The sequence below is a fragment of the Ipomoea triloba genome, chromosome 6 (assembly GCF_003576645.1).
Source record: "Ipomoea triloba cultivar NCNSP0323 chromosome 6, ASM357664v1".
Lineage (NCBI taxonomy): Eukaryota > Viridiplantae > Streptophyta > Magnoliopsida > Solanales > Convolvulaceae > Ipomoea > Ipomoea triloba.
The window spans coordinates 3,896,956-3,966,346 of record NC_044921.1 but is presented as its reverse complement, the minus strand read 5'-3'; the positions used below and the strand labels follow the sequence as shown (position 1 = coordinate 3,966,346).

The 69,391-nt window shown below is 36.0% G+C and overlaps 1 protein-coding gene and 1 pseudogene across 1 annotated transcript; both read right to left on the bottom strand.

Annotated features, from left to right (window-relative positions):
* Positions 1 to 32,140: 32,140 nt before the first annotated feature.
* LOC116023380 (putative late blight resistance protein homolog R1A-10) lies at positions 32,141 to 35,090 on the bottom strand. The gene is made up of 2 exons (XM_031264375.1): positions 32,987 to 35,090; positions 32,141 to 32,879 (listed from the first exon to the last, which is right to left on the bottom strand). The coding sequence occupies exon 1, from the start codon at positions 35,088 to 35,090 to the stop codon at positions 32,988 to 32,990; it is 2,103 nt and encodes a 700-aa protein (XP_031120235.1). The 3' UTR covers positions 32,141 to 32,879; position 32,987.
* Positions 35,091 to 39,505: 4,415 nt separating this feature from the next.
* LOC116023379 lies at positions 39,506 to 46,892 on the bottom strand (annotated as a pseudogene).
* Between the last annotated feature and the right edge of the window lie 22,499 nt (positions 46,893 to 69,391).

Sequence of the window (69,391 nt, the reverse complement as noted above, 5' to 3'; positions counted from 1 at the left end):
TTTTAGTTGTTTTGATGCTTATTTTCTTTATCCTAATGAAATTGAGAATTGTTTTGTGTTTTATTATCCCAAGAGTTGAATTATCCATAATAAGCAGCAAAGGAAGAATTTTGGAGCAGTTTGGACAAGTTTTGGAAGAAAAGGAAAATTACCAAGAAAGAATAGGAAACAAGAATAAGAATTGGAAAAGATTGGAAGTTGTCTCATGGGCCCAAGGCCCATCTATCTCCTATATATTCTACATATTCTCTACAATTTAAGGAGTTCCCAACCCTAGTTAGTTTAGTTTATTTTTCCCTTCTCTTTATATTTCCTAGCATAGTTTAGATTAGTTTTATATTAGATTATTTAATTTCAAGCTTGGAATCACAGATTGAAGTTGGATTTGTTCTTCATTATCAGTAAAGTTTTCTCTTCCCTTTATATTTTGCAATGTTTATGGTTATTTATTATTTCTTTGTTTTGTTTACTTTTATGATGCATGAGTAGTTAGCTTTTGGGTTTGGATTAGGGTTCTATTGCTATTCTTGATGCTAGGTTTATGATTATTGCATAAAGAGGATAATTTATTAACCTAGGGTTTTATGTTTGAATTGGATTATAAATTCCTCTTATTGATAATTGATGCGCAGCTTTTATTGATTTGCTTTGGAGATGATTTCATCACAACGAAAGTTGGGTGAAAGACTCAGCCTAACCAATGTCAGCCTAATTTTTCCTACTATGAGAATATGGGTAATTTTTGGGCTTATAATGCTTTTGTGTTTTAAGGTTATGATTGATGCATCACGAAAGTGGGGCAATCCTATCCTAATTCTTGTTATTGATTACGAAAGTAGCTAACTCGAATTCTTGAGTGCATTCCCAATAAATCCCTTGGTTAATTGTTTTCCCCTAATTTTGATATTGTTAGAGCATCAAGATTGCAATATCCCTAATCCGACCCATTCTTTTATCATATAGTTTTTCCCTTATTTTATTTGCATATTTTATTTTTTTTCCATTCCTTAATCATAGTTTGTTTGGATTCTAGTGAATTATATTCCAATACTTTAGTGCCTAGAATTCTACATATCATACAATTACGTGCCATAGCCCCAATCATCAGCGAAACGAAATTTTACACCCTCTTTTCACACTCACAATTATACTCATCACATTTTGGCGCCGTTGCCGAGATTGGTTTATTTGGTTGTATTGTGTGATTGTTTTATTTCTAGCATTAAAGTTGGTGAATTCTTAGGAGATCAAGTTTTTATTTTATTTTATTTAATCACCTAAAAAAAAGAAAAAAAATTGTGCTAATGTGCTTGCAAGTCTATATCTTTTGATTTGATTGTAAGGGATTCCCATGATGGATCAAGGAGGATACTATGATTGTCAATCTTATGAGGGCGACCAATATGATGGATATAGAAATCTTTCCACAACTCAAGCCCCACCTCCTAACCATTACTATGATGCTCCATCCCAAACTTTTCATCCACCACAATTCCATCCCTTAAACTCATATTCTCAATACACTCCAAACTACCAAAATCCTTACCCACAACCTTCACAAGATTTCAATCCACCACAATATCCTTACCCACCACAAGATTACTCTCCAAATCCATACCCCTCACGCATTCATTACACACCATACCCCCAAAACATTGAACTTTCATATGATCATCACACTCATTCACCAAGTGTTGGGAGGTATGAATTAGATGAGAAAACCTTAGCATTGGCTAGGCGTTGGGGAGTCACTATTGTACCTGATGATGACATTGAGGATGGTGGATATCCCATGAGACCAAGTGAGGAAGAATATGCCAATGATCAATGGGAACCTCAAGAGCCATTCTATCAAGAACCTCCACAAGCAAGCCAACATATTGATGAGGAGACGAAGGCCATGATGAATAACATAATCATTCAAATGAACATTACAAGCTCAATGGGAAGATCATAAGTGATGAATGTAGTTTTGGCGGTGGATGGAAAGAAGTGTTAAAACGGAAAGATTTCCGAGTATCGTTCTCAAAGGACGGCAAGGAGGGAAGTTGAGCGGTAAGGGGATTAAGCACAAGAGTGTTTAGTGTTTGAAAGCTAACCCAAACATAGTAAGAAATGCGCATGAAACATAATGAAAATAAGGAACAAAACATTGGAAACAATCAATTGGAAACGAGGTTTTGGATCTTGCAACTCATATAGGTATCCTTGATTTCCTAAGATATTAGGCCAGCAACACTTAGATAACGAAAATGAGACAAGGTCACCAAAACCACCGCCACTCTCGTGGTCAATGGACTCACTTCTTAGATCGTAATGTCATCCTTGTGATCACTAGGCTAGAAGAAGCATTTTGACAAACACGTTATGTGCCTCTTGTCTTCCACTCTCCCTTTTTCTCAAAGTGGAGAGGGAAATGTGCTAGGCTAGGCTAAGGAGTAACTCTACTCTCGTAGATGAGACTCCTTCTCCAAACACCTCTCATATAGGTTGATCACCCCTACACAAGAGTCAAAGTGGATCACCACTCACACAATCAAACTCATAATTAAGCAATTGCAAAACCTAATTGATCAATTCAAAGCTCAAGAATATCCATACAAAATTGCTCAATCCAAATCCACAAAGATCTATCTAATCATACTTGGAATTGAAATAGCAAAAGGCAAAAAAGTAATGACAAGAAATTAAAAGGAAGACTTAGCTAGAAATTAAACTTTGAACTTGAACTTGAACTTGAATTTGAACTTGAACTTGAACTTGAATGTTGATCTCAATCTTGCAACAATGGAATTCTTCTCTAATTCTAATCTAAACCTAAGAATTGCAATGTGGAGTGAATTGGGAGAGATCTCTCTAGGCTAATCCTAGAGAGAGAAATATTCTAAGGTGTGGAATGAGGGATCTAAGTCTAAGTCCTCTGAAAATTAGCTCAATTATCCTTTTAAACTTGCAAAAACCACCCAACTTAGCGATGGACGCGCGTCCACTGCGCGTCCAGCGTGCCTGCTGCTTCGGCTTGCGTTTGGACGCGGGGTGGACGCGGGCGTCCGGCCCGACATCCGATTTCACGCTCTCTGAACTTTGGTTCGGTCTCTGATGGACGTGGGCGTCCACCCAGGCGTCTTTTAAAGAACTCTCTATTTCTGCTGTTTTGGGACGTTGGACGCGGGCTGGACGCATGCTGGACGCGCGTCCACTGCGCGTCCAAGGCGCGTCCAAGGCCTATTTTACCTTGCAACTTCGGTTTGTAAATCCTTCTCCGAAATATTGCCATTTTCCACCTTTTTGCACTTCTTTTTACCTACAAAACAATTAACAAAGCGTAGAACGGGGTACTAAGACNCCTCCACAAGCAAGCCAACATATTGATGAGGAGACGAAGGCCATGATGAATAACATAATCATTCAAATGAACATTACAAGCTCAATGGGAAGATCATAAGTGATGAATGTAGTTTTGGCGGTGGATGGAAAGAAGTGTTAAAACGGAAAGATTTCCGAGTATCGTTCTCAAAGGACGGCAAGGAGGGAAGTTGAGCGGTAAGGGGATTAAGCACAAGAGTGTTTAGTGTTTGAAAGCTAACCCAAACATAGTAAGAAATGCGCATGAAACATAATGAAAATAAGGAACAAAACATTGGAAACAATCAATTGGAAACGAGGTTTTGGATCTTGCAACTCATATAGGTATCCTTGATTTCCTAAGATATTAGGCCAGCAACACTTAGATAACGAAAATGAGACAAGGTCACCAAAACCACCGCCACTCTCGTGGTCAATGGACTCACTTCTTAGATCGTAATGTCATCCTTGTGATCACTAGGCTAGAAGAAGCATTTTGACAAACACGTTATGTGCCTCTTGTCTTCCACTCTCCCTTTTTCTCAAAGGTGAGAGGGAAATGTGCTAGGCTAGGCTAAGGAGTAACTCTACTCTCGTAGATGAGACTCCTTCTCCAAACACCTCTCATATAGGTTGATCACCCCTACACAAGAGTCAAAGTGGATCACCACTCACACAATCAAACTCATAATTAAGCAATTGCAAAACCTAATTGATCAATTCAAAGCTCAAGAATATCCATACAAAATTGCTCAATCCAAATCCACAAAGATCTATCTAATCATACTTGGAATTGAAATAGCAAAAGGCAAAAAAGTAATGACAAGAAATTAAAAGGAAGACTTAGCTAGAAATTAAACTTTGAACTTGAACTTGAACTTGAATTTGAACTTGAACTTGAACTTGAATGTTGATCTCAATCTTGCAACAATGGAATTCTTCTCTAATTCTAATCTAAACCTAAGAATTGCAATGTGGAGTGAATTGGGAGAGATCTCTCTAGGCTAATCCTAGAGAGAGAAATATTCTAAGGTGTGGAATGAGGGATCTAAGTCTAAGTCCTCTGAAAATTAGCTCAATTATCCTTTTAAACTTGCAAAAACCACCCAACTTAGCGATGGACGCGCGTCCACTGCGCGTCCAGCGTGCCTGCTGCTTCGGCTTGCGTTTGGACGCGGGGTGGACGCGGGCGTCCGGCCCGACATCCGATTTCACGCTCTCTGAACTTTGGTTCGGTCTCTGATGGACGTGGGCGTCCACCCAGGCGTCTTTTAAAGAACTCTCTATTTCTGCTGTTTTGGGACGTTGGACGCGGGCTGGACGCATGCTGGACGCGCGTCCACTGCGCGTCCAAGGCGCGTCCAAGGCCTATTTTACCTTGCAACTTCGGTTTGTAAATCCTTCTCCGAAATATTGCCATTTTCCACCTTTTTGCACTTCTTTTTACCTACAAAACAATTAACAAAGCGTAGAACGGGGTACTAAGACAATATAAAGCATTTTAAGGCAATTTAAGACTAAACCATTCATAAAAGCCTTAACTTGTATACTAAACGATACACAAATAACCTTATAAAAGTGGTATCTTTTGCACTTATCAAACTTTCCACACTTTAAATCTTGCTTGTCCTCAAGCAAGCTATCCTTGAACAAGCAACACATAAGTGCAAAGGATGCTACAAAATTTGATATGCAAGAAAGCTTAAGACAAGAGAATGATGCACACATTTGAAATCAATACNCCGCCACTCTCGTGGTCAATGGACTCACTTCTTAGATCGTAATGTCATCCTTGTGATCACTAGGCTAGAAGAAGCATTTTGACAAACACGTTATGTGCCTCTTGTCTTCCACTCTCCCTTTTTCTCAAAGGTGAGAGGGAAATGTGCTAGGCTAGGCTAAGGAGTAACTCTACTCTCGTAGATGAGACTCCTTCTCCAAACACCTCTCATATAGGTTGATCACCCCTACACAAGAGTCAAAGTGGATCACCACTCACACAATCAAACTCATAATTAAGCAATTGCAAAACCTAATTGATCAATTCAAAGCTCAAGAATATCCATACAAAATTGCTCAATCCAAATCCACAAAGATCTATCTAATCATACTTGGAATTGAAATAGCAAAAGGCAAAAAAGTAATGACAAGAAATTAAAAGGAAGACTTAGCTAGAAATTAAACTTTGAACTTGAACTTGAACTTGAATTTGAACTTGAACTTGAACTTGAATGTTGATCTCAATCTTGCAACAATGGAATTCTTCTCTAATTCTAATCTAAACCTAAGAATTGCAATGTGGAGTGAATTGGGAGAGATCTCTCTAGGCTAATCCTAGAGAGAGAAATATTCTAAGGTGTGGAATGAGGGATCTAAGTCTAAGTCCTCTGAAAATTAGCTCAATTATCCTTTTAAACTTGCAAAAACCACCCAACTTAGCGATGGACGCGCGTCCACTGCGCGTCCAGCGTGCCTGCTGCTTCGGCTTGCGTTTGGACGCGGGGTGGACGCGGGCGTCCGGCCCGACATCCGATTTCACGCTCTCTGAACTTTGGTTCGGTCTCTGATGGACGTGGGCGTCCACCCAGGCGTCTTTTAAAGAACTCTCTATTTCTGCTGTTTTGGGACGTTGGACGCGGGCTGGACGCATGCTGGACGCGCGTCCACTGCGCGTCCAAGGCGCGTCCAAGGCCTATTTTACCTTGCAACTTCGGTTTGTAAATCCTTCTCCGAAATATTGCCATTTTCCACCTTTTTGCACTTCTTTTTACCTACAAAACAATTAACAAAGCGTAGAACGGGGTACTAAGACAATATAAAGCATTTTAAGGCAATTTAAGACTAAACCATTCATAAAAGCCTTAACTTGTATACTAAACGATACACAAATAACCTTATAAAAGTGGTATCTTTTGCACTTATCAAACTTTCCACACTTTAAATCTTGCTTGTCCTCAAGCAAGCTATCCTTGAACAAGCAACACATAAGTGCAAAGGATGCTACAAAATTTGATATGCAAGAAAGCTTAAGACAAGAGAATGATGCACACATTTGAAATCAATACNATATCCCAAGAAACAAAAGCCCTTTGGCTAAACAATTCATTTCAATTAACTCTTTTTTCATACAATTTCAAGCATGCAATCCAAAAAAAGTAGGTTCACCAATCATTTAGAGCGGGCCACTAGCCGAGCCAACTAGTGGGACCGATGTGCACAAGCCAACCCTATTCGACCACCCTTATAACCTCAAGCCCCCTAGATACTAACGTGAATAACAAAAGGCTACAAGGGTTTCTACTACCCCTCAGGACCAACCATCGGGCGACCCGATCTCACATGGAGCCCCATGCTTTTTCGAGAACAGTGCAATGGGTGCCCGGTCCTAACGGGATAGATCTCTCCTTTTCTCATTCCCCAAGATAACCTCATCGGGCGACCCGACTTCACATGGATCTCCATGCTTTTTCGAAGACGGTGCAATGGGTGCCCGAATCTTGGCGGAATGGCTCTCTTTTTGTTTTCTCGTCTCCTAAGACCTCGCATCGGGACAACCGACTTCACGTAGAGCTCTACGCTTTTTCGAAGACTGTGCAATGGTTGCCCCAATGTCCTAGCAAGACGGCATTTTTTCATTTCCTAAGGTGGCCTCTTTGGCTCTTTTGGGGTTTTGGCCTCATTGGGCTCTTTTGAACAAAAGATAGCAAAACAACACCTTCACAACCCCACACACCACCTTCGGGAGAGCAAAACAAAGAATTATGTTCATTTTCTGGGCTTAGTAACAATTATCTTACTAGGGTTAACAAGTGCACACTCCCACTTCGTTCCCTCCTTGACCATGGTCCGAACTAGATGAAGGGTGAACATCACACAAGCATACAAAAATCACCATCCTTTAAAAGTGTACAAGCGTTTTCTTTCAAGGGATATTCCAAATTGAGAGTCAAACGTTCCTTCAACGCACGCATTTTCTAAGATAGATTAAACAATGTATTCACTTCAAACATATACAACGTTCTACGCTAAGCATCACTCAATAGGTCAAAGCTTTAAGCACAAAGTGCTTCCCTTTCCACACTTTGGAACGAACATCGTCCTTGATGTTCACACTATGCACAAGGTGGGAAAGTCATAAGGTCACACGAAAAACAACGCCCGTTTCCACACTTTAAAAGTGTGCTATGGGCTATAGGATCACACAAAATGCTTTTATGAAAGACGTTTAACATCATACAATATAATGCCAAATAACCCCGGGTTTCCACACTTTAGAAATGAGGCACAAAGGCAAAATAACAAAAGACAAGAGAGATAAAGAGACTCCCTTGTTGCTTCTCTTCAAGTACGTTGCCTTTAATCATCCTCTTAGCTTTGAGCCATTTATCAATTTTCCTACACCATCAACAAACACATTGCAATACTACAAACCATATTAGAGAATTTAACTTCCATTAATGCAAAACTTATTGGAAGCAAAAGTAAACAACAAAAAAACAAAATGCATAAAAATGTAAGATAACCTCGGGTTGCCTCCCGAGAAGCGCTCCGTTTAACGTCCGTAGCCCGACGCAACTTTCAAGCCCTCATTCCAACATACTTGGACGGGGATAAGTCCTTTTGCCCCATCCACTCTTTCTTCAAGATATGCCCTCAAATGCCGAGCATCGGCGAACTCCTTTAATTTTATACATAGCATACTCTCTTCCAAAGGTTTGCAACTATCCATGTCCATGAGTATGCTATTATCTTCTAACTTTCCTCTTTTTTCATTTTTCTTCTTTTCACCAAGCTCCTTTTCATCATTTCTCACTTTCTCCTCAACTTCCTCCCTAACACTCTCATCACTTGTCTTTTTCTTGTCCTCAACCTCTTCTTTCACATTCTCCTTTTCAACCCCTTCGCTCCGATCTTTACCAATCAAATCATGAATATATAAAGCATCATCAAGGCAATTATCATGGAAAGTCACACATTCAATATCACTTAAATCACACAAGCTAGCCTCAACATTCATATCATCATCACCACAAAGTATCTCATGCAAATCATCAACATGTTCATTTGACAAAGAACTATCACCGAAAGTAAAAGATTCAAGACCATCATTATCATCTAAAGAAATGAAAGAATTATTTTCACAAGTATCAAAACAATTTTTATCATCATCATCGGAGTCAAATGAATCACTATCATTAAAAACACAAGGGTTGAAAAGATTGACCTCATTATCAACATCTTCAATTATGCAATTATTTTCACTAGTCATATCTACCACTTTTTCAACTCCATCATCAACACAATCAATATTAGCATTATCAAAATGAATAGGCACACCAATATCATCACAATCATCACAAGCATGCTCTTCACAAGATTTGGCACATATATCCTCAAAAGTAGCGACACAAGTAAGGTCAAGAATGTTACCACTTTTGAAACCGAAGGTGTCACCGTTGGACTTCTCATCCTCCCACACTATCTCCACATCATCATCACTCTCCTATTGTACTTGTACCCTTATTTGATTTTCCCCGTCATGGATTAAGTTTTCCTCAAGCACGGGGAGTTCTTCTTCACTCCTTTTCTTTGTTTCACTATTCTCTTTTCTTTCAACACTCTCTTTTTCCTCAACATTCTCATATTCACTCCCACGTGTATGCTCAAAGGTGTTACCATGAGTATCTTCTTCTTCATTTCCATATTTGGCCACTTGAGCCATTTGATCTTCCAAGGTTCAAATTGATGCTTGCGTCTCTTGCCCTAGGGAGGAGGTTCTTTGTCTAGATTCTTGCTTCAACTTTTCTCTTATATTGGTCATTTCTTGCTTTAATTCTTCTATCCTTGCCAATATCTTGTTCTTCATGTCTTCCGTGTTTTCCTCCTCATATGGTTGCATCATGTACTCCTCATTCTCATAGTGGTTGGAGTAGTATGGATAGTCTTGATGATCTTGAGAATATGGAGGGTATTGGGGATTTTGATCAACTTCGTCCCTATGGTGCTTGTACCTATATTCACATGGGAAGTTAGTCTTACATTTCTTGCAATATGGGTACTTTTGGCATTGATACCTATAGTGAGGCCCTTTACAGGCATAACAAGTCACTTGTCGGTTCATATCTTCAAACATGTGTTCCTCAATGGTCTTGAAGCAGTCATTTGGGTCTCTTGGCTTGGGTTTCAACCAATGGTCATACATGTGCTCGATAATAGATTTCTTTTTGGGTGGAGGTGTGTTTTGAGTGTAAGATTGTGGAGAGTAGGCTTGGGATGGGTAAGAGTCGTAGGATTGAGAATTAGAGAATCTTCTTTGTTGAGGGTAGTCATCATCCTCGTCATAGTGGGTAGATTGGTAAGATTTTGAATCGTAGCTTTGAGGTAGTGGTGGGGCTCTTCTTGAGTGGGTGTAGTCACCATCTTCTCTTTCATCAAATTGAGTTCTTGGTTTTTGCCTTGGTGGTGGATCATTATACTCATCATATGCCTTATCATCATATTGAGGTCTTGATGGTTGCCTTCTTGGTTGGTATTCTTCTTGTGAAGATCCATATGTCCTTGAGTAAGGTTGTTCATAGTCCTCATAATCTCTATAACCATAGGGGTTAGAAACTTGAGCATTATAGCCTCCCCTTGGTTGCCTATATCCTCCTTGGTCCTCATAGTAATCCTCTTGTCGATATCTTGTTTGAGAATACATCATAGAGGATCAACCTATCAACACAAAGACAAGAGATTGTTTTGCAACTAGAAGTAGTTGCAAGTGAGATTGTGGAGAGTAGGCTTGGGATGGGTAAGAGTCGTAGGATTGAGAATTAGAGAATCTTCTTTGTTGAGGGTAGTCATCATCCTCGTCATAGTGGGTAGATTGGTAAGATTTTGAATCGTAGCTTTGAGGTAGTGGTGGGGCTCTTCTTGAGTGGGTGTAGTCACCATCTTCTCTTTCATCAAATTGAGTTCTTGGTTTTTGCCTTGGTGGTGGATCATTATACTCATCATATGCCTTATCATCATATTGAGGTCTTGATGGTTGCCTTCTTGGTTGGTATTCTTCTTGTGAAGATCCATATGTCCTTGAGTAAGGTTGTTCATAGTCCTCATAATCTCTATAACCATAGGGGTTAGAAACTTGAGCATTATAGCCTCCCCTTGGTTGCCTATATCCTCCTTGGTCCTCATAGTAATCCTCTTGTCGATATCTTGTTTGAGAATACATCATAGAGGATCAACCTATCCACACAAAGACAAGAGATTGTTTTGCAACTAGAAGTAGTTGCAAGTGAGAGCAGTAGCGAATGAAATGACAAAAAGATTAAAATGTAAACAAAGTAAATTGCAAAAATAGAAAGAAAATGGGGGGGTTAGACTCTCTAACTTGAACACTTGCTCATGTTAATCCAAAAGCACTTACTACTCAAAAACCGATGCCATCCCCGGCAACGACGTCATTTGATGAATGTAGTTTTCGCGGTGGATGGAAAGAAGTAAGTGCTAAAACGGAAAGATTTCCGAGTATCGTTCTCAAAGGACGGCAAGGAGAGAAGTTGAGCGGTAAGGGGATTAAGCATAAGAGTGTTTAGCGTTTGAAAGCTAACCCAAACATAGTAAGAAATGCGCATGAAACATAATGAAAATAAGGAACAAAACGTTGGAAACAATCAATTGGAAACGAGGATTTGGATCTTGCAACTCATATAGGTATCCTTGATTTCCTAAGATATTAGGCTAGCAACACTTAGATAACGAAAATGAGACAAGGTCACCAAAACCACCGCCACTCTCGTGGTCAATGGACTCACTTCTTAGATCGTAATGTCATCCTTGTGATCACTAGGCTAGAAGAAGCATTTTGACAAACACGTTATGTGCCTCTTGTCTTCCACTCTCCCTTTTCTCAAAGGTGAGAGGGAAATGTGCTAGGCTAGGCTAAGGAGTAACTCTACTCTCGTAGATGAGACTCCTTCTCCAAACACCTCTCATATAGGTTGATCACCCCTACACAAGAGTCAAAGTGGATCACCACTCACACAATCAAACTCATAATCAAGCAATTGCAAAACCTAATTGATCAATTCAAAGCTCAAGAATATCCATATAAAATTGCTCAATCCAAATCCACAAAGATCTATCTAATCATACTTGGAATTGAAATAGCAAAAGGCAATAAAGTAATGACAAGAAATTAAAAGGAAGACTTAGCTAGAAATTAAACTTTGAACTTGAACTTGAACTTGAATTTGAACTTGAACTTGAACTTGAATGTTGATCTCAATCTTGCAACAATGGAATTCTTCTCTAATTCTAATCTAAACCTAAGAATTGCAATGTGGAGTGAATTGGGAGAGATCTCTCTAGGCTAATCCTAGAGAGAGAAATATTCTAAGGTGTGGAATGAGGGATCTAAGTCTAAGTCCTCTGAAAATTAGCTCAATTCTCCTTTTAAACTTGCAAAAACCACCCAACTTAGCGATGGACGCACGGCTGGACGCGCGTCCACTGCGCGTCCAGCGTGCCTGCTGCTTTGGCTTGTGTTTGGACGCGCGTCCGCCCCGGCGTCCGATTTCACGCTCTCTGAACTGTGCTTCGGCCTCTAATGGACGCGGGGTGGACGCCGGTGGGTGTCCATCAGAGAGCTCTCTGATTCTGCTCTGTTTCTGCTGTTTTGGGACGTTGGACACGGGCTGGACGCATGCTGGACGCGCGTCCAAGGCGCGTCCAAGGCCTATTTTAACTTCCAACTTCGGTTTGTAAATCCTTCTCCGAAATATTGCCATTTTCCACCTTTTTGCACATCTTTTTACCTACAAAACAATTAACAAAGCGTAGAACGGGGTACTAAGACAATATAAAGCATTTTAAGGCAATTTAAGACTAAACCATTCATAAAAGCCTTAACTTGTATACTAAACGATCCACAAATAACCTTATAAATGTGGTATCTTTTGCACTTATCAATAAGGCTCAATTGGAAGATTTTAAGGCTCAAGGAAAAGGCTTGACAACTCAAGAACCCAATCAAAATTCAAGTCCTTATAAAGATGTTATACATGATTTGTTTACGCCAAGTGAAGGTGGTGATGAAGAGGAGACTGAGGATAAAGATGATAATGATGAGAAAGTGAATGAGGGAATAAAAATGGAAACTTTAAATTGGGAAGACAGTGTGGAGTTACAAGGGAATGGTGACAAAGAGCAACTTAAAGATGGTCCAAGTGAAGAAATGCTCAAGAATGATATAGTTGATGAATTTGGTGGCACAAACGAGGTATGTCTTTCATTTGATGACACTCCCTTGGGTGAGAACTTTAGACTAACTTGGGAACCGGGAGGTGTCAATGTTTTTGAATGTGGAGGCCCCCATTGGCCAATTTTCATGTCCAAGGATTTCATTTTAGTGCATAAAGAAGACCCAAGGTTCTCCTTACTTGCTCAAGAAAAGGAAAATCAAGGGGAAACTAAGAATGGGCTTGATGAAAGAGTATGCTTGAATTTTGAGTTCATGGAGGAACAATGCTTTACTTTTAAGGTGGTGGACTTGTGCATAAAGGAATTTGTTGATGGCCACCATTTGAGGCACTATCTTGAAGAGAAATTTGCTAGGAAAGATGGGATGTTCTTTCTCCAATCCAATGACGGTTGATCTTGAGAGGTTGAGTTGAGCTAGCGACATTAAACTTAGCGCTTCATGGGAGGCACCCCATGTTATCCTTTACTTTCTTGCATTCTATTTTATTGCATTTACTTTATTTGCTTTAGTTAGATTTTAGATTTTAGTCTTTATTTGGTTTTCAAGAGGTTTGGCAAGGGAATATTTGAGTGAAAATTGATTTATTTTACTTCTAAGAGAGTGGGGAATGTTTGAAAATTGAGTGTTTATGATGTGTTTAGGTGTTGGAGTGCTTTGGGGATGTTTTGGATTGATCTACAGGTGAAAACAAGCATTTGGCGCGAAAAACGGACTTTTTGCATATAGAGAGCTCGGGGTCACGGCCATGACCCCGTCCGTGACCTTTTCCGCAGCTTCCAGTACGTTTTCGCATATAGAGAGCTCGGGGTCACGACCACCATCACATCGTGACCAGCAGCTTGACACTAATCAGAATGTGTCAAAGAGGTCACTCTGCTGGTCACGGTTTGACTTAAATCCTTGTTCCGTTGCTCCGTTGAACTTTGTTATGATTTTGGTCATTCATTCTTGCACCATTTTGTCTTGAATTCATCCTGATTCGCCTTCATTTTACGCTTCATCATGCCTAGGTCCTGGTTTTCAATCATTGCGCCATAAACACCTGAAATATACTTCGTTCTTGCACAAACACATAAAATTCACTTAAAAGTTAGTACAATTAAAGCATATTTATTGGTTAATTCACGGCTTATCATCCATCCAATCAAATATATTTTGACAGCCTCCGCAAACGATACCCCCTACAATGTCCCAACACTGTCTGGCAAGTTGGCATTGAACAAAAAGATGGAGGGCTGTTTCGTCATCCCTGGTACAAAGTTGGCTGATAATTGCATTTTTGTCCATGTTTTCACCCCATATATAAACCTATTTTAAGTGATAAATACTTTGATTTTATGCAAAATGTGCCTTAATTCTTTTGTTTATATCCTTAGGTGCATAAATTGTTGAATTGAAGACAATGCATACCTTTCGCGGCATTTTGAATGAATCTCGCGCAAATGAGAGCCAAGGTGAAGCTAAGAGGATGACTAAAATACTTCCAAATGAGCCAAAGAAGGGCACTTGCAATAGATTTGGTTACAAGAACAAAACAAGGGAAAAGTGGAGCAAAAGATCAAAGAATTGTAATTCCCGCTACCATGGCGACATCTCAGTAATCGGACCATATCTCTTTCTAGGATTATCCAAATGAGTTTTTTGTTGAGCCATTGGAAAGAAGACTTCAAGGGCTACAACTCTTATTGTAACACCCCGTAAATTCATTCAAGCCTTGAGACCGATAATTAATTCCTTGGGCAAATTATTTATTTTAATTGGGCTAGTTCTTCCAATTTCATATATAGATATATATATTTCTTGAGCCGAAATTAATTATTTTTAATCAAGAGCCCAATTCTTGAATTAATTCTTGTAAGGGATTTATTCAATTTGGATCCTTACAATTCTTATGATTAAAAGTATTCTTACAATGGCCCAATTCTTAATATATATATATATATATATATATATATATATATGTATTGTCTCTAAGACATTTAACTCTTAATGATATGGGCTTTCCTTATTCTATATATGTTTATTTATTTAGAGATGAATCTTTTGGACCAATTAATTAATCTTGTACATTATATTGTTATATATATATATAAAGAGGATGGAGCCTAATCCTTAGTTAGTCTTTCACCCTAATATATGAATATATGTATTGTAGTATATATAACCAAGACTTAATTCTTATAGAGGTTTTCTCTCTCTCTTCCCTACCCTTTGATACACACGCCATTTTCATCCTTCCCCTTTCAAAATTGATCTTCATTTCTCCTTCAAGTATTCAAGTCAAGATTGCTCTTTTAGGGTTGTTGGAGTTTGGGTAAGTGTATATATCTAGGAATATTCATTGCATCATATAGTTTTCATAACCTTTATGCAAGTTCTTATGTTTCTTTTGGGGTTCTTTTGGGAAAAGATGATCAAGAAGGAGGAGGAGCTTTGTGAAGTGTATTGAGGATTTTCTTGGTTGAGAAGGGCTTCAAAAAGTAACCACTATGTCCATCAAAATCTATTTTTACACTCTCAATCTATATGATATTATTTGGTGTTGGAATCCTGAAATTTCTTGAATATTAGCCTTGTTCTTGATTATGGAATTTGTGTTTGATGGATTCATGAACTTGTGTTCTTGATCCTTTGCCTATTGATGTTTATGAGCATTTGATGGTTTGGATTCCATGTTATTTGGCCTATGTGAGTTGCAAACTGTGTATTATAATCTTATTTTTCGCATTCTGGAACTTTTATTCGTGTTTGAGCCGAAGTCTGGGAGTGGGAGTGTAGTTTTGGTCTAACGAAGGACCTTAGCGGCACAATGTAATCCGCTGAGGCTTTCCGCAAGACCAAAACGGAGGAGGCTGGCGGAGGAATGGAGCCCGTTGAGGAGATCCGTGATCTTCCTGCGGAGGTGTGCGGCGGAGGGCGGTGTTCCGTCACTCTGTTCCGCTAGGTCTCTGGGAATCTGTTTCCAGAGAGCATCTGTGGGGTCGTTTGTCTGATTGTTTCCTTGTTGGTTCTGAACATTGTTGGGGTATTTTGTTGGGTATTTTACCATGTCTTTGGAGTGTTTATTCATGTCTCTTGGTCCCTCTTTTGTACTCTTGCTTTGTTGATTCCTTGATTATATTATCTGGGAGTTGGTTAGTGTTCATAGTTGAGATGAACACTCTGATTGGTTGTCATTGGGCTGAGTTGGAGTATGAATATGGAGCGGTGGATCCTTGAGTATCTCTTGGTGGTTGATGGGTGAACTAACTGTGTTATTATTGATTATATTTGGGTTGTTACACCTGTGATTGGACTTTCGTCCCTGTGATCGGGTTGTTACCCCTGTGATTGGACTTTGGTCCCTGTGATTGGGTTTCTACCCCTGTGATTGGACTCGGGTCCCTGTGATTGGGTTTATACCCCTGTGATTGGGCATTTATGGCCTCTGTGATTGGGTTTCCACCCCTGTGAACTAACTTTTGGGTTGGTGTTTGGTATGAGGGTTGGTATGGTGGTTCGGAGGTTGGAATTGGGAGTTCTTTCTTGGTATTATGTATTCGTGAGTTTCCTTGTGAATATTCGGTTAAGTTGTATCTCAGTTGATATCTTGTTGTTCCTCGTTATGTTACGGTTTGGTTGGTTCCTTTGTGATCATTCCATTGGAATTATGATTCAATTGATATCTTATTTATGGACTTGTTGTCTTATACATTCGTTATTGCATATTGGTTTCGTTTGGAGGAGTCTTGGTTTACGATTCATTCAGTTTATCATTGTTGAGTATCCGTTTTTAATTAAAGAGCAGTTTGTTGGTGTGTATATTCTATATGGGTGTGTAAACCTATTTACAACCTTATGTATATCTATACTTCCTTGCGAGTGTGAATGGTGGTTACTTAGCAGTCTTTTGCTAATGGTTCCTTGTGTGTTTTCCAGGTTTGTAATAAAGTCTAAGCGTGAGCGCGATAGAGATATATCCGTATGAGGAGGCTTAGATTAGTCGTTATGTTTTTAGACTTATGCTTTGGGCCTGTGTGCCGCTCTGAGATTTTACATACTCCCGTTTAGCTCTTGATGTTTTGATATTACTTGAGGATTATGTTTATACAGTTGGTTCAGTTTATGGTTAGCCTGTGCATCTAGGCTGTGTTTACTTACCTAGATGTGGCATGATGCCCCTTAGGTTTAAATTCGCTTCCGCTATGTTATGTTTTATAGTTGAGATAGGCAGCTTTTGTGTTAAGTTTTATCTATCTCAGCTTGTGAAAGGTTGGGGTGTCACACTTATGAAGACATCAAAGTGTAAATCGGAAGGGAAAAGGGTCAAAATCAGCCTACAAGTCAGAACAGTGTTGTAGGAGGAAGCTCGACGCGTCGAGAGTTGGCAGAATGCCAGGTTTTGGGCACTGTAATGTCTCGACGCGTCGAGAAGTCGCTGATCTGAAATTTTTACTGTGCGGAATTGTCTGTTTTACCCCCATTCTCCACCCCACTATAAAAGCATCATTTCCTCTCAACCCTAGAAACTTGGCTGCGGATTTAGGACAAAAGGAGGAAGAAAAGGAAGCTCTCATCTTCTCAAGAGCTTAAAAGGAAAAATCATCACATCTTGGAGAAGAGAGATCAAAGAGAAGAGTTTGGAGGCATCATTTGGGAGAATATCTTCCTCTCTTTTCTCTTTTAAGCTTTATTGTTTATTTGTTGTTGAAACTATCATAGCCATGAAGGGCTAAACTTTCCTTTGGGATTTTTGGGTTGAAGAGTGTTTATGAACTCATATTCCTTGTTCTTAATTTGCTTTAATGAAATTTCTATTTGGGTTTTAAATCTTGTGTTGCAATTGTGTTTTATTGTTGATGCTTGTAATTCTAGGCCTAAATTACTTGTTCATTGCTAAATTTGTATCTTGATGGAAGTTAGGTATGAATTAGAGCACACACAATTGCACTTAATTATTGTACCTTGGTAGACGGCATATTTTGGTTAAGGGATTTTACCTAGATTGCTTGTTCTTGATTTATTATTGTGAGTATCTCATGGGAGTGAGTATTCCAATTATCTTGTTGTGGGTTAGAATTATGGGAGTAATCCTTCCCCTTTTTTATTGCAATCTCCCACACTAGTTTTAACCCAAATAATTATTGGCACTAGGTGATTAAACACTTTGACCCCCGAAAATCCCGCTCTTACTATCTTGTATCCGAAAATCCGTTTGCCTTGTTTTATGTATTTTGTTTGCATATTTGTAGCTAATTATCCATTGTAAACGTTAGGAATAGCTTCTCATGAATGAATTAGTAGCTTGTGCTTGATACCCCGCTTCCCTGTGGATCGATAACCTCGGAATACTCCGGGTATTTGTTTGTTAAAATATGCTACAACCATTGGCAAATCGATGGAATCTAGACTCGTCTAGCTCTCAGCTGATCCACCGTCGGAAGGGATTTTGAGAAAAGTTGCCAGAGGAACGCCTTTATCTTTGGGGGCAAATGCATACGCCAAACTTTGGTCCAAAAGGGCACCTGCTGGGAAGTAAATGAACCCTGTAACTTCTTATAACAACTTTTAACGGAGTAGTTTCCTTGATCTTCATGTATCCAGATTAATTTGTCCTCCTGCTTGTGCTCCGCAATGGGAATGCTCTTAATCAATGCTACATCTTGATGAACAAATAGGTCCTCCAGTAGCTCTAGATCCCAGCCTGATTTGTCCATATTTAGCAAATTCTCCACCCTAGCATCTCTCAGGTACTCTATCATAGGAGTTTGAACAAAAGGACATTCATTATTAGGCAACCATGGATCATTCCAAACACTAATAAAGACTCCATCACCCACTCTCCATCTCACTCCCCTCCTAATCACACTTTGGGATTCAAAAATGTTGCAAAAATGTTGCGCCATATGAAAGAAGGGTTCCCCCTAAACTTGCATCAAGGAAAGAGTTGGAGAGATAATATCCAGCTTTATAGACTTTAGCAAATAGGGAATCAGGATAATGAATCAATCTCCAAGCCTGTTTTCCTAAAAGGGCAAGATTAAGTCCCTTATTTTCCGAAAACCCATCCCTCCCCATTGTTTTGGAACACACAGAGCCTCCCAACTCTTCCACCTAATTCCCCTACATCGTTCGCCCTCACAATCCCACCAGTAGGCATTCATGACTCTCTCGATCTCTCTACCCAACTCCACTGGCAGTAGGAACACGCTCAACGCATAAGACGGGATTGCTTGGATAACATTCTTCAATAAAATCTCCCTACCCGCCCTAGAAAGGAATTTAGAAGTCCAGCTCTTAATTCTACCCACCACTTTCTCCTTTATGAAACCTAAGATTTCCCTTTTGTTACGGCCAATTAACGATGGTAATCCCAGATAGCTACCACTCAGATTCCCTTCCCGTATGCCTAATTCCTCACACACTGCCCCCCTAACATCCCAGGCACATTACAACTGGAGGCAATCATAGACTTTGCTAGATTGACAGACTGACCAGAGGCAACTGTGAAGGACTCAATGACACTTTTCAAAACGACACTCTCAGCAGGGGAAACTCTACAAAAGATATAACAATCATCCGCAAAGAATAAATTGGAAATAATAGGAGCACCTCTAGCCACAGACACACCATGTAGCAACCCCTCTCGGACTTTACTTTGAATAACATTGTGGAAGACCTCCAACACTAGAATAAACAAATAAGGAGAGATGAGATCTCCTTGACGTAGACCTCGACCAGGAACAACAACTCCGACTTCCCTTCCCTCAATGAGAATTCTATACTCGACAGTAGAAACAAATTCCCAGATGAATTGAACTATTCGAACAGAGAAACCAAGCTTAAGAAGAACTGCCCTTAATAACTCCCACCTAACCTTATCATACGCTTTACTCATATTGAGTTTGACTCCAGCAAAACCTATATTCCCCTGCCTCTTACGCTTCAAGTAATGGTTAATTTCATATGCAACCATTACATTGTCAATGATAAGCCTACCCGGGACAAAGGCAGTTTGAGACTCAGAAACCAACAAACCAAGTAAAGGCTTAATACGATTAGCTATGACTTTAGACACAATTTTATAGAGAATATTACACAAGGCAATTGGACGCAGGTCTCCCACAGACTCAGGTTTGGATTTTTGGGTATGAGAATAATATGGGTGAGGTTCAGATGACTTTAAATCAACCACTTTTAGTTGTGACACCCCAACCTTTCACAAGCTGAGATAGATAAAACTTAACACAACAGCTACCTATCTCAACTAAAACATAACATAGCGGAAGCGAATTTAAAACTTAAGGGGCATCATGCCACATCTAGGAAAGATAACACAACCTAGATGCACAGGCTAACCATAAGAACTGAACTGAAATTGCATAAACGATAATCCTCAAGTCATGTTTCAAAATATCCAACGACTAGTCAAGAGTATATGAAATCTCAAATGGCTCACAGGCCCGAAACACAAAGTCTAAACAACATAAGCTAAGTCTAAGCATCCTCATAACGGTAAGCTCTAACGCGCTCTCGCTTAGACTTACTCCATACCTGGAAAACACACAAAGAACCATTAGCAAAAGACTGCTAAGCAACCACCATTCACACCCGCAAGGAAGTATAGATATACATAAGCTTGTAAATAGGTTTACACACCCATATAGAATATAAACACCAACAAACTGTTCAATAGTTCAAAACGGATACTCAACAACAATAAGCTGAACGAATCATAAACCAAAACTCATCCAAACGAAGCCAATATTCAAAACAAAGGTACAATACAACGAATCCATAAGCAAGATACCAACTGAACAACAACCAAAAAGGAACCAACCAACCGTAACGAGAACAACAAGATATCAACCGAATATACACAAGGAACTCATTAACACATAACCCAAGAAAGAAATCCCAACTCCGACCTCCAAACCCTCATACCAACCATCATACCAAACCCAACCACAGTCAGAAGTCAGAAGTCAGAAGTCAGAAGTCGAGTACGCAGGGGTAATGAACCCAATCACAGGGACCGAAGTCCAATCACAGGGACCTATGTCCAATCACAGGGACCGAAGTCCAATCACAGGGGTAATGAACCCAATCACAGGGACCGAAGTCCAAAGTCAGAAGTCAATAGTCAATAGTAGCACAGTTAGTTCACCCAACAACCTCCAAAAGATACCAAGGAATCCACCACCACATACTCATACTCCAACCTCAACCCAAACAACCAAACAAAGTGTTCATCTCAACTATGAACACAAACCAACTCCCAGGTAATGAATTCAAGGATTCAATAAACCATGAGTACAAAAGAGGAACCAAAAGACAAGAATCAATACTCCAAAGGCATGGCAAAATACCCAACAAAAGGCATGAATAAATACTCCAAAGACGTGGTAAAATACCCAACAAACACTCCAACAATATTCAGAACAAAGGGGAAAACAAACAGACAACAACAACCAAAAACAGTCTCTGGAATCCAACTTCCAGAGACCTTGCGGAACACGACGGCGGAACACAGTCCACCGCCAACCTCCTCCGCACGAAGGAAACGGAACCCTTCGGCGGACCACCCATCAACGCTCAACTCAGCCGCCTTGGCCTTGCGGAACTCCTCGGCGGGGCACATTATTCCGCCTCGGACCTCCGCAAGGTCAGTCCCAACTCCCAGTTCCCAGATCAACGCTCAGACACGAAATACCATTCCAGAATACAACAATCAGATCAATATACACCAACATTTCATCTAATTAGAGGCCAAAAATATGGAAATCCAAATCAACAAATGATCATATCAACACTAGGCAAAAGATCAAGATACAAGACCATTAAATCCAACAAATGCAACCAAGAATAGGGCTACACACCAAGAATTTTCAGGATTTCCAACACCAAGAATATCATATAGAATGAGAGTGTAAAAATAGATTTTGATGGACATAGTGGTTACCTCAAGGAGCTCTTTCCACCCAAGCAAAGCCTCAACAATGCTCACAAAGCCCCACCACCTTCTTGATCATCTTTTACCCAAAGAACCCCAAAAAGAACATATAAGAACATGCATAAAGACTAGTAAAACCATAAAATGCAATGAAGATTCTTAGCTAGATGCACTTACCCAAACTTAAACAAGCCTAAAGGAGCAATCTTGACTTGAAAACTTGAAGGAGAAATGAAGATCAAATTTGGATGATTTTTGGGAGAGGAAATGGCGTGAGAATGGTGAGTGTAGGGAGGAGAGAGAGTGAAAACCTTTAGGGATTTTTAGTCTTGAATATATATACTACAATACATATATTATATTAGGGTGAAAGACTTAATATGGAATGGGCTCAAATCATATATTATATTACTTACAAGAATATAATATGTACAAGATTAATAAGTTGGGCTAATGAATTCATCCCTTACAATTAAATATATATATTAGAATAAAGAAGCCCATAAGATGTCTTAAAGACATTATACTTATATATAATAAGAAATTGGGCTATGTAAGAATATTTTAATTACAAGAATTGTAAGGATCCAAATTGAATATAATCCCTTACAAGAATAAATTCAAGAATTGGGCTCTTGGTTAGAATAATTAAATTAGGCTCAAGAAATATATATATATCTATGTATTAATTGAAAGAACTAGCCCAATTAAAAATAATTAAATTGCCCAAGGAATTAATTATCGATCGTAAGGCTTGAACGAATTTACGGGGTGTTACATTAGTCCTCTTAATTTTTGTTTCTAGCCACCTATGGTCCTTCCTTTACAATTAGACATCTAATGTCATTTTCTTAAGGGCAATCCATTCATTTCATAATTAATGTATTAAGTATTATGTTTCCTCGTCAGAATAATTGAAGAAACTCTATTCTCCACTCTCCTTTGTTAACACTAAATTTTGGACCAAATGACTGAATTGCCCTTGAGAAAATAACATTAGATGTCCAATTGTAAAAGAAGGACCATAGGTGGCTAGAAACAAAAAGTAAAAGGACTAAAAGTGGTTGATTTAAAAGTTGAGGATTAAAAGTGACAGTGCCATCAAAGTCAGAGGACTAAAAGTGATTAATTTAAAAGTTGAGGACTAAAAGTGGCGGTGCCATCAAAGTCGAAGGACCTCCATTGTATTTACTCAACACAGTTACTACTGATGAACACGAATACGAGTAGTTTACCTAAAATTCTGTTCGCTAACCCCCTTACACGCAGGCTAAGAAAGATGACTTTGTCGAACACACCGTTTGATTGGAAGGACTTTGGTATATTGGCATCACTGGAAAAACTTGAGGTGCTGAAGTTGGAGGAGGATGCGTTTAGAGGAGAGTTTTGTGATGTAAGGAGCGTTGTGTTCAAAAAGTTGCAGTATTTGCGGATTGAGAGGGCTAATTTGGTATCATGGACGGCTTCAAAAGAGAGTTTTCGGGTACTGAAATATCTCATCCTCAGAAATTGCTCTAAGCTTGATGCTGTTCCGGCTGCCATTGGTGAAATAGAGAGCCTTAAGTTGATAGAGTTATATTGCAGCAACAAAAAGGCAACTGAATCTGCTCGAGAAATACACCAGCTCAATGGTGAACCAAGATTTCAACTCTCTATCTATCCTCCTGATCAGTAAGTATAGTTTACTAACTCAAATTCTTTATATGTTTCTTTCTTCTCAAAAGATTAAATTTCCAACCTCAAGGGTCCCTCACGCTCGGACAAAGCATTTAGGAATATGTAATGGTAACTCAACTAAACACAATGTTTAGACATTTTGCTTACTGTGCATAAAGAGTCCCCTCACTTTGAGAGGTTGTTCCTATAGTGTCGTTAGTGAGACTCGGATATACAAGATATCAACCGAATATACACAAGGAACTTATGAACACATAATGTAACACCCCAATTTTCAACTCTTACACTTATTACAAATCAGTATTCGTATGCTGCGGAAGCTTACATCTTATCAGCAGAAAACTGGGTGCTACCGCCACACCTAGAGTGAATTCTATCACCTCTTTGACAAACTCCACTCTAAGTGCACAGGCTAAACTTACAACATTAACAACAATCCCTGTCTACATCAAAGAGTAGACCCCAAACTCAACCTCCATCCTATTCAGAGCTCATCGGGCTACAGGAACCCACCCTATATACCATCTGTTAACAGAAAACACATTGAAGTGTAGTTAGCACGACGGCTAAGTAAGGATATCCATTGTCACTTAAAAGTAGACAAAGGTTTGAAAACACACATAAAAGAATTTTGGTAACTTGTACCCAATTGATGAGATTTCACCTGCAAATAAGTTAACAATAAAGACTTTGCATAAAAAAAAAGAGTTTAGTGAAGCAACATCCACCTGTCTCGTAAGACAAAATCATTTCTTTCTCAGCTTTAAAACTTCCTTAGTTTCATAAGGAAATTCTCATCACTTTTCACTTTTCAAAGAGAGATCACCCACAACCTTTGGGTATTTTCACTTTTCACCATCTCTTTTCCGTAGCTACAGCGTAACTACATTCATATTTCGAAATCCACTTGGTCCTAGATAGAAAGTGTGAAGCCTCTGGAGTATTCTTTCTCCACTTTTGACTGACCACTTGGATCGTTCAACTCGGGTTCAGTGGTCATCGCCCGGTCTAATACTGATCCCCTGGACTTATAGGAGCGTTAGAATGAGTCCTAGCTAGCCTCACTAGGTTCATAAGAACGACTCCTACCCGAAAATAGAGTTACTATACTTAAGTGTGCACACCCCCGCAGGAGACCCTTTTCCTTCCGGGTGATATAGTACTCGGCGAATAGACTTCGCCCACAACAGTATGAACTGGTCATACAATAACATAACCACCATACGAGAAAGGCACTTTAAGCTCTTTATCCCGTAGGCTACAAGACAAGGTCCCCTTCACCACTTTTACTAGAACGAAGGGTTTGAAAACATTTTCCTTCCTTCAGTTTTTCTTTCTTAAATCATTTCTTTTGGACATATTTCACAATTGAGTCCAATACTTAAAATTGGCTACCTCATTAGCCCCTGAAGGATTTTCAAAATACTTTCCGTGCCCGCAGGCTTTTCAAACATCATTTTCTCATCACTCTCATGTAAAGTACACACTTACAAAAAGTGGTATTTTCCCCAAAAAATTAAGGTTTTGACAACCAAAATAGCATACGTTCTTCAACGTAAGTTTTCATAAACATTTTACTTGCCCAAAGGCTTTTCAAGCATAGCTCAAGTATGAGCACAAATTGGAAGAAAACACAGCTGAACACAAGCTGGTCACTCATCGGATACTTATATATATTCTACTAACACTACATATATCTGTTCCCAATACTTACTCCTTATCATGGATTTCAATCCATCTTGTTCCCAATACTTACTCCTTATCATGGATTTCAATCCATCTTATTCCCAATACTTACTCCTTATCATGGATTTCAATCCATCTTACAATCAATACTTACTCCTTATCATGGATTTCAATCCATCTTACAATCCAATCTTACTCCTTATCATGGATTTCAATCCATCTTACAATCCAATCATCATCGGTGATCCATAATCATGGTTCCACCATTAACTAATAATAGATAGTTGTCCTTTTCACTATCGTCATCAACAACTTCCACTATCATCAACACCATTATAACTTAAGGAAATCACACATCCATAATCGATACTTAGTCACCCATAATCCAACAATTGACCTTAATCACTCTTAAGCATTAATTATTGTCATTAGTAACTACTAACCTTGTAATCCATCATCGACAACAAGTCAACAACATTATAACATCATTATTAAGTCATCGAAAGCATTAACACCATTAGATCGTAACTTGCGGTAAAGTCATTACCTAACCATAATCCAAAGTCGTACAACAACTATTTCCTCAAAATTCACCATATACAATCTTTATCTCAATATTTCCATATAACAATTTCCTTAATAAACATCGTAATATCATCACCACTCAAAATTCCTTTAAACCATAGTATCTTTACCAAAGAGATATTTTAAATCCTCAAGTAAACACCAACAATCCCAAAATCAAAAGAATCACTTCCAAGTTCTTAAAATAATAACCAAAGAGAGAATTCCAACCTCTCCAAATAAATTCTAAAAGAGTAATTCCAATCTTTCAACATAACCACCAAATAGAGAGTATTGCCCATAACAAAGATCTCACAATAATCACCAAAGATAATCCTTCAAATAATTAGTCCCACCTTGATAATATATTAATTACCATTCCGCCTATTCATCCAGTCATTAAACCTTAATAACTATTATCAGTCCTTAATCACTATAATTAGAGCTTAATCACCTCCTGAACTCCATTGTTAATCCATCATTAATTACTAAGTCCTTAATTAAGCTCTAATTACTATCTATGATCATTACAATCATCAGTAATATCCATCCTAACTTTATCACCATTTCATAACCCATGTCTCAACATGTTATAACATCATCATCATTCTCATAACCTCTTAGGTTCATTACAACCCCATCATCTAAACATCAATAATAATAATCAAAGCTTATACAATTTGATCTTACTCTCGAACCTACTGGACTCCACTGGACGCGCAGTGGACGCGCGTCCAGGGCCGCGTCCAACACGTTCCGCCTATTCTGGACAGTAATTCAGCTTGGCGCAGTCCGAAAGATTGAGCCGGTAAAAATAGTTCCCGAACTCTTTTTCACTTGAAATTTTTATGGTAGAACCCCAACTCATAGTACTTGATGTCCATAAAAAGTTTTGGTCATTTTGGTTCGCGAATAAACACAGAAAATTCCATTTTTGCCCTTAGCAATGTGCTGTCCGGAATTTTTCTCTCTCTGGACCAGTTTTGGAGAAAAATTCGAAAACCATACTTATACTACTCCGATCATTATGAAATTTTGTAGGCAGGTTCTACACTTATTGAACTACATATCTGAAGAAAATCGAATCAAAATACCTTACCAAATTTTCCCAATAAATCTCGGAAGTTACTGCCAGAAATCTATCTTGATTTTTCAATATTTTCATAAGTAAGCCTATAGGGACATAATCATAACATATACAAGCATATACATCCATATATTTCAACCAAACAATCAATTATCCAATTTCAAATGACTAAACCAACTTAAGGGATTCCTTACCTCGACCGGGTTTCTAATCCTCGTAGAAGACTTTTGGAGTTGATTCCTCCAATTTCACCTTAAAATCCTAGGATCAAAATCAACACCATAACACAATATTTTAAGAAACTAAGCTTAGATTCAAGATCTAGGAAGGGATATAAAGCTTTTTACCGAATAAAATCGAAGTCTTACCGAACAAAATTGACACTTGAGAAGGATTTTGGCTATGGAAATTGATGGAAGAAAATGGTGAAGAAGATGAAAGGATCACCCTCTCTCTCTCTCTCTCTTCTCACGAAATGGGAATGGGAAATGAGGACATGAAATTTCTTCATTCTTATCTCAACATATAAATATCCCTTATAAGATAAGATTAAGGGAAAAATAATAAAATAATAAAATATCTCCAACCTTATCAGTTGGGGTCCAAACAGATAAAGTTTCGGTGGAAAATAATCCAGATAGAATAATTTCCGAAACTAAAAATTTATTCCAGACTAACCCTCAAAATTGGGCTAGGTTCGGTACACCGCGAAATTTAGCGATGTACGATCAAAATAAATTTTCGCTGCTATGAGCTGATTTAATTAAATAGGAAATTCAAGAATAATAGTATGGTGTCTAATAATTCATTTCCTAGGACAAACGGGTCCGAACACCAGCTCCTAAAATTGTTACAGTTCGTGACCGGTACGTAGGTTCGCAGCTTAATAACAACTATACTCACTTATAAAAATTCTTTTGAAATATCTGAAGATCATAACTTAGGAATGTCAACGCCTTAGGATAATGTTAATAAAATACGGGGTATTACACATAACCCAAGAAAGAAATCCCAACTCCGACCTCCAAACCCTCATACCAACCATCATACCAAACCCAACCACAGTCAGAAGTCAGAAGTCAGAAGTCAGAAGTCAAGTACGCAGGGGTAATGAACCCAATCACAGGGACCGAAGTCCAATCACAGGGACCGAAGTCCAATCACAGGGACCTAAGTCCAATCACAGGGACCGAAGTCCAATCACAGGGGTAATGAACCCAATCACAGGGACCGAAGTCCAATCACAAGGACCGAAGTCCAAAGTCAGAAGTCAATAGTCAATAGTAGCACAGTTAGTTCACCCAACAACCTCCAAAAGATACCAAGGAATCCACCACCACATACTCATACTCCAACCTCAACCCAAACAACCAAACAAAGTGTTCATCTCAACTATGAACACAAACCAACTCCCAGGTAATGAATTCAAGGATTCAATAAACCATGAGTACAAAAGAGGAACCAAAAGACAAGAATCAATACTCCAAAGGCATGGCAAAATACCCAACAAAAGGCATGAATAAATACTCCAAAGACGTGGTAAAATACCCAACAAACACTCCAACAATATTCAGAACAAAGGGGAAAACAAACAGACAACAACAACCAAAAACAGTCTCTGGAATCCAACTTCTAGAGACCTTGCGGAACACGACGGCGGAACACAGTCCACCGCCAACCTCCTCCGCACGAAGGAAACGGAACCCTTCGGCGGACCACCCATCACCGCTCAACTCAGCCGCCTTGGCCTTGCGGAACTCCTCGGCGGGGCACATTATTCCGCCTTGGACCTCCGCAAGGTCAGTCCCAACTCCCAGTTCCCAGATCAACGCTCAGACACGAAATACCATTCCAGAATACAACAATCAGATCAATATACACCAACATTTCATCTAATTAGAGGCCAAAAATATGGAAATCCAAATCAACAAATGATCATATCAACGCTAGGCAAAAGATCAAGATACAAGACCATTAAATCCAACAAATGCAACCAAGAATAGGGCTACACACCAAGAATTTTCAGGATTTCCAACACCAAGAATATCATATAGAATGAGAGTGTAAAAATAGATTTTGATGGACATAGTGGTTACCTCAAGGAGCTCTTTCCTCCCAAGCAAAGCCTCAACAATGCTCACAAAGCCCCACCACCTTCTTGATCATCTTTTACCCAAAGAACCCCAAAAAGAACACATAAGAACATGCATAAAGACTAGTAAAACCATAAAATGCAATGAAGATTCTTAGCTAGATGCACTTACCCAAACTTAAACAAGCCTAAAGGAGCAATCTTGACTTGAAAACTTGAAGGAGAAATGAAGATCAAATTTGGATGATTTTTGGGAGAGGAAATGGCGTGAGAATGGTGAGTGTAGGGAGGAGAGAGAGTGAAAACCTTTAGGGATTTTTAGTCTTGAATATATATACTACAATACATATATTATATTAGGGTGAAAGACTTAATATGGAATGGGCTCAAATCATATATTATATTACTTACAAGAATATAATATGTACAAGATTAATAAGTTGGGCTAATGAATTCATCCCTTACAATTAAATATATATATTATAATAAAGAAGCCCATAAGATGTCTTAAAGACATTATACTTATATATAATAAGAAATTGGGCCATGTAAGAATATTTTAATTACAAGAATTGTAAGGATCCAAATTGAATATAATCCCTTACAAGAATAAATTCAAGAATTGGGCTCTTGGTTAGAATAATTAAATTAGGCTCAAGAAATATATATATATATCTATGTATTAATTGAAAGAACTAGCCCAATTAAAAATAATTAAATTGCCCAAGGAATTAATTATCGATCGTAAGGCTTGAACGAATTTACGGGGTGTTACATTAGTCCTCTTAATTTTTGTTTCTAGCCACCTATGGTCCTTCCTTTACAATTAGACATCTAATGTCATTTTCTTAAGGGCAATCCATTCATTTCATAATTAATGTATTAAGTATTATGTTTCCTCATCAGAATAATTGAAGAAACTCTATTCTCCACTCTCCTTTGTTAACACTAAATTTTGGACCAAATGACTGAATTGCCCTTGAGAAAATAACATTAGATGTCCAATTGTAAAAGAAGGACCATAGGTGGCTAGAAACAAAAAGTAAAAGGACTAAAAGTGGTTGATTTAAAAGTTGAGGATTAAAAGTGACAGTGCCATCAAAGTCAGAGGACTAAAAGTGATTAATTTAAAAGTTGAGGACTAAAAGTGGCGGTGCCATCAAAGTCGAAGGACCTCCATTGTATTTACTCAACACAGTTACTACTGATGAACACGAATACGAGTAGTTTACCTAAAATTCTGTTCGCTAACCCCCTTACACGCAGGCTAAGAAAAATGACTTTGTCGAACACACCGTTTGATTGGAAGGACTTTGGTATATTGGCATCACTGGAAAAACTTGAGGTGCTGAAGTTGGAGGAGGATGCGTTTAGAGGAGAGTTTTGTGATGTAAGGAGCGTTGTGTTCAAAAAGTTACAGTATTTGCGGATTGAGAGGGCTAATTTGGTATCATGGACGGCTTCAAAAGAGAGTTTTCGGGTACTGAAATATCTCATCCTCAGAAATTGCTCTAAGCTTGATGCTGTTCCGGCTGCCATTGGTGAAATAGAGAGCCTTAAGTTGATAGAGTTATATTGCAGCAACAAAAAGGCAACTGAATCTGCTCGAGAAATACACCAGCTCAATGGTGAACCAAGATTTCAACTCTCTATCTATCCTCCTGATCAGTAAGTATAGTTTACTAACTCAAATTCTTTATATGTTTCTTTCTTCTCAAAAGATTAAATTTCCAACCTCAAGGGTCCCTCACGCTCGGACAAAGCATTTAGGAATATGTAATGGTAACTCAACTAAACACAATGGTTAGACATTTTGCTTACTGTGCATAAAGAGTCCCCTCACTTTGAGAGGTTGTTCCTATAGTGTCGTTAGTGAGACTCGGTCCTTATTCTTTCTTTCCAAACGTTACCCTTGTGTTCAACTGAGCTGTTCAGTGGACTTTTTTATATGTTTCTTGATTGCACATTTTATGGCTAACTTGGCTTTTGCATTAAAATTTTAACAGAGATGCCATCTCCAACCACTGAAATAAAGGGCCAAGCTAAAGTGAATCTGTTCCATTTTGCCATGGCAGGAAGGCTGTTGAAACATTTTCTTTCTGCTTTTCTATTCGTTGCCATACTATGGCCCTGTTTGGTAAATGGTTGTTAGCTTATTAGGTTGGATGTTTGGATTAGAAGGTATGATTTATTGATAATATTAGCTGATTCTAGAAAGTTGTTTGATAGATTAGCTGATAGCTGTTTAATTTGGTATAATTTATTTTATCAAAAAGCTAATTGAAAAGGCTGCTTTGAGTAGCCTTTTGAATTTTAGCATTTTGAAATTACAAAAACCTTATTAACCAAACAACTAATAGTGGTCAAATAAGCCAAAATTGACTGATAGGCTGATTATTTACCAAACAGGGCCTATATATTGTTATGCGTTTTTTACTGTCTTGCAATTTGCATTGGCATATTACCTTTTTTTTTTCTTTTTCTTTTTTTTCTTTTTTGAAAAAGAGCCAAATATGCCATCAAAAATCCTCAATTAAGCTTATGAAACTTTTGCAAGTTGTAATTAAACACTCAAATTTATTAAAATCGGTCAGATAAGTCTAATTGGTTAGTAACTGATAGAACAAATAGATCCTAAATACCTATGAATTGAATGTTCTTGAAAGCTTCTTAATATTGAATTAGATGAATTGATAATCTCAATGATAAAAGAGAAGAGAAGAGGAGAAAGGAATTGTGTCCTTCCTTGTGTGTAGGGAATAATCCCCTTAAATAGGTGGAGGTCCTGACTTTTAAGGAATAAAATATTCTCTAAAAGACACTTGATTTGATCCAAATATCGAATATGCTCAAGACCTATAGGGAGGTATACCCGGAGAATAAATATTGTATCGGTGTCTTATATATAGATAAGCATATAAATATTAAATGTACAAAAACTGACCAGAGGGATGAGTTAGCTTAAATGGTTAGGCCTATGTTAGTATATGAATGATCACTAAATTCTATTTCTTTTGGCCTTTTTAAAAATCAATAGTGAGATTATAACAACTGTGATTTATGAAATTAAATTCTAATTCTAATTGAATCCTTATATGTAACATTGGAGTTTTCTTTTAAATATTAATAGTTAGATGAATATTTATAATGTAATTTCTATTTGAACTATGTTTTTGTTTTGAATAATTTTTATGGCGTTTTAATATATATATATATATATATATATATATATATATATATATATGGAAGTGTTCTGGTGCGGATATATCCGCATTAAAACCGTGCACCTTAAGTACACTGTACGCAAATCACACACCTTAAATATACAAGTCACGCACCTTAAGAACACAAAGCACGCACCCAAGATTTTAAAATGACACACCTTAAGTTTCAACAACTCACGCACCTTAAGCATACATATCACGCAAGTTCAACAACTCACGCAGCTTAAGCATACATATCAGGCACCTTAAGATGGATAAAAAAACTACGTAGTAAAATAAGAAAGTAACATTTATTTACTCCGTATTTTATTTTAAAGCACCAAAATGAGTGTTTACGGAGTAATATTCAATGAGAAGCCAAGACAACCAAAACCAAAACCACAACCAGCCATGGTAAAACAAACAAAACAAATCAAAATCGAACTCAAATCGCAAGACAGTAACAAGAATATGCACTCTGCACACAAATTGGAAATCACAATCAGAATGGAATGGTCGGAACAAATTCGCGTTGCCCACTTATTTCAGCATTCTGTAGAAATCACAATCAGAAAGTCATCCATAAATTGAACAATCAGTCAATCAAGCCTTGCGAGCTAGCTCAATTGGTTCGACCAATCATCTTAAAACTTTGTTCGGACTGTAACGAGAGATCTTGACTGATCAGATCGAGGTGATGGAAACCCTTTTTGCACTAGGGACTGATGAGACAAACTCGCGATTTATCTCCTCCATGGAAATCTAATGTATCCAAAAAAAATAGTGCAATCAAGTTGGAAAAGTAAACAAACAAATGCAAATACCAAAACAAGAGAAATATAATTTAAAGAATTTTAACTAACCTCACTGCTCATAAGGATAACTAAATTGAGCAATAAAGTGGAGCTAGCTCAATTGGTTCGACCAATCACCTTAAAATTTTGTTCGAGATGTAATGAGAGACATGGACCGATCACAGATGATGAAAACCTTTTTTGCACTAGGGACTGACGGAACCACACACAATTTATCTCCTCCATGGAAACCTAATGTATCCAAAAAATAAAAAAGGGCAATCAATAAATTGGAAAAGTAAACAAACAAATGCAAATACCAAAACAAGAGAAATATAATTTAAAGGAATTTAACTAACCTCACTGCTCAGGAAGATAGACAGAGAGCTGAAATCCACCCTTTTTGGTATCTCCATTTACACCTCTTTTCAGCTCCTGTATTTTTTGAGCAGATTTCACTGCCCCCTTGTTGGTGCAATACAATTCCAACAATTTAAGGCTCTCTATTTCACCAAACTCAACCGGAACAGAAACAAGCTTAGTGCAGTTTCTGAGGAACAGACATTTTAGTACTGGAAAACTATCTTTCGAAGCTGTCCATGATACTAAATCAGTCCTTCCTATGCGAAAATACTGCAGTTGTTTGAACACAACGCTCCTTACATCACAGAACTCTCCTCTAAACGCATTATCCTCCAGCTTTAACACCTCGAGCTCATCCAACGACCCCAAAGCACTCAAGTCCTTCCACTCGAATGCAGTGTTGAACAAAGTCATCTTCCTTAGCCTGCGCGGGAACTTCTCAGCACGAGGGAAGCTTCGCAGTTTGTTGCTCTGGAGAGCATAATTTATGAGCTTCAGATTTTCGAGGCGGTCCAGCTTCTGAAGATTGTCAAACAGACTAACTCCTCCTTGCTTGACATCCATAAGCTCTGCTAGGTTCCCGCGAATTCCCAGCTTTTGAAGGTCTGGGGTCTTGTCGAAAATGTCCCCTGTGCAACTCGAAGGCGATATGGTGGAAAGCGTCTTGATATCTGTACTTACCGAGGCGCTTCTCTTGCTGGATTTCGGAGGAGGGGGAAGCACCATGGAACTGTTGCTATGGACATGTCTTAGCTTAGACATGCTCCATATATCTGCCTTAACTTCAAGGCTATTGTGGGAGGAGTTAAACACAAGAGTCTGCATATTCCAGAGATTATTGAAGGGCCTTGCTGGGAGGAGTTTCAGGTCAGTTGACACTGCAAGGAATCTCAGATGGTAGAGGCTATAGAGTTCTTTAGGCAGGAGTTTGAATTTCAGGGACTCAACATCCATTACTCTAAGAAGAGGAAAGGATTTTGGAATGGCAGCCCGGCACTCATTGGGAATTTCTACTTCTTTGGAGCAATAAGACAAGAAAGATCTCACATGTTCACTAGATGGCTTGTTGTCTGATTTCAAGAACTCCAAAATGGAGGAGTGGACACAAAGGCGGCGTGGGATTTCGTTCACATCTAGTTTAGTTCTGTGGTCCATTTCATGAAAAAGATTCTTGGTCGCAGCTTCTTTTTTGCAAAATTCGTGCAGTGTGTCATGAATCCGACATGTTTTTATTTGACCATCTGCTCTTCTACGTAACACCATCAAAAGATTTCTATCAACCAGATCTTCCAAGTATTTCTCAGCTGTGCGCTCCAAGTCTGAGGAGTATTCACCCTCCATTAATGGAATGAATCCTTCAGCTATCCACAATCGAATTAATTTCCATGCAGGAATATCATGTCCTATAGGAAAAGCTGCAAGGTATAGGAAGCAATCTTTCAAGTGAAAAGGTAAATGATCATAACTCAACTTTACCAGTTCATTGTAACTCTGGTTTTCTTGGTTAATTACTGGGAAGGGATTTTCTGCTACATGTTTCCACTCATCAAGTGTGCCATTTTTATCTAAGACAGCTGCAATTGTGATTACAGCAAGTGGCAATCCGTTGCATTTTATTGCTATGCACTTACCAAGATTTTCTAACGGAGGAGCACATTTTTCTTTGCGAAAAATACATTTTTCTAATAACTCCCAACTTTCATCATTGCTCAAAAATTTTAGTTGGTGAGGGATACAAGTAGAATCAATATATAACGCCACCTTTTCATGTCGAGTAGTCACCAATACTCTACTCCCTTTTGTATTGTTTGGAAAAGCAATCTTCAAATAGTCCCAGTCTTTCTTTGACCATACATCATCCATTACAATGAAATACTTTTCACTCACCAAAACGTCTTGTATTGTTAGTGCTAAGCTTTCCTCGGACATATCATGAAACTCTTTGGTTATCTTTATGAAATTACTTAGAATGTCCAAGAATATTTGCTTGCGATTAAAAGTTCTTGAAACATAAACCCAAAGCCGAGGAAAATATTCTAACCGCAAATCCTGGTCCTTGAACACCATTTTGGTCAATGTGGTTTTGCCCAGACCCGCCATCCCTTTGATTGAGATGAATGTCAAATCAGTTGACCCTCCCAAGAGACGTTCCTTTATAATTTTTGCTTCATTATCAAAACCCACCACATCTTCTTCTTCTTCTATCACTGGAACCTTTATAATTTACAAAAAAAAAAAATGAAGTTAAAGAACTAGAGTGTATGTCTACTTCTAAATTACTAAAGTGTATGCCTTCTTCTCATGTAGTACTTGCTGACAATTATATTAAATATTATTCATATTTACATTTTTTGACATTACCACTATTATTTGTTTGTTTGGAATTTATTATATAGCATAGTAAGTATTAATAACATTAAAATTTCGTTACAATATTTTGTATAACAACTTATCATTTTAGTCAATGTGGCTTTGCCCAAACCTCCCATCCCTTTGATAGAACTGAATGTCAAATCAATTGATACATTTATGAGAGACATTTTATAACACATGCCTCTTCCTGGAATACCACCACCACATTTTCTTCTTTTATCAGGGACGCTTTAATAATTTAAAAGTAAAAAAAAAAATGTTATAAAACAATGATAAGTGTATAGTATAAAGTCTAATTTTAAAATGTATTATGCACCTTTAAGAAACGTTCAATTCACAAAATATAAGATTACCTTAGTAATGAGATTTTATCATGAGAGGTAATATGAGATTTTGAATGTCACTACTCGACATGAAAACAATAATAAGTGTATAGTATAAGTCCTTTTCTAGATGTATAAATGCATTATGTGCCTTTAAGAGACTTTTAGTTCACAGAATATGAGGTTATCTTAAGTGATGATATTACATCCACAGATGTAACTTGAGATTACCTTTGTTTAGTTGACATTGTAGGAATGTAATATTAACATGTTTAGTTAGGAGTTCTATTTTAGGTTATGTTGTACAATTTATTTAAATCCCTATTGCATAAATAAATATACACACGCCAATAAATAATCATATACATAAATATATAAGTACGCAATATATGTGTGTATTTATACATATACTAATATTTTATATGCGCGAAGCGCAAAAATATGTGGCTAGTATTAATACTCAATGTTAGAATTTTAATTATATTAAAATATTTTTTTTAAGTAGGTGTATATTATTTTTAAAAAAAAATTATAATCGTAGAATTCATAGTTGATAAAGTCAGCATATCATATCATCATTGAAAGACAAATAATTATGATATGATTAATATTATTAAAGTAAGAATTTTAGATATGATAGTTGATAAAGTCAGCATATCATATCATCATTGAAAGACAAATAATTATGATATGATTAATATTATTAAAGTAAGAATTTTAGATATGATAATTTACTAAATATAATTATGGTAATATATAATTAAAAAGTAAATGGAATCAAACTTATTTATTATATTACTCCAATATATAATGTCTACACACATTATTTCAATTGAAGAATATATAAGAAAAGATATTGTCAATGCATGTGCATGGTAATAATAATAATGGGAAAAGATAATAGAAGTTATAATGGTATGGATATTTTTATCCAAAAAATTATATTGAACAACTCATATATTGCATAATGTATACAAAAAAAAAAACAAAAAAAAAAAAAAACAGCGGACATAAATTAGATATAACCTTGATTGGGACTTATTATGTTTTTATTATTTTAGATATAATTTGTTTATTTATACATACATATATGTGTGCTTTTAAAGGCCAGAAATGAAAAATAGTACAACATGACCAAAATAATGTTACAATACCTAATATAATCATTCACACATTACCTTGGTCATATTATATAACTTGAACTATACGCACCATATATGTTAATATTACATTAGCCTATTATGCCAATTTAGGGTTTTAGAAATTGATGTGATTTGTCCTGCTTTGTCATACATATCTGAAAGGGATTTTAATTCGAGATTCACTCAAATTTTTAAAAACATTTATTAAATATTTTATTGTTGAAGTTATTCTTAACTTGGATAAGGTATGATACAAAATAATTTTCTTTGTGTATAAATAAAATAAAAGAAATGTCATACAAGTGAAAAAGAATTAAATAAAACAAACTAAAACACTTTTTCATTGAATTATCATATGAAAATACTTTAATATTTGAATTAATAGTTTAAGCTAAAAATAGTGTAATACGGAGTATCACATAAGACATTATTGACATTTAAAAACAACAAAACCATAGTAAAAAAAAAGTATTCATTGATTTTAATTCATGAAATCACTATATCTCATTATGAATCTATTTTTCTAAATAAATCATACATTAAATAATCATTAATAGTAAAACTTTTGAGAAAAAAACTGATAAAATAGCTCCCCTTTAAATGTAAAATAAAAGAAGAAATATTAGTATTCAATAAAAAAGACATTATAATATCTTTTTTGTCAAAGGATACTTTATTCTTTATTTCTTAACACATTTGGATGACCAACCCAAAGCACCCTCAATTTTCCCATTTTTGAAAAAAAAAATGTAGTAAGAGGCATTGTGATAACATAATAATTACATTATAAAATACACTAATAACAACTGAATTCAATTTTGCCACTAAAATAAGGATGGTACACAGTTTACAATAGTCTAAAAATTTTTTATGAGTTATTTAAAATGTATAAAAATCTTTCATGACATGTCTAGTCAATAGGTTACCTAATGGTAACATTTTAAAGGCGCTAATTACACTTTTTTTTACAAGTTCAAAGGTTTAATTCAATGATTTTTTTTTTGTTCAAGGCTTAATTGCACTATTGCTACTAATTTGATGACTTATTTGACCATTTAAAAGAAAAATTATCCATAGCAAATAACACAATAGTTGCCATTTTAATTTAATTAAAGAGAAATACATTATAATGTTGTACAATAAAAATGTAACAAATTAATAAGCCTAAAAATATTGGTTTATAATATCAAATAAGCATAAATAAATGAAAAATTAAAACAAAAGTCTGAAAAATAGAGTTGTCATTATTATTTTTTAATTAATCAATATTTAAAAATTTAATGGTCATCTTTTTCTTTAGTACTACTGACTCTGTTACAAATGTACTATTTATTCATAGCTACTTTCTCACCCTATCAAACCTATAACTTCCCATTTAGAAGAACCACTTCGTGCCACTAAACCACAAGGGTTATTGACTATCTTTTTCTTATTTAATTAAAAGGAAATAAATAAAAAATTTCTCATTATTAAAATAAAAACTTCGTTAATTTTTTTTAGAATTAGTTCCATTTTTTGTGTTAGATTTATAAGTGACAAACCACTTTAATTTTTTTTTTAATCAAAATATTACCTCTTAGTCCTAATATTATTGTGGCATGACCACTTTTTGTCCTTTATCAACAAAATAATTTAAATATCGTTAAATACAAGAGCATTTTCGGTCTTCAATTATTAATTTTTTTCAGAAAATAAAGATAAAAAATATAACGATTCAACCTACTTTGTATAAAAAAATGTTTGAAATGCCTTTATATTTAATGACATTTCAATGATTTTATTGACAAAAAAACTAAAAAAGGTCATGCCACAATAATACTATAACCAAATGAGGATGTTCTAATAAAAATGGAATAAAAGTGGATTGTCACCTATAAATCTAGGACCAAAAATAAAATTAACTCTTTGTTTTATATTATAAATGAAAATTATTTTGGGATGAAATGAGTAATAAAATGGGAAAGATAATTACCACATATGAGGTGCTTGGGATGTCCGGTCCAACGGTGCTGACATTTTCCTCTTGGAACTACAAATATATGGAATATTAACACACAATTGAGGGATACTTATATTATGGACCATGCTGGCATGGTCAATGTATTTTGAACGTAATAAAATAGATCAAATAGTGCATAACCTTTTTTCTTTGTATTTTTTTAACTTTAATTTAATTTTTTCTCTTTGTACAAATAAATTTAACATATAAAAATATATTATATATTACAAAATTTTAATTGAGATCTTTTAACTAAGAGATATATTGATTTTTTTTTAATAATTAACTTACAATTACATTAAATCACTTTGCATGTTCATTAAATAACTACTATATATAATGCTTATTAAATCATTATATGAAAAATGCTTTCCCTACAATTTGCACTACATATTAGCCATTCTTGGATTTTTTTAAATAAAAAGAAAAACCATTTATATTCATAAATTACTAGTGAATTAGCTTACTCTCCTGATATAATAAGGAACCTAAATATGTAATAAAAAGATGATACGTTAAAGAGTGTCTAATAGAAAGCTACAATTGTATGGATCTCTAGTATGATCGTAATTATTTATCATATTTATCAAATGCTATCAGGCCCAATATAAATAGAAATATTGCAATAAGTATTTATGAATTATAAATATTGTCATAATTATTGATTTTATCATTTCTTTAGTTCATCAAAACACTTGTCTGATAATGTTCAATTAGTGTTACTTTTCACTGTAAACTCTGCAACTTTTTTAAACGTTATCTGCTATTTTTTATTTTTTTTTCAAGCTAATTTAATATTGAACCATTAGTTTAACAATGGACATTTGAATTTGCATATATGAAGACTAGTTAAATTAAAAGAAATAAAGGGAGAATATAATATACTTACTAGTGTAGTTTGTGGCGGAAGAGAGGTGATGGAGAGCTCGAATAACCCACTGGTTTTCATGTCCCTCTTGCCATTTATTTCCTTATGTAGCTCTCTTGCGGAATTAATTGCCTTTTCGCTCACATGAAACAATTCCATCATTTTAAGGCTATCCACGTGAACTAAAGCATTGGGGATTCCTTCTAGGACAGCGCAGTATCTGAGTACAAGACATTCTAAAGCTGGAAAGCTTTTCTCTGTAGCTACTTTCCAAGTTACGAGGTTGGTCCGTCCAATACGCAAATACTGGAGTTGCTTGAAGACAATGTTACTGCTTACTTCCCAAAGACTACCCATGAAAGCATTATCATCCAACTTGAGTACCTCAAGCTCCTTCATTAGTCCTAATATCTGCATGTCATTCCACTCAAACAATGTGTTGGACAATGTCAACTTTCTTAGCCTGGGTGGAAACTTATCCTCTGTTGGGAGCTTTAACACTTTCTCAGGCTGCAGTAGCATTGGGACCTCTAACACTTCTTCAGCTAGTACTTCCTCATTTAGTAGGCCACGGAGCTTCAAGTTTTCAAGGCAGTCCAGCATTTGAATATTGTTGAACAAATAATTAGTTCCTTCTTTTTCCTCTAGAAGCTCTGCTAAATCCCCGCGAACACCCAATTTTTTTAGATTGAGGATCTTGTTGAAGATCTCTTCCTTGCAACTAGATGGTGATATGGTAGAAAGTGTATGTACATTTGTACTTCCAGTTCCAGAGCTGGTTCTGGGAGGCAAGGGCAATTTCATAGAGGCATTGGTGTACAAATGCCTTAAATTTTCCATGTTCCATATACCTCCATCGATTTCAAGCTTCCTTTTTGAGGTATTCAATACAAGAGTTTCCAATTCACGCAGATTTTTGAATGCTTTGGGGAGACGATCAAGGTTGGTTGTAATAGCAAGATACTTGAGATGATCTAGGCCATAAAGCCCATTTGGTAGAAAGCTTAATATGAGGGATTCAATGTCCAACACCCTAAGCATGGGAAAGGCTTTCGGGATCATTGCCATTTGCATTTGAATCAAATGAATCTCCCTCTTATGTGAGGAAGACACCAACAAAGAATGAACATGCTCACCAAATGGAAATGGACTCCTCTTGTTGTAGCAACTCAGGAACAAACAAGATGGCTGTTTCTTTTCTGCATGAAATATCTGGGTAATAGAGGAGTGGAAACAAAGACGCCGAGATGAAATACTAGTATTCGTGGCAATTGTATGCTTCTCATCATCCATTACGTGAAATAGATTTTTCTTTGCAGCTTCACTTTTGCAGAACTCGTGCAATGAGTCAAGGATTCTGCATATTTTGATTTGACCATCTGCTCTTCTTTTCAAAACTTTTACAAGATTCCTATCAACAAGATCATTCAAATAATTTTGAGCTTCCACTTTCACATCTAGAGGGTATCCCCACTCATCTTTTGTAGGAATGAATTCTTCAGCAATCCATAAACGAATCAACTTTGAAGCAGATATGTCATGTCCCATGGGAAAAGATGCAAAGTATAGGAAGCAATTTTTTAACTTCTCATGAGGCAATTGGTCGTAACTCAACATTACCAGTTTATGGTATCTTTGGCCTGTAGTCCGGTTAATTTCTAGAAAAGGATTTTTAGCCACCCTTTCCCAATCAACCGTGGTTTTACTGTTACGTAGGATGCCGGCTATGACTACTAGAGCGAGTGGTAGTCCACTGCATTTGTCTGCTATTTTTCTTCCGTGAGCTTCAAAGGACTTGTTATCGCATCTTTTTTCACCAAAAACATTCTTTTCCAGTAGCAGCCAACTTACCTCTGAGCTTAACTCTTGTAAACTATGAGGCTTTCCTATAGAATCAGCCACATTTCTGCTTCGAGTAGTCAACAAGACTTTACTTCCTTTTGTGTTTGGAAATGCAACTTTAAAAGAATCCCAATCATTTTTTTCCCATACATCATCCAGTACAATGAAGTACTTCTTATTCTCTAGACGGTCTTTTATTCCCATTTCCAGTATATCCTCAGATACATCGCTAAAGTTTTCAGTATGCTTGGTAATTTGATTTTGGATGTCAATAAACTTCTGCCTTCTACTAAAGCCTTGTGCAACATGAACCCAAATGCAATAGTCGAACTTGTCGTGAATGTTTGGGTCTTCAAAAATCTTTTTAGCAAATGTAGTTTTTCCAATTCCAGGTATTCCCACAATTGGAATGACAATAAGTTTGTCGGATGGTTCCATGAGACGATCTTGTATGGTTTCGAAGTCCTTGTCAAAGCCAACTACATAATCTCCTTCCACCACTGGCCCAGCCTTAACAAATAAAAAAGAAATACTATATCAAGAAACCACAATATTAATAAAGTGTAGGCTAGGATATGATGGCAATTATAATTCATCCAATTGATATTCTCCCTAAACCCTAAAAAAAAAAAAAAAAAAGAGAACAATAGCTTATTAGCGGACTAGGCGGTCTAGTTGGTGCCTAGGCAGCCTAGTTGGGGCTAAGGAGGCCTAGGCGGCCTTGTCGACTGCTTAGACCACCGATTTTGGTGATACGCTAGGTGGCCGACCGGTGCCTAGCGCTTAGGCACCGATTAATAGACTCCAAGGCAAGATTTTTGCAACACTGCCTACAGTTATAGTTAACTGCAATTTTTTGGACTAGCTATATTTTATCTTTAAAAAAATGGAAACATTAAGGAGGTGTATTAACATACTTTAATTTGGTTGTTATTATTAAATGTTAATGGTGATTATAATGTTACTTATTACCATTAATATTTTAATGATAACATTATTACTATTATTATAGTTTTATTTATGAATCCTGAATTGTTTCCAATATAATTGTGTTTATGTGGCGATGTTTCAATTAAGAAAATATTTTTCTAGACATTAATGTTTTTGGACTTGAAATTTTATTTAGTTTTCAAAATTATGTCCGAAAAATATTTTTTAAAAGTTAGCAGTTTTAAGTATTGTTTTTCCAAATTTAGACTTCTAAGGCTCTGTTTGGCAGAGCTTATTTTAAGCTAGTAATAAGCTATAAGCTCTGTTTGGTAATGTTCTCAAAATAAGCTAGTAGCTTAAAATAAGAGCTTATTTTGAAACGCTACTTGGGGTAGCTTTTCAAAATAAGCTAGTAGCTTTTTAACTTTTTTCCATCTTTATCCTTATTATTTTAAATAAATGACATTCTTTACCCCTTTCAATTAAAACCCTTTTGACATTTTCTTTTCATTATGTTTGATTGTAATTTCAGTTTGATATTTATGTTTGAACATTAATTTTTGTATGAACTAATCTTATGAATTATAATTTTTTTTTACTTTGTATATTTTCAAATATATGTTCTTACTTTATATTTTATTTAAATATATTGATTTCATTATTTTATATTTTAATATATAAACAAACCTATTTAAATTTAAAATTATTTAAATTGTATGATTATGTCCTTTTTTGTCTTTTTACATTTATCAACTTATCAAAAAGCTAATTTTACCAAACACTTTTAAGTATAACAGCTACCTTAACAGCTCTTCAGATTTCAGCTTCGAGCTTATAGCTTTTCAATTTTCAGCTACTTTTCAGCTTTCAGCTACCTTTTCAACTAGGTTTGCCAAACATAGCCTAATTAATGTAATAATATAATTATGCATATTTATTGCTAATTTGAACTATTTGCAATTTTGTCATTAATAATAATATTAATTGGGTTATGGAGTGTGATTTTTTGAATCAATTTAGAATTTTGGTAAAATATGTTTCCTAGGCAACTGACTATTGTCATTATTGTATATTTATTCCATAATTCATTTAGTCTTTGAATTATAATTTTAGTTTGTATTGCCCATATTTCGTTAAGTATGAGCAAATGAATATTTGGTGTAATTTCATAGTCTTTAGGTAGTTTTATATATGCATTCAATCATATTAAGTGCATAATATTAAGCTTAATTATGCAATTAGGGTTTGTGAGATTTTGATTTACAAATGACAATATCATTTTGGCTTGACATTGTTAGAATTTGTAAATTCAGTCTATTTATCATAAATTTGAGTTTTATGCATTAAAACATTTTACCCTGGACTTACAATTTGAAAATATCAAAGTATATATCCATTATGTCATTATTCAAAATCTTGGGTCCCTTTTGGTCTGGACTCATATTAGTGTTCTGATATTAATTTTATACTTTGAAAGCTCAAATTAAAATTGTTTTAAGTTATGCAATTTGTTTGGGATATACGAGTTTAATGTTTAATTTTATGCACATTTGTCCCAAGCATAATATTCTATTTTTTATGTAGTTTTATTATGCCTTAGCAATGCATAATTTTAGGATAGAATTATATTAGTTCTTTATTAAGTTGGACTTATGCATAAACTTTAGTTGCAGTAGTGTCTGAATTTAAGCACATTTAGCCCGTTAATTTAATTTAATTCACCATTTTAAGCTTTATACAAAGGTGGACCTTATAGTTTTCCCGTGTATACCTATAGTTTTAGGTAGACCTGCCAATTCGTGTATACGGGTTCGTTAACGGGTCGACACGAACACGATAAGGCTAAACACGGACACGACACGTTAATGTTAACGGGTTCAAATTTTTAACACGAACACAATTTGTTAACGGGTTAAGCAAGTTGACACGATAGACACGTTTTGTTAACATGTTTCGGTTCGTGTCGACAGGAAACCCGTTTAAACCCGCAAAACCTATTAATATATTTTTTAAAAAAAACTAAAATTTAAATTTAAGTTATATAAAAAATAAATAAAACCTACAAATTAATCCATCAAACAAACTAAAAAAATATTCAATTTATAACATTCATGCAATGATAAAATAACATTCAAAAGTCATAATTAAAGAAGTTCATACTAGTTTTTAGAATAAAATTGAAAATAATAAAAACTCAAATTTCAGATTGTTGAACATCAATAATTGGTATAGGATATTGGCCTAATGTAGTAAATTCATCATTGGTTCTTAGCATGTTGTAAACGGGGGATAATGTTAACGGGTTAAACAGGTTCTTAAGGGTTCTTAATAGGTTTAACGGGTTGACCCGTTAAGACATGAAACATAACGGCTTCTTAACGGGTCAACCCATTAACGACCCGAGACACGTTAAGACTAAACACTAACCCGTTATTTTCGTGTCGTGTCCATAATTGTTAGGTCTAGTTTTAGGTTTATACCCCAAAGTTATACATTAACAGCATGTTGGTTCAAGGAATGAATTTTAAGGGAATAGAAATAGTATTCCATAGGGAATGAAATAGGCAAGTGATATTTCTAATTCTAAACCACTTTTCACCCCCTATTTTAACTATTTTTGTGAACAAAGTGGCTAAACTTGAGTGGGATATAAGACTCGTTTGTGTGTTTTGTGTTCATAGGTGAAGTGGTTCACAACGAATAGTAAAGGAAGCTTTTTGGAACATAATGGAGCAATTTTGGAAACAAGGATCCCAATCAAGGAAGAATAGGAGAAGCGGAGCGCGAATCGAGGCAAAAAACAAAGCAAGGAGCACCCATACGACCACCCACATGGCCGTGTGCCTCTGTGTCTCAGCAGTAATTAAGCGTTTTTTTTTTTTTTTTTGCAATTTTGAGGAATTCGAACCCTAGATAGCTTTAGCTTGTTTTCTTTCATTCCCATACACCTATAGCTTAGATTAGCCTAGATTTACACTACTTACACACATTGAAGGCTCTTTAATGCGATTTTGAGTGGATTCCAACTAACATCCTCATCTCATTTATTTAATAGAGAAGTGCTTTACTCTTTTCTTGTTCTTCCTATTTACATTTATTGCAATGTTTATGATTTCTTTCCTTATATATAACCTAAAATATAACCATTAACTAAACAAAGTAATATTATATTCTACAATCCAAACCAAACACATAAGGTAATATTACATTTCTACAATCTCATATTATCTTCCTGGAGGTAATTAATCCTCTTACCTACCTGGGTAATCTAAGATTCTGTGAACCAAATGACCTATTGAGATAATATAACATTATTAGATAATATCATAACTTGAACCAAACAAGTTAATATAATATTATCAGACTCAGATTACCTAAGTAATATATTATTCTCTAATGGTTGGGGAGAGAATTTCTCAGATCTCTAAATCTCAATATCTTTCTAAATCTCAATGTCTCTCACTATCCATTTTCAAAAAACTTTTTAAGGAGGCTGGGGTCTGGGGAGGTGAGTATGCACGTCTCCTCTCCTCTCGAAATGTGTATATCATCTTTTAGGGTGCGTTTGGTTCGCACATGGGAATCGAAATCAGAATGTGTATCAAATACTTGGTAATGGTAATGGATTTTGATGAAAGTATTTAGCATGTTTGATAGTTGGGTGGAATGAGAATGATTATTAATAGTTGGGGAAGAAAGGAGGAAGGGAGATAAAACCCTTATTTAATAAGGGTATAAGTTTTCTCATTAATGGGGTATTCCAAACTCATAGTAAGATTCACAAAAACCTACCAACCAAACACAAGCAATCACTTTCATACCCATTCCTTATGCATAAACCCACCAACCAAACACACCCTTAGAATATAATATTTTCACCATTTCAGGTAAAGGAAAGGCTTTTTTGTAGCTTAAAAAAGGTTTGAAAAATACGATAATAAAAGTAGTGTTTTGAGTGTCACATACCTGGAGATGTGACTGATTTTCGATTGGGTAGTTCATGAGGGATCGAAGGTCTTTTTCGTGGTCTTTGCGAATTGTATTCACCTTCGTCCTAATAACCCGGATCTCACCCGCAGAGAGATGGACCTTTCTGACATGTGGAATTTTATCCACACATTTTGCGTAGCCTTTGTCTCCATGCTTCTTCTTCTCAGCAACATATTTACGAACCGCATCCTGAGCTTCATTCACAATATCTCGGAATCTTTTCACTACAACTTCCAAAAGTTGGAGTTCGTTGGCCCTTGGGTTCTTGGAAGCATCCACCAACCTGGCGTTAAACGTTTCGATGTCAACCGCCAGATCCTTTATCTCAGAATCTATGCCACGAACCAGCTCGACATTATCTGATACAGTTTGGACCAGCTTTTTTACCGCTTGGGACACCACTTCCTCTACCACTTTGTCCAAGGCGACCGCCATTGGTCTCTCTCTCTCTCTCTCTCTTTCTTTCTTCCAGGAAATAGAAAATTCAGATGATGTTTGAGTGCTGCGCATTCGTTAGGATAATATGGAGTATATAATTTAAGGTGTACGTGGATAATTAATTAAGGATGTCTTAGGAAACCCTAAAAATGATTTCGATTTTCAATGTTTTTTTTTTTATAGGCGATTTCCGATTTTCAATGTTTGATAAAGAGTAAAAAAAAATATAAGTTAAAAAATTTGATTTTTTGGTCAAAAAAAAATATCATCATTTGTTGATAAAGAGTGGTCCTTGTCAAGTGTATTTAACTCAAAAGATTCCATGAATGATAAAGAAACAATGAACACTAATCAAGAAAAATTGAGTGACAAAAGAAGAAGAAAATGATCAGGAAAAATTGTGTAACAAATAATAAGAGATTGAGAAAAAATAAAAATTCGAGTTTTGATTCGCCAAAGAGTCCTCCGGTTGCCTTATTTTTTCTTCACAAATACAACAAGCTAGAAGCCTAGAACAACAACGACAGTTTGGGGTGTAAGAGATGAAATTTGGGGTCAAAATACCATCTTGAGCCACGAAATTAGACAATTCTAAATCATTTTCCACTTATTTTTTGGCCAACAAAGTGATTTCTTACATCCAATTCAGCACAACTACTATGTCACTTTTATTTTGTCTTCTCTCCCTGTTATTGAAGTGCACTTACATTAATTATTAAAACGAGATTCGGGCATATGAATATATATCATCATACTATAATTTTTTTTAGTACTATTGACTCTGTTACAATATAGTATCTGTTTATAACTATTTTCTCAACCAAATGAAACACAAAGAGCCAATATTAGCTCCACTAAGGCTCGAACACACCCCCATACTAGACCACAAGGTCTTTGCTTAATAATTAAAAACAAATATTAGGTTTTTTTTAAGCCCATAAAGAAAAAGAAGGCAAATTATACTATGGACCATGGTCTACATTACATTGTGGACCCTGATCTAAAAATAACATTCAGATTTTGTATCTGCAGTTAATAATTTTCGTACATATAAATAAATTGAAGGCATCTAACATGATAATATAGGCATATAACGTGATAATTACAGACACATAAATTGTTAACTGTTGTTACAAAATATGTTAAGCGCAGACATATAAGATGTTGGTTAACATGTTTTTTTTTTTTGAATTATGTGTCTGCAGTTAACAATTTATGTGTTTATAGTTATCATGTTATGTGTTTGTAATTGTCATGTGATGTGCCTTCAATTTGTTAACATGTACATAAACAATTAACTATAAATACAGAATAGGTTAACTGTAGAAACATAATTTTTAAACCAGAGTTTACACTGCAATATGAACCCTAATTCATAGTAGGGGAAAAATAAAAGAGATAAAGTACAAAAAAAAAAAGAAAAAAAAAGTCACTGAACTATTTGGGGAAACAACAATTAAGCCATCGAACTTGAATAACTCCCAAATAAGTCACTGAACCCGAAAAAAAAGAGCAATTAAGCCACTGAAACTGAAAAAAAATAGCAATTAACATTTTTAACAAGTTAACTCTAGGTTTAAAGTACAAATAAGCCATTGAATTATCTGAGAAACAACAATTAAGCCATCGAACACAAATAAGTCACTTTTTTTTTTTACTTTTTAATTTTAATTTTTATGAGTTAATTCTATTTTTTGTACTAGATTTATAGGTGACTGTACACTTTTAATCTTTTTTTTTTTTTTTAATTTTTCAGAACATCCTTATTTTTGTTTACTTTTTTTATGAGTTATGGCCAAACATCTATTTAATCAAATAACAAAAAAAAAAAAACAAATTAAAAATTAAAAAAAAAAATTAAAAGTCCCCTGGGCGAATTACTTCACCCATAAGGCAAACTAATTCACCCAGGGGCGAATTAATCTCGTTCGGTGGCCTTTTTTTTTTTTTTTTTTNATTTTCAATGTTTTTTTTTTTATAGGCGATTTCCGATTTTCAATGTTTGATAAAGAGTAAAAAAAAATATAAGTTAAAAAATTTGATTTTTTGGTCAAAAAAAAATATCATCATTTGTTGATAAAGAGTGGTCCTTGTCAAGTGTATTTAACTCAAAAGATTCCATGAATGATAAAGAAACAATGAACACTAATCAAGAAAAATTGAGTGACAAAAGAAGAAGAAAATGATCAGGAAAAATTGTGTAACAAATAATAAGAGATTGAGAAAAAATAAAAATTCGAGTTTTGATTCGCCAAAGAGTCCTCCGGTTGCCTTATTTTTTCTTCACAAATACAACAAGCTAGAAGCCTAGAACAACAACGACAGTTTGGGGTGTAAGAGATGAAATTTGGGGTCAAAATACCATCTTGAGCCACGAAATTAGACAATTCTAAATCATTTTCCACTTATTTTTTGGCCAACAAAGTGATTTCTTACATCCAATTCAGCACAACTACTATGTCACTTTTATTTTGTCTTCTCTCCCTGTTATTGAAGTGCACTTACATTAATTATTAAAACGAGATTCGGGCATATGAATATATATCATCATACTATAATTTTTTTTAGTACTATTGACTCTGTTACAATATAGTATCTGTTTATAACTATTTTCTCAACCAAATGAAACACAAAGAGCCAATATTAGCTCCACTAAGGCTCGAACACACCCCCATACTAGACCACAAGGTCTTTGCTTAATAATTAAAAACAAATATTAGGTTTTTTTTAAGCCCATAAAGAAAAAGAAGGCAAATTATACTATGGACCATGGTCTACATTACATTGTGGACCCTGATCTAAAAATAACATTCAGATTTTGTATCTGCAGTTAATAATTTTCGTACATATAAATAAATTGAAGGCATCTAACATGATAATATAGGCATATAACGTGATAATTACAGACACATAAATTGTTAACTGTTGTTACAAAATATGTTAAGCGCAGACATATAAGATGTTGGTTAACATGTTTTTTTTTTTTGAATTATGTGTCTGCAGTTAACAATTTATGTGTTTATAGTTATCATGTTATGTGTTTGTAATTGTCATGTGATGTGCCTTCAATTTGTTAACATGTACATAAACAATTAACTATAAATACAGAATAGGTTAACTGTAGAAACATAATTTTTAAACCAGAGTTTACACTGCAATATGAACCCTAATTCATAGTAGGGGAAAAATAAAAGAGATAAAGTACAAAAAAAAAAAGAAAAAAAAAGTCACTGAACTATTTGGGGAAACAACAATTAAGCCATCGAACTTGAATAACTCCCAAATAAGTCACTGAACCCGAAAAAAAAGAGCAATTAAGCCACTGAAACTGAAAAAAAATAGCAATTAACATTTTTAACAAGTTAACTCTAGGTTTAAAGTACAAATAAGCCATTGAATTATCTGAGAAACAACAATTAAGCCATCGAACACAAATAAGTCACTTTTTTTTTTTACTTTTTAATTTTAATTTTTATGAGTTAATTCTATTTTTTGTACTAGATTTATAGGTGACTGTACACTTTTAATCTTTTTTTTTTTTTAAATTTTAATTTTTTTTTTAATTTTCAGAACCTTCTTTTTTTTTTTTACTTTTTAATTTTAATTTTTATGAGTTAATTCTATTTTTTGTACTAGATTTATAGGTGACTGTACACTTTTAATCTTTTTTTTTTTTTAAATTTTAATTTTTTTTTTAATTTTCAGAACCTTCTTTTTTTTTTTTACTTTTTAATTTTAATTTTTATGAGTTAATTCTATTTTTTGTACTAGATTTATAGGTGACTGTACACTTTTAATCTTTTTTTTTTTTTAAATTTTAATTTTTTTTTTAATTTTCAGAACCTTCTTTTTTTTTTTTACTTTTTAATTTTAATTTTTATGAGTTAATTCTATTTTTTGTACTAGATTTATAGGTGACTGTACACTTTTAATCTTTTTTTTTTTTTAAATTTTAATTTTTTTTTTAATTTTCAGAACCTTCTTTTTTTTTTTTACTTTTTAATTTTAATTTTTATGAGTTAATTCTATTTTTTGTACTAGATTTATAGGTGACTGTACACTTTTAATCTTTTTTTTTTTTTAAATTTTAATTTTTTTTTTAATTTTTAATTTGTTTTTTTTTTTTGAACTATTAAAAAAAAAAAAAGAGGTCACTGATAGTTCGTAAAATTTATAGTTAGCGAATTGATTAAATAAATGTTTGGCCATAAGAAAAAGAAAATATTCTGATAAAAAATTACTAAAAGTTGACTATCATCTATAAATCTAAGACCAAAAATGAAATTAACTCATTAAAAATAGTATTTAATTATTGGATGGTTTAATTGTTGTTTCCAATATAGTTCAGTAGCTTATTGCCTTATTTGTGTTGAGCATATAATATATAAACATAAATGTGCAGTCCAACTATCAGCTTAGGCTTTTAGTTGGATGGAGCACATGATTCAATTTGGTATCAGAGCCATACAAAAGGTCATGGCTTCGAATCTCCGCGCTACCCGAAATATATATATAAACATAAATGTGCAGTCATCAGCTTAGGCTTTTAGTTGGAATTAACCTATTCAAAATGTTATTTGCTTTTGCTTTTTTTTTCTTTTTTTTTTTTTTGATTTCACGGGCTTAATTGCTCTCTTTTGGGGTTGATTTATTTAAGGATTATTTGATGATTTAATTGTTGTTTCCCAAATAATTTAGTAGCTTATTTGTAGTTTATTCCAAAATAAAATATTCAAAAAAGTTAATTATAAATAGTATTTACGCGTCCAATTTATGTGCGTAGTGCATGCGATGCGACACACACCAATATATATATATACATATATATATATATATATATATATATATATTTATTTATTTATTTATTTATTGCAAAACCCACAAAAACTCTCATTTTATGCAAATTTAAATTTCGAAATTCACTTTGGCGGCCCAAGTGGCCATGTGGCCGGATAAGCCAGCACATACCCTGGTTGTCAGAGTGTAAGGTAAGAGCATCCTTAACAGTGAGGAATTTTTGTAAGTGTAATTAGGAAAGAGAAAATGAGAGGAGAGAAAAAATAAAACAATTATGATTAATTAAAAAAATTAAATAAATATTTGTCAGGCACGCTTGCGGGCGCGTGCAGTACACGTGCCCGCTGTGCGCAATGGTGGCAGCCACACACACGTGGCGCGATTGCCATTGGATTTCGTGCACATTACCACAGAAAAAAGATACTACGTCGCCCAATCAACGTCGGTTTTTGATAAATCGACGTTATATGTTAATAAAATAAAGCAAAAATAATATATATTATTTACGACGTCGGTTCTTGGCAAAAACTTACGTCATAAATATTTTTTTTTTAAATATTAAAGACATACGACGTCTATTCTATGTAGAACCGACATTGTATGTTGGTTTTTTAAAATCGACGTCGTATAATTTATTTATAACGTCTGCTAGAATTACGTTGGAAAATAGCCAACGTGGTATGCCCAAAATTATCGACGTTAAAAGGTATTTTTGTAGTAGTGGCATTAGCATTACTATTCCAATAACCTTCTCTTGCAGTTGGACCTAATCACCCTCTCTCTCTTGCATTCTCTCACCTCCACTTCAGTGATGACTTTTTGCGGTTTTTGAGAAATTTTTGTAAGTGTAATTAGGAAAGAGAAAATGAGAGGAGAGAAAAAAAAAAGCAAAACAATTATGATTAACAAAAAAATTAAATAAATATTTGTTAGGCGCGCGTGCAGTACACGCGCCCGCTGGGTGCAATGGTGGCAGCCACGCATGCGTTGTGCGACTGCCATTGGATTTCGTGCATGCATTAGCATTACTGTTCCAATAACCTTCTCTTGCAGTTGAACCTAATCCTTCTCTCTCTTACATTCTCTCACCTCCACTTCAGCATGCACTGTTTCCAAAGTTTTCAAATAAGCCATTGATATGGTTGCTCTAAACAATAGAGATTTCTACGTATATGTCGTACGTTGTTGCATAAAAGATGAGCTGTCCTCCAATAGTGTCTGACAACAATTAGAGCAACCACATCAATCTTAATTTTTTTTTTGTAATTTTTTAATTGACACATGAGAGAAGAAGGGGAATACAAAAAATAAATAAATAAATAAATAAAAACAAAAAATAAAAACATCGTAACTAACGTTAATAAAAAATTAAAAAAAAAAACAAAACAAAACATAACAAAACAAAACAATAGTCAGTTTTAGTCTTATTTAAATGCCAAGTGGATTGGTCCTCAATAAAGAAATGAGCACAACAATAATGGCAAAGATATAAAAATGGATCTATCCAAGCAAATGATGCCAAAAATATGGTTGTTGGGAGCCCTTCATCGTTAGACTTTTCTATGCCGTTCATGTGCCTTGTAAGATATATTAAATATAATATATCTATATTATAATTTGAGAGGAAAAAATAGGAAGACAATTCTCTAGATGAGAAAATCAAACATGTGTATTAAAAGAATGAATTTCCCTTCATAATTTTTGCATACATTTGCTAGCTATTTATAGTGAATGTAAAAAACAAGAATGCTGAAATATTGCCATGTAGAGCTACACGTACTGCTACAAGGGCACACTCCATGTATTGCTATGCCATTACCCACTATCATTTCTTTCTAACAAATCACACACCCACTAATTATAAACTACCCACTAACTATTATTTTTTACTTAGTTTAATAATTATAATAATAATAATATTATAACATTGCCTCCTTTAAATCAAGTTGGATATATTGGTCATTCCAATATCATTCTTCAATTTGAGAAATGTCTCTGTCTTCAACGGCTTCGTAAAAATATCTGCAACTTGACATTCACTTGAACAATACTCAATGTTAATTTTTTTTTTCAGCAACCAACTCTCTGATTTTGTGATACTTGATATCAATATGTTTGGTGCGACCATGAAAGACAGGATTCTTGGACAATGAAATTGCAGATTTGTTGTCACAGAAAATAGTTGTAGGTGCTTCCTGCTTGTGTTTTTCAAAATTCTTCTAAGCCAAACTGCCTGAGTAGCACAATTTAATTTGCTGCTGCAATATATTCTGCTTATGCAGTTGAAAGTGCTACAATCTGCTCCTTCTTTGAAGACCAAGAAAATATGGCTAAACCAAAATAGAAGACATATCCTGATGCGTTTTTTCCGGTCTCAACATCTCCAGCTCAATCACTGTCTGTATATCTAACAAGTTCTACAACTTCATTAGTAGAGTAAAAAATTTCATCATTACTCGTACCTTTGACATATCTCAGAATTCGCTCTACTGCAGCCCAATGTGATTCTTTTGGTTCCTCCATAAATCTGCTAAGTATTCCAACTCCAAAAGAAATATCCGGCCTTGTTGCCACCATATATCTCAAACTCTCAATTAAGCTTTTATAAGCTATAACATTCACATTCTTACCGCACTCATCTTTGGACATCTTTAACTTTTCAGCTACCAGAGTTGAAATTTGTTTAGAGTTGTTAGGAATAAAATTGTAATAGTTTTGATGAGCCAATCTGTAATTTTAGAAATCCCCTATTTTATTTTTAGAGTATAGAGTTTTGACCCGAAAGGCAAGCCTTGACAATAGTTTGGTTCGAATTATTGTCTTATAGAGTTCAATTTATTATGACTCTTGTAAGTCATTTGCTTCCACTATACACATGAGTATACATGATCCAATGGACAAGGCTTATTTATCGTTGCTAGAAGACTCAAGTTCAAATCTCATTGAAGACTTTTTAAGCTTTGGAAAGCAAAGAATGGAGCTAATCCTACCACGGCTCTAAGTCAAGGTTATGGTCAATGGATCAACTCTTGGAGGAAGTTTGGTCAATGGAGGAAGTTGAGTCAAAGTGGAGAGGAACTTCAAGATTCACTATCTCTACGTCTTACTCTAGGTCATGCTAAGAAGGATCAAATATATTTATTTGATGAATATGATCGAATGAGCTAAAATGGAGAAATGGTTAAAGACGTGAGTATGCATCCAAAGGTCCAACGTTCGAATCCTACTTGCTACATTTTATTACAAAGGAAGAAGCTTAGGAGCAAGTTACACGGCCAAAGTCTTTGGAGCTTATTTTGGTCAATAAATCTTCCAATGGAGCTAGTTTGGTCAAAGGAGCAACTTATGGAGGAACTCAAAGTCAAAGTAGAGGAACTTTGCATGGATTAACACGCGTGAAGGCTATATTATTTTTACAAGCGTGAAGGTCACTTTGGAGCAACTTATGGAGCAACCTAAAGTGGAATTTATACTTAACCATTTTTGCATGGTTCAAGTTTATTCCAGTACGTGATGATATGAACCAGAAGAAATCTGAAGATGGTGATTTTCTGAAGATCATTGTTCATACTCAAGCAAGAATCACCCGGAAAATTTTTTTTTTTGAAAGATCAACTTGCCCAAAGATCAAAATAAAGAGCACAACAAAGTCAAAAATATCAAGCTCTGAAGGATACACAGTCTGCAATATCAAGCTGAGAAGGCAACAAAGTCAAGAATTGGAGGCTACAAGTTTCAAGGATCTATCAAGCCGTAAAAGAAGACTTTGTGAGCTATTACAGAGGTAATTTGTCAAAAGTTACCAGCGACATTAAATGTGCAGATTAAATTGGAGATTTTATCAGATCAAATTGGCAAGTTATCAGAACAACGGTATGGTCATTAAATGAGAAGGTATGGCCATCAAGATCAGATTGGAATCGCCAATCAGATCAAGTGAACGTTCAAAATTTGAATGTTCATAACGGGCAAATAATTCTTTGAATTATAAGAAGCCCAAGAAGACTTGAAGACAAGCAGAGGTTAAGAGCACGAAAAAGCACGGGGAATACAAGAGAACAGCACGAGATATACAATAGAAAAACAACAAGTGGTGTTGAGCGGTGAATGCGATAAAAATAAAAAGTGCTGAGATATTGAGCTATACACGAGAGGATTTCAAGTCTTAGAAAAGAAATCTTTATTTCTTTGAACAAAAATTGTATCTCTACTGAGAGTAGAAAGGAGTGTAGCTGGGTGCGTAACACTCGGGTGAACTAAGTGCAGCTTTGTGCGTACCACTTAGTTGGGAACGTAGTTTTGTGCGTAGCGTTCGGGAACGTAGCTTTGTGCGTAGCGTTCGGGGAGCGTAGCTTTGTGCGTAGCGCTCGTGAGCTTAGCTTTGTGCGAAGAGCTCGTGGTTGAGTGTAGCTTTGTGCGTAGCACTCGGGAGTTTCACTATTGTATCTGGGTGATTGAAGATAGTGGAAACCTTCCTTGGAGCAAGGAAGAAGTGGAGTAGGAGAATTACACCATCTCCGAACCACTATAAATCTCTGCCTCTCATTTACTTTACTGCACTTTACATATTTGCATGTTTTAACATACTAACCCTTTACGTATTGTGTTGAGCATATCATCTGGGTTTGTGTGTTCCCACGTTCGCATGTGGCTCAAACTTTGCATGTAATACCCCGTATTTTATTAATATTATCCTAAGGCGTTGACATTCCTAAGTTATGATCTTCAGATATTTCAAAAGAATTTTTATAAGTGAGTATAGTTGTTATTAAGCTGCGAACCTACGTACCAGTCACGAACCGAGAAAATTTTAAGGATATAGATTCAGTTCGAATTTTCTAGAATTTGGATTATTAAGTATTATACGATTNTGTAATACCCCGTATTTTATTAACATTATCCTAAGGCGTTGACATTCATAAGTTATGATCTTCAGATATTTCAAAGGAATTTTTATAAGTGAGTATAGTTGTTATTAAGCTGCGATCGTACGTACCGGTCACGAACCGTAAAATTTTTAGGAACTTCTGTTCCGACCCGTTGTCCTAGGAAATGGATTATTAGGCACTATATTATTATTCTTGAATTTCCTATTCAATTAAATCAGCTCATAGCAGCGAAAATTTATTTTGATCATACATCGCTAAAATTCTGCGGTGTACCGAACCTAGCCCAATTTTGAGTTTTAGACTGGAATAAATTTTTGGGTTCAAGAATTATTTGAATTGAATTAGTTTCTACCGAGAATTCATCTGATTTAATCCCAATCAGTCCAAGCCAAGATATTTTTATGATCAAACCACAAGATTTTGACACATGTCACAAATTTTCACCACATGTTCCATTCTTATCCCATAAGCTAAATGGGGAATATAAAAGCTTTGTCTTCATTATTTTTTTTCCCATTTCCCTTCACCATTGCCGAAATAAACAAGAGAGAAAGAGAGTGATCTTCCACCATTTTCCTCCATTAAAACCATAGCAAAATCCTTCTTAAGTCTCAATTTTATTCGGTAAGTTTTCGATTTTATTCGGTAGAAAGCTTTGTAATCCTTCCTAGGTTATGAATCTAAGTTAAGATTTCTTGTATGTTGTGTTATGTTGTTGGTGGAATCATAGGGTTTTAAGGTGAAATTGGGGAAATCAACTCCAAAAGCCTTCTACGAGAACTAGTAACCCGGTTGAGGTAAGGAATTCCCTTAAGTTGGTTTAGTCACTTGAAATTAGATAATTGATTATTTGGTTGAAACATGGTGTTTTGGAGCTTTGGGAATATTTTTGTATACATGTTCATAGCTTGGATATGCTTGTATATGTTGTATTTATGTCCATATAGGCTTATACTTGTGAAAATAGTGAAAGGAAATCAGGGTAGATTCTGGCAGTAACTTCCGAGATTTACTGGGAAAAATTGGTAAGGTATTTTGACTCCATTTTTTGTAGATATGTAGATCAACAAGTGTAGAACCTACATATAAAATTTCATAATGATCGGAGTAGTATAGGTATGTTTTTTGGAATTTTTCCCAAAACTGGACGGAGAGAAAATATTTCGGACCAAGGGCAAAAAGGGAATTTTCTGTGTTTATTCGTGGATCAAAGTGACCAAAACTTTTGACGGACATCAAGTACTATGAGTTAGGGTTCTACCATAAAAATTTCAAGTGAAAAAGAGTTCGGGAACTATTTTTACCGGCTCAATCTTTCGGACTGCGCCAAGCTGAAATTTTCTGAATTATGCTTAGTATGATTATGGATGTGTTAATGATAATTGTGAGGTAGTTAGTGAGTTAATGGTGATCAGGTGATGCTAAGGACGTGGATTAATGATGGAGATTAAATGATAATCTCATGATTTTTGGGTTATGGTTAGGCAATGACCTTACCTATTAGAATTTATATATGTTTGGATGTACGATATCCTCAAGTTATGATCTAATGGTGTTGATCATAGTGGAAGTTGTTGAGGACGATAGTTAAGGATGTTGGTTGATTTTAAGTGTGAGATGGACATATGAAGTGTATCCAAAAATGTTTATGAAAACTTACGTTGAAAAACGTATGCTATTTTGATATAAAGGTTGTCAAAACCTTATTGTTTGAGAAAATGATGTTTGAAAATCCTTCAGGGGCTAAAGAGGTAGCCGATTTCAAATATTGGACTCATTGGTGAAATATGTCCAAAATAAATGATTTGAGTAAGAAAAATTGAAGGAAGAATCATGTTTTNGTGTTGATCATAGTGGAAGTTGTTGAGGACGATAGTTAAGGATGTTGGTTGATTTTAAGTGTGAGATGGACATATGAAGTGTATCCAAAAATGTTTATTAAAACTTACGTTGAAAAACGTATGCTATTTTGATATAAAGGTTGTCAAAACCTTATTGTTTGAGAAAATGATGTTTGAAAATCCTTCAGGGGCTAAAGAGGTAGCCGATTTCAAATATTGGACTCATTGGTGAAATATGTCCAAAATAAATGATTTGAGTAAGAAAAATTGAAGGAAGAATCATGTTTTCAAAACCGTAGTTTCTAAAGTAAGTTGAGGAGGACCTTGATTGACCCACGGGTGGCTTTAAGTGCCCTTGCCCAGTGGTCGTTATATTATATTGTTAGAGCGAAGTCTATTCGCCGTTATGTCGTCATGTTGGGATAAGGAGAGGTGCCCACGGGAAGGCTTGAGTGCCACAGCCCGGGGTTGGGATAAGGGAGGAACCTACGGGAGGGCTGGAGTGCCATGGCCCGAGGTTGTAGGCCTCACTCTTACTATATGAAACTAAGGAAGTTTTAAAGACGAGAAAAGAGTTATTTTGTAACGTCTTTGAGAAAGAAATGATTTTGTCTTACGAGACGAGTGGATGTTGTTTCACTAAATGTTTTCAAACCTTTGTCTACTTTTAAGTGACAAATGGATTTCCTTACTTAGCCGTCGCGCTAACTACACTTCAATGTGTTCTTATCAGTTGCAGATTAGTGTGGACTCCTGTAGCCGATGAGCTCTAAATAGGATGGAAGTGCAGGTTGGGGTCTACTCTTTGATGTAGACAAGGATTGTTGTTAATGTTGTAAGTTTAGCCTGTGCACTTAGAGTGGAGTTTGCCAAAGAGGTGACAGAATTCACTCTAGGTGTGGCGGTAGCACCCAGTTTTCTGCTGGTTAGACGCTTCCGCAATGTATTGTATTATTAGGATTTTGTAATAAATCCAATATGTGAAAACTGGGGTGTTACATTGCATACATGTTCTTTGAGCTATTCTAAGTTTTTCCAACGTATTGCATGTCAAGTATCTCTTCAGTTTTACGCAGTTTCTTTTTATAGCACTTTACCGTACGATATTCCGCTGCACATTGCAAGTTGATTTTTAATCACTTGAAATCACTCTGGTTGAAGTGTTATAAAGTTTTTAATTGTTTGAGAAGTCTATTCACCCCCCNACTCTGGTTGAAGTGTTATAAAGTTTTTAATTGTTTGAGAAGTCTATTCCCCCCCCCCCCCCTCTATACTTCTCCCACCCTATCGGGACCAACAAGTGGTATCAGAGCGGTTGTCTACTGAGTCAATATCTGACTGCTAGACAGATCTCATAACCTTCAAGATGAAGAGAGACTTGGCTCCGAACCTATTATTTTCACTTGACAAATTTGATGATTGGAAAATACGTATGCAGGTCCATTTATCCGCGCTACATGATGAGATGTGGGAAGTTATTACCAGCGGTCCAATCAAAATTCTTAAAGCTAATACCGCAACCGCACAGACGAGCACTACACCGCAAAGTATTCCTAAACCCAAAGAGGAATGGACTCCTGAAGATAGACATATTCCTAAACCCAAAGAGGAATGGACTCCTGAAGATAGACAAATTCCTAAACCCAAAGAGGAATGGACTCCTGAAGATAGACAACGAACTAAACCCAAAGAGGAATGGACTCCTGAAGATAGACAACGAAACAACTTGAAAGAGGAATGGACTCCTGAAGATAGACAACGAAACAACTTGGACAAGGAATGGACTCCTGAAGATAGACAACGAAACAACTTGGACAACATTGCCAAGGATATACTATTCAAAGCTATCGACGATGCAACTTTCCCAAAGGTCCGAAAATGCAAAACCGCAAAAGATGTCTGGGAAACACTAGTCAAAATGGGCGAAGGAGACGAGCAGGAAAAAGAGAACAAACTCACAATAGCATTAAAGAAATTTGAGGAAAAAGAGAACAAACTCACAATAGCATTAAAGAAATTTGAGGATTTCGAGAACAAACTCACAATAGCATTAAAGAAATTTGAGGATTTCAAAATGCTAAACACAATAGCATTAAAGAAATTTGAGGATTTCAAAATGCTAAATGGTGAAAGCATAGCCGAAATGGAAGCAAGATTTATTAAAGTCTTGGGAGAAATTACTGATCTTGGAAAGGAGATTGATCAGAAGGAAATATCACTCAAAATCCTACGTGGACTACCGTCAAATTGGGACATGAAAGTCACAGCCATGCGAGACCATAGGGATCTCAAAACTCTTACAACCGACAAGCTCTTTAGTGATCTAAAAGCTTATGAGTTTGAGATGAAGTCAAGAAAAGAAGAAGAGCGTGAAGAAAGAAATATCGCGCTAATCACAGAACAACCGTCTACATCGAGGTCAGTAGATAATAGTGAATTTTTATCTGACGAAAATTTTGCTTTGTTTGTTAGGAAATTTAAGAAGTTCATGAGGAAAAAGGACAACAAAAATTTTCCTCAAGCCAGCACACCCAGATGGACGAAAAAGGAAGCTCCAGATGCAAACTTGTGTTACAATTGTAGAAAGCCAGGACACTTTATGGCAGAATGTCCTTATCCAAGAGTGAGCAAAAACCAAGGTGATAATGCTCAGGAGGACACCAAGGCAAAAGAAAGAAGATTCAAGAAAGACAAAAGAAAAGCATTAATTAGTGACCCACTTGAGACAAGTGATAGTGATGAGTCATCTAGTGGAGAAAGTGACACCTCAAAAGATGACAATGCTTTATTCTGCATGGATGCTTCAAATAGTTCATCAACTCAAGATTTATGCTTAATGGCGCATGAAGTTGAAGAAGATGAGGTAACATCTAAATCTTTTGATTCTGCGAGTACTTCTTTTTCTAGAGAGTCCTTCTCTCAATTTATGAGAGATTGTCAAACCGTTATGGACACTCACTCTCAACTCGAAGAGCGCAATAAATTTTTGATTCTTGAAAAAGATGAAATAAATGAAAAATTGCAAAATGCTCTGTCCGAGGTGAAAGAATTGAAGGCTAAAGTTATTTACCTTCAAGAAGAGTGTAAATCAAGAGAAGTGAGAGAACACAACCTCAGGGAAGTAATAGCCACATTTACTCATTCATCCAAAATAATGGATAAAATGGTAAATATGCAGAAACCCTTAGGAGATAAAACCGGTTTAGGTTATGATCCATCGTGTTCTCAAGCCTCTCAGAAGTTGACCAATTCTACTACGACTTTAGACAATAAAGTACAAGTGGTGAAATTTGTCAAAGGTCAAGATTGCACAGTGAGACAAGGAATTGGTTATCAAAAAATTGCCAAAAATAGTACTGTTGGGCCGAAGCCTTATTTTCGAAATATTTCGCCCAGTCAATCCAAAAGGCAAAGTTTTGTTCCCTTAAGGAAATATTCCAATGAGTTTAGTGCAAAACAACATTTGAAAAAGGGAAGATTTTCGAATGGTGGGCCAGGGAGATTTTATCCCTCTGAGCAATATTGGTACAAAGAAATTAAACCATGGGTAAAATCAAGGTTTAATTCCTTTAAGGTCTCTTCCCAAGTGCCTAAAAATCGAGTCAGTTTTCAAAACCGGGCACCGAAAGTCTTTTCCAAAATTAGTTATGATTATAAAGTCAACAATGGTTACAAATCACCTTTAATTGGTTCAGTAAGGACAAGGTGGATTTGGGTACCAAAAATTACTAACCCCCAAGGACCCAAGCAAAACTGGGTACCTAAAAATGTTTAATTTGTTTACAGGAAGTTTGGTACTTCGATAGTGGATGTTCGCATCACATGACTGGAAATAAATCTAGTCTAGTGAATTTCAAGAATATCGAAGGACCAAAAGTAGTTTTTGGAGGAAAAGATCGATACGGCCAAACCAAAGGAATCAGAACAGTTGAGCGTAACGGATTAAAAGTCGAAGACGTATCTTACGTGGAAGGACTAAAATTCAATCTCTTCAGTACAAGTCAATTTTGTGACAAAGGATATTTAGTGGAATTTTTCAAAGACAAGTGTCTAGTGAAAAATGAAACTACTGGAGAAATTGTACTGCAAGGAACGAGAAAGAGGAACATGTACGTTGTTGATTGGTCTACAACAAAGGAATCAATATGCTTAGTTGCCAATAACACAAACGCTACAAGCTGGGAATGGCACAAGAAGCTGAATCATCTGAATTTCAAAACGATCAACAAGCTCACAGCATATGATCTAGTCAGAGGACTACCCAAAATAGTTTACAAGAAAAATCAGATTTGCGATGCATGTCAAAGAGGAAAGCAAATCAAATCTTCATTCAAGTCAAAGACACAAGAATCATCATCAAGACCTCTCAGTCTACTACACATGGATTTATTTGGTCCAGTAGACCCAGTAAGTATGAGTGGTAAGAAATATACACTTGTTATTGTTGATGACTTTTCCAGGTACACATGGACTATATTTCTCAACAAGAAAAATGAAGTTGAAAGGAAGCTACCGGAATTGTTGAAACAACTTCAAATCGAAAAGGAACTCAAAATTGCAAAAATACGTACGGATAGAGGTACAGAGTTCGTAAACGGCGTGATTCAAGACTACTGCAGCATGCAAGGAATTCTACATCAATTATCAGCTGCAAGGACACCGCAACAAAACGGTGTTGCCGAAAGAAGAAACCGAATACTCAAGGAAGCCGCACGAGTAATGATTACGGCAGCCGACTTACCAAAACGGTTTTGGGCAGAAGCAATTAATACTGCTTGCTACACCCAAAATAGAAGCCTTATCAACAAGCTGCACAACAAAACACCATATGAATTATGGAAAGGGAGAAAACCCAACCTTAGCTATCTTCATTCTTTTGGATGCAAATGTTTTGTACTCAATAATGGCAAAAGCTATCTGAAAACTTTTGATGAGCGTGCAGATGAAGCTATATTCCTTGGGTATTCATCTACCAGCAAAGCATTTAGAGTATGGAATAAATCTACGATGGTGGTAGAAGAATCAATCTATGTCGTGTTCGACGAATCGTCAAAAATCAAGGAAATTGATGATCCAAAAATTGGTAATAATGTTCCAAATAATTTTATTATTACTAATGAAGCTTCAAGAGACAATGTTTTACAGGGATTAAAAGATCTGGAAATTAAAGACTCCAATTTTGAGCAAAATGGCGCTCCTGGCGCAAGGGATGAAAGAAATGAAGTAGAGGAAGTTGTAGAGCAAGTTGGAGTGGAAGTTAATGCAAATGATGGAGTGGAACCTATAGAGGAAGTTGTGGAGGAAGTTGGAATTAGTGGTGGCACCCAAAGTGAACCCACTAACTTTCCCTCTCTCTCTACACGTGAGAATGACTCCATTATGCCTCCCACTTCACAAAACAATTTTCAACCAGATTTGAGATGGCTCAAAAATCATCCACAAGATTTAATTATTGGAGATGTGCATGAAGGCGTGAAAACCAGATCAGCCGCAAGAGACGCAATGTTTTCGTGTTTCCTATCTCAGATTGAACCGAAGGAGATAGATGAAGCTTTAAGTGATCCTAGTTGGATTGAAGCCATGCAAGAAGAGCTGAATCAATTCCAAAGAAACGACGTATGGGAGCTTGTTCCAAGACCAGGCAATCACAATGTAATCGGTACAAAATGGGTCTTCCGGAACAAAGCAAACGAAGATGGCACCATTGTTAGGAATAAAGCAAGACTGGTCGCAAAAGGCTATTCGCAAGAAGAAGGAATAGATTTTGATGAAACTTTTGCTCTAGTGGCGAGATTAGAAGCAATCCGCATTTTCCTAGCATATGCAGCGTACAAGAATTTTACAGTCTATCAAATGGACGTAAAAAACGCGTTTCTGAATGGTTTACTTGAAGAGGAAGTATACGTTGAGCAACCACCCGGATTTGAGGTAAAAGGTGATGTTGACAAAGTCTATAAACTAAAGAAGGCATTATATGGGTTAAAACAAGCACCTCGAGCTTGGTACGATACCCTGTCAATGTTCTTAATTAGTTGTGGTTTTACCAAAGGACTAGTTGACAAAACCTTATTTAGAATTCAAGAAAATAATCATATTTTATTAGTACAAATTTATGTTGATGACATTATTTTTGGAAGTACTGATAAATCTTTATGTGAGAAATTTTCTAAGCTCATGCAGAACAGGTTTGAGATGAGCATGATGGGTGAATTGAACTACTTCCTTGGACTACAAGTTAAATAAATGAAGGAAGGAATTTTCATAAATCAAGCCAAGTACACCAGAGATTTGATCAGAAAATTTGGCTTAGAAGGAAAAAGTTCAGTCAAAATTCCCATGAGTACAGCACAGCGATTAGATAAGGATGACGAAGGAACGAACGTTGATCCAACGATCTACCGAGGAATGATTGGATCTTTGCTATACCTCACTGCGAGTAGACCAGATATATCTTACTCAGTGGGTGTATGCGCGAGATTTCAGTCAAAGCCGAAAAACAGTCATCTTGATGCTACGAAGAAGATTATACGATATCTCAAAGGAACAATCAATGTTGGATTATGGTATCCAAAGGAAGGTAATTTTGAACTAACCGGATATTCAGATGCAGATTTTGCAGGTTGCAAAATTGATCGTAAAAGTACCTCCGGAACGTGCCAGTTCTTAGGGGGAAGGTTAGTTTCATGGTTCAGTAAGAAGCAAAACTCCATTGCAACAAGCACAGCCGAAGCCGAATATATCGCAGCAGGGAGTTACTGTTCGCAAATTTTATGGATGAAGCAACAGTTGAAGGATTACGGAATAAATTGCGAGGACGTTAGTATTTTGTGTGACAATACTAGCGCGATTGCAATCTCACAAAATCCTGTACTTCATTCACGAACGAAGCATATCGACGTACGACATCATTTTATCCGCGACCACGTCGAAAAGAAGGATTTAAGGATCGATCATATCCCTACAGAAAATCAAATTGCAGACATTCTCACAAAACCGTTGTGTGAATCTCGCTTCGCAACCTTAAGGCACGAAATGGGGATGATCGAAATCAGCTAAGTATTTTATTTTATGCCAAGTATTTAATTTTAACTGTATGTGGCGTGATTATGTGATCCTAGCTGAAGCTATGTTTTTATTATTTGCACAAGTGTGTTTTACGTGTTGTATGCATAGCATGTGTGTATTTAATTTTCACCTGCTTGTGTTTTTACTGTGGCGAGTCACCCTTACACGTGTGTTTACGCATGCAGTAGAAATGATTATGTTTCACATGTTTCTTATCTCTTTAGATAAAATTGTTTCAGTTGGATAGTTTGATAATTTTTCGTGTGTCCCTACATGCTTGTACTTTCTTATTTTGTTTTTAGCATATGATTGCTCTTATGAAATAAATGTTGTTGCATAGTTTTTATTTTTGCATGGGACTGTTCACGTGAATAATCTTGAGCTATCTGAGTCAATAAAATACCCGCCTTTTGACCAAGGTTGACCTATAATAGCCGAATCACCCTCTCAAAATTCCAAAAACACCCTTTTTCGGCCAAAAGAATGGATTTCTAATAAAAGGGCATTGTGGTCTTTTTGCTCTTACCTAGCATTTATAAAGAACCCTTCTCTCTCTTTCCACCCAAATCCAAAATCAAAACCCTTCTTCTTCTCCATCATCCTCACGCACCACCATAGCCAAGGAGCTTCAAAATTTCCAAAATCCTACACCAAAAATCCTACCCACTCCAAATCAATTCCATAAATGGATTCTACTCAACCCAACTCTCCTATTCAACCCCAACCCATTGCAATAAACCCACACATCTCCAAAGTCACGCAAGGCTATCTACTCGAGAATGAGGATTTTCTCAACAAGGCTAGAGACAAGGATTTTGCTCAAGCATTACTCACTGGAATGGAACAGAGCAATTTATTAAAGGTATGCAACTATCGTTTCCAAGGAGCCTTCATAGATGCATCTTTTCAATTTTTCGAGCATGCTACGTACGCAAATGGTGTGATTTCATCTTCTGTTAATGATACTCCTGTGGAGGTTGTTGCTAGTGATATTAGAGATGTTTATGCTTTTCCTGAGAATGCTTTGCCTGTTGATGATATTATGTTTGATCATGATGAGTTTTGGAGGGTTGTGCGCGTGAATGAGATGAAAGTTATCCCAGATTTTTCTGGATACAAAGTGGAGTTGAGATGGGAATTTGAGTTGTTGGCGGATGTGATACAGAAGTGTGTGTATCAACTGTTAGGAGGAAATGACAAGTTATCTCTCAAATATACCTGAGCAATGTATGCCGTATTTCACGGGATAAGCGTAGATTGGAGTAGATCTATGTTCGAGAGGTTATGTCACTTTGTGAAGGCTAAAAGACATGTAGGATATGGCCTTTTAGTTTGTGAGATTTTAAGGAGAAAAGGAGTAAGGGTTGGCGCAGTTAAAGGCTTGACTAGAGACAATTTTGTTTTGAAAAGAAATAAAAAGAGAAAGCCGAGGGAAATGGAGTGTGTGATACAAGGAGAAGGTAGTTCCCGTCCAAGAAGAGAAGATATTGTTGATCTAAATTTGCCTAGTCAAGGAGGAACTAATCTTGAGGTTGTTGGAGTTGCCGAAGGAGTTCGAGTTGGTGATGTCGAAGGAATTTGTTTAGCCGAAAGGGATGAGCCGAGAACAACGTTAAGCCAAGTACTTGAGAGTGTTGGATTGAACACTCCAAGTGAAGGATTGGTACATGGAAATGAAGAAGAAATTGAGGAGGAACAAGGCAATTTTCATGTGCATTTTGATGTTGAAGCCGACACAAGAGAAGAAGTTCCAAATAATGTTGAACCACCTTTGGAGCAAGTTGGAGAGCAACTTGTAGAGGAACCTATAGAGCAACTTGAAGAGCAACATGTAGAGCATGTTGTGGAGGAAATTGGAATTCAAGTGGGAAGTTCAAGTGGCGCACAAAATAACACTTTGGAAGATATAAGGTCCGAATTAGAGCAACATCTTGAGCACATTAAGGATGGAATCGAAGACTTCAATGAGAAATTGGAAAATTCTACCAAGGCTACAAATGATAAAATTCAAGCCTTGAGTGACAAAATGAATGAAATGGATAAGAAAATTGCACGAATCAACCCGGTATTGCGTGATTAGGTCACGGCACTCAAAGCCGAATGGAGTGTGAATTTTCAAAAGGATAAAGCCGCCATGACCGAAATAATCCAAGCTCAAAAAGGTGAAGTTACTGTTAGGAACATAATGTAATAGGTTTTGATGATACCAAATGTAATCTATAATCCCCTAAGTCTCGAAGGATAGGAAATTATATGTAAGTTCGACAAGTAAACTAAGAGCGAAAATACAACCGGGTAACTTGAGCTCAACTCGGAAATTATTTAAGCTTAAAGTGAAACTTGTGTGAACATCTTAGAAGTCTCGTGTTGTAATCTAATAGACAGATCAGAAGAAGGCACGGGACAACACTGGAGGAATAAGGGTCTGCGAGACATCAACTAAGTCTCGAGACATAAGCAGAGTCCGAGAGATAGGATCTCTCGATACAACAACCCAGTTCGAGACATAAGCAGAGTTCGAGAGATAGATCTCTCGATACATGGGGATCAAGACATCAAACAATCGAGACATCAATCTTGGTCTCGATAAACTGACACTTCTCCAAAAGGCTGAATGACGGTCAGGAAGCATGAATAAAGGTTGGAGAAGAAGAATATCATGGAGATAAAATATTAAGGAAGTGCCAGAAGTGGATGCCACATCAGAATTCCACAACAAACGGTTAGAAGCTGCACTAATCCAAAGTCGGTCTTATTCCCTAAAACGATGATCTATGGGAATTTAAAAAGAGTAACTTTTACCAAAAGTAGCAAGTGGAGCATGGACTCAAGAAAGTGGATTATGGAATATCCACTACCAAACAAAAGGTTCAAGTTACAAGACCACCACTCCATGAAAAATGCTGAAAAGATGCAAGTCCCATACATAGCATGGGAGACAGATTTCAAACGGAATAATTTTCCCTCCAACGGAATTATTCCTCAACTCTCATATAAAAAGGACGTGAAGACACAAGTTCAGAAGCGAGTTAGTGTATTCGAAAATTTTAAGAGGTGTCTGATTCAAACGTTCAAAAGTGCAAGTGCTCAAACCAGAATATCATCCTGATATTCAAAATAGCGAGAAAAACACATCTTAGTGTTTGAGAGATTTACAAAGCTTAAACTGCTACACATCTAGAAGGTGACCGAAGCTGTTCTACATCGAAATTGATTCAACGATAAGCTTGTGGTCAGATTGGAGTTTGTTACATTCAACTGTGACAACCAAAGGTCCTTGCTTTGGATTAAGCAAGAGAGGCGGAGTAACCTGGCAGCTGTTTAGTGAAGATCCTGAGGCTTGAGGCGGGCTTGGTGATCAAAGCTCAAGTGCTCGATAGGTGGAGTAACAAGAAGCGGGGCGAAAAACCTGAGGCTTGAAGCGGGCTTCATGATCAAAGCTCAAGCGCTCGATATTGTACTAAAAAGGGAAGTTTTAGTGCAATCCTTCCAGGGAGTTTCTGGAAGAAGAGTGGACGTAGGCGGGTTGGCCGAACCACTTAAAAATCTCTCTCGCATTTACTTTCTGTCTTTATCTCTCGTTATCTAACTCTCGAACTGCACTGCATATAACCGCACCTCTCGAACTAACTCAAACTCGTGCTAATTAAAAGGGGATAACCTTTCCGCTGCGCATTAAACTTTGTCTTCATCTTGTGAGGTATCGGACCTAAACATCCTAAGTCCAATACACACGAGAAGTTGAAAAAGATTTGCAAAATCTTATACAAGTCTATTCACCCCCCCCACTCTAGACTTGTACCCCATCCCCTTGGGACCAACAATTGGTATCAGAGCAAGTTCTCTGATCGATATAAACCTTTGTTTATATTGCCTAGAGATCCTTCTTTGAAAAATCTTTTGA

Excerpts from the sequence above, each read along its gene's own strand:
- LOC116023380 (XM_031264375.1), bottom strand. The coding sequence starts at position 35,090 with ATGGCGGGTCTGGGCAAAACCACATTGACCAAAATGGTGTTCAAGGAC.